Here is a 72,089-nt window from a genome sequence, read left to right as displayed (position 1 = left end):
AACTTGTAATTTGTTATTGGATCTAATTGAGAAAAGATTATTGTGTGACAATTGGAGTTCAATACTATTGTTAAAGTGAATTTGCTTCGCACCTTGCTTGTTATTTGTGTTGTTATTGTTATTTGGTGAGGAAGAGTGAGGAGTACGAAGGGTGTTGTCGTGCCTCATTTGCATATTGATATCATTGATAGAGTGATAGTCAGGGTAAAAGCACGAATGGTAATGTCGTGCACATGCTTATTTATAATGAGAGATTAAAGCACTAAGGGTGATGTCGTGCATATGCATTTTATTATGACCGCGTGAGGATGAGAGTAAAAGCACGTGGGGTGATGCCGTGCACTTGCATTTATGATATATAGTGAGGATGAGAGTAAAATAACGAAGGGTGATGCCGTAAAATTTGTTTATTTTATTGCTTTGACTTGATAACTGAAATGTGAACTTTACTTGATGGTTTCGCTTCTTGTTTTGAAAGGGGTTTACTTGGTGATTCTTACTTATTGTTTCCGCTTATTGTCCCTTTCTACATGTCCCTACCGTGTTGTTACTTTTGATGCTTTATTTGTTACTCTGTTGCTTTATGTATATAACTGTACAAGTTTTAGTAGGTGTCTTGTTTTAGCCTCGTCACTACCTCGTCGGGATTAGACTCGGTACTTACTGAGTACATTAGGTCGATTGTACTCATACTACACTTTTTCACTTCTTGTGAATATTTTAACATTGGTACCAACGGAGTCCCGAAAGGTACTTAGCGGATACCAGACAGTGATTCAAGGTAGAGCTACATATCGTTTACAAGCCTTAGAGTCACTTTCCTATTTTCATTGTATTATTTCCATTTTATTTAGAACGGTATTGTATTTATTTTAGAACCTTGTATTTTGTTGGATCTAGACGCTCATGTACTTGTGCCACCAAATCTTGGGGTGGTTTACGTTTGTTATTGGTTTTAGAACTTTATTATGTTATCACAAAGTTATTTTACGTTTTGTTATTGATCAATTGTCGGATATTTATTGCTTTTCTTTTCGTATTATATGTTGTGTTGGCTTGCCTAGCAAGCGGTGTTAGGCACCATCATGACCCTGATTGGTTAGGAGTTTAGGTCGTGACAAGTTGGTATCAGAGCAACAGGTTGCCTAGGTCTCACGAGCTATGAGCAAGCTTAGTAGAGTCTTGAGGATCGGTACAGAGATGTCTGTATTTATATTCTAGATTCTATAAGGCTTTAGGAAATTTCACTTTCCTTCTTTCTCTATCATGAGATTTTATTCTATCTTTGAGTTTGAATCATTCTACTATTGTTCTCTCATAGATGGTGATGACACGTACAATATCCACAACTGGTTAGGAGTCGGAGCCCTATGTTATAGCTACTACTAGGGGTAGAGGCCGAAGTAGAGCCAAAGGCAAAGCTCAACCAAGAGCACGCATAGCAGCATCTGTTGTCGAGCCTCAAATCGAGCAGGAGGAGGAGATCCATGTTCCGACCGAGCCAGTAGGACCAGCTCAGGTCCCAGAGGGGTTCATTACTACCCCCGTTCTTCAAGACGTCCTAGTCCGCCTGGTTGGCCTTATGGAGAGGGTGGCCTAGGCCGGTATGTTCACTATGGCACCAGCAGTCTCTTAGGCTGGGGGAGGATCCAGACTCCCGCTACTCACACTCTAGAGAAGATGGCTCAAAGATATTAGACCCTAGTAGTTCTGCTTGTTGTTGCTACACAGTCCGGGGAGGGACCCCTAATATCAGCTGAGGGGCGAAGAGGTTGGACAAGTTCACTAAGTTGATTCACACTCGCTATAGTGGTACACCTTCTGAGGACCCCCGGGATTGTTTGGACCGCTTCCATGAGGTATTGTGCAACGTGGGTATAGTGGAGTCCTACGGAGTTGACTTCGTAGTGTTTCAAATGCATGGCTTTGCCAAGAGGCAGTGGTAGGAGTTTGTTCGGGGCAGACCATCAAGTTCATCTTCTCTCACTTGGGCTCAGTTTTCACAGTTATTCTTGGAGAAGTTCATCCACGTCACTCAAAGAGAGGACTTTCGCAGTTAGTTTGAGTGCCTCGAGTAGGGTAGCATGACTGTTACTCAGTATGAGACCAGATTTGTGGACTTAGCATGCCATGCAATTATCCTGATCCCTCGCCACTCGAGTTGTGTAGATCGCTAGAAGGATCGAGAGGATTCGTGGCCAGGGTAGAGAGGCGACGTTCGAAGAAAGGCTTTGTCATTTTGGTTGTTTTGGTGGGGCCTCTTCCAGTAGTAGGGGTTCATTTAGTAGGGGTCGTCCCATTAGGGCGATTCAGTCAGCACTTCGGGTATCGCATAGTGCTTCGAGCAGTCATGGTTCTTATAGGTCTCGTCTTGAGCAGCTAACATATAGTGCAACTTTAGCTCTAGTTAGTGAACCTCTAATTTAGAGTTATCATGGTGGTTATTCAGGTTGATAGGTTCAGTTCCAGGGTCAGCAGTCACATCAGCCGAGGGCTTGTTATACTTGTGGGGATCTGAGGCACGTCACGAGGTTTTTCCCTAGGTCTAAGAGCAACATGCCACAACAGGGTACTCGTGTCACGATTCCAGCACCGGTTGTACCACAACCCGCTCAGCCAGTTAGAGGCAAGGGTCAGGTTGCCCGAGGTGGTGGTCATGCCATTAGAGATGGAGGCCAGTCAGTGAGAGGCCGTTCGAGAGGTGGAGGTCATATTGGTAGGGCTAAGCCTCATTGCTATGCATTTCAAGCTAGACCTGAGGCGGAGTCGTTTGATGCGGTCATCACAGGTATTGTTCCGGTTTGCCATAGAGATGCATCAGTTTACTGATCTGGGATCTGATTTGTCATGACCAAAAATCCCTAACCATCGTGATAGCACCTAATACACCGGCAAGGCAAGCCGAAACATGATAACAAAGGCAAACAGAACAACGGAACTTATAGAAAGAGCATAAGTTTGAAATTTCAATACAATAAAACTGCTAATACAAAGTAGATCCCCCAGAAACTAGTAAATACGAAGTCATGAGCTCTATAACGGATACAAGTCCTAAATTGAACAATAATAACACTGTTTGAATTATAACAACAGTATGAAAGGAAAAGATAAGTCAAAACTGTGACCAAGGATGCAGCTCTACCTCGCCTCTAGCAGATAGTCCAAAAGGCAAGCCTACTGCTGATAACTGGTCCCCACACCAAGATCTGCATAATTAAGTGCAGAGTGTACTATGAGTACAACCGACCCAATGTACTCAATAAGTAACATAAATAAATACGGCGAGGTAAGAGAAGCGCAAATTATTAAATGATGCTAGCTATCACCTGTGTAGTTTCATCTTTTAAACAGGTACAGAACAATAATGGAATCAAATCATAAAGTTCAGTAAGAAAACACACATATGTGTATGTATGTGTACAGTTTCTCAAATACCCTGCTCAGTCAATACTTAGCATATAGAGATAATATGCAGTTAAATCAGATAAATGATCAAGGAAATGGAAAATCCAAACAAAACAATGGCCAGATTTCCTCAACTTTTCCATATCCCTACCAAACCACTAATTTGTTTCCTCAATAACCGTGTGTACACCATCAAGAGAGAAACATGAGAAGGTAACCCTAGGGGGAAGTATCCATATCCACACGCAAACATGACCAATTCAACGTGCTACCAGCCCGGTGTGGTCACAGGCATAACAGTACAATTCGCCCGGTGTGGTCACAGGCATGACAACACAATCCGCCTGGCATGGTCACGGGTACAACAACAAAATCCGCTTGGCATAGTCATAGGCACAACAATACAGTTCACCCGACGTGGTCACATGCACCTAGTCCAATCATATCATTCTAGAGCAAATAAACAAGTACACATGAAATGAGCGAATAACTAATCTCATGCTCCTGGACCGATATAAACGACATGCTAAAGTGTAGGCATGTGCAAAGTGTACTATCACAACTCAAATTGGCATTTTCATCAGAGAATAACATTTATCAATTCATTCCAGGATTAAACCCCTATGTAGCCTCAAACATGACTTAAATAGTTCACAACAATGACACAAATGTGCGAAGCATCATAGCTTAAGGTTTTACAATCAATTCAAGGCTTGTTATAATTTAAGCACAACCCGAACATGAATAAATACCCCCGGTGTCAGCACATGGGCTCAATCCCACACATGTGCGCACCCAATAGCAAGTAGCTATCACAATAATTTAGCCATATAGTGCCTCAACCAAGTTTAGATAAGATAATTACTTCAAACAAATCAAATAGCTCCGCTAGCAAGACCTTCCCATGTGTATCAATCTCCGGGAGGCTCGAATCTAGCCAAAAATATCGTAATACTATCAATAAAAGCTATAGAAATTGATTTCAAATGATAAAGCTAAGATCTTTAACCAAAATCAAAAAGTCAACCCAAAAGGTTAACTCCGGGCCCATGCCTCGGAACCCGACAAAGTTAACAAAATCTGAATACCCATCCAACCACGAGTCTAACCATACCAAAATCATCCAATTCCGACCACAAATTGACTCTCAAACCGCCAAATCTGACTCTCGAGTCCCTAGTCCAAAATCCCCCAAATTTCACCTTAAAAACACATAATTTAGGTGTAGAAATTAATGGGTATTCAATATTATTGGACAAAAGTGATCAAAAATAGCTTACCTCTTGATTTGTAAGGAAATCCCTCTCAAACAATCCCCTCTAGCCGAGCTCCCTAAGTCCAAATGTGAAATAATACTCTAACCCACGATTTGGGGTTTTTAAGTTTGCCCAGGTACGCCTTCTTCTTGAATGTGGAAAGTGCCTCGCGTTCGCGAAGCACAAAACTCTCAACTGCCAAATTCCTCTTACGCAAACGCAAGACCTCCCTCACGAATGCGACTACCACTGGACCATTGCCTCCGCGAACGAGAACCCTCTCCCGCAAACGCGAAGGCTTACATGCCTGATGCCCCACCGACCTCATCCTTCTACTCAAAAGCGAGTCCTTCTCGCATTCACGGTGCACATTCCCACAAGACCTTCGCGAACGCGTCCATATTCTTGCGAAATCTATGAACAAACTTCACCAATCATCCAAATACACTTGGCGAATGCGAGACCTCTCTCGCGAACGCGTATAAGGAAACCAACAGAGCCATAACAACATTCTAACAAGTCCAAAAATGAGCCGAACCTGATCTGAATCACACCCGAGGCCCATCCAAACATACCAACACATCCTAAAACATCATACGTACTTAGTCGAAGCCTCAAATCACATCAAACAACATCAAAAATACAAATAACACCCCAATTCAAGCCTAATGAACTATTGAACTTCCAACTTCTAAAACCAATACCGAAACATACCAAATGAACTCTGATTGACCTCAAATTTGGCACACAAGTCATAAATGACACAACGGACCTATTCCAACTTCCGAAACCAAAATCCGAGCCCGGTAACAACAAAGTCAACTCTCGACCAAACTTCTCAACTTTTCAAACCTTCAACTTTCCAACTTTTGCCAATTCAAGCAAAAACGACCTACGGAACTCCAAATCAAATTTCGTACATACTCCTAAGTCCAAAATCACCATACGAAGCTATCGGAACCATCAAAACTCCATTTCGGAGTCATTTACTCATAAGTTAACATCCAGTCAACTCTTTCAACTTAAGCTTCCAACCTTGGGACTAAATGTCCCAATTCATTCTGAAACATCCCCGAAACCAAACCAACCACCCCGAAAAGTCACAAAACAACAAACAAACATAGAACAAGCAATAAATTAGGGAACGAGGTTACAATACTCAAAACAACCGACCGGGTCATTACATTCTCCCCCTCTTAATAAACGTCCATCATCGAACGGGTCTAGAATAATACTTGGAAACTCAAATAGGTGTGGATAGTTGTTCTGCATCTCCCCCTCAGTATCCCAAGTAGCCTCCTCAACTGGATGACAAAATGGCCACCAGCTCCACATCATAAGTCAAACCCCTATCTAACTGAACCGTGCTGAAGTCCAAACCATGAGACAGATCACTGAAATACTGGGGGAATACTTGATAGACTAGAAGGCACTGCAAGCTTCTAGGCCACCTCTCCAATCCTCTCAAGCACCTCAAAAGGGCCAATATACCGAGGACTCAACTTGCCCTTCTTCCCGAACCTTATAGAAACTCTGAGCAATACCTTATCTCCCACTATGTAGGCAACATCACGAACCTTCCGATCGACGTAACTCTTCTGTCTAGACCGTGCCATGCGAAGTTGATCCTGAATCAACTTGACCTTTTCCAAGCCATCCTAAACCAGATCTGTGCCCAACAATCTGGCCTCCCCCGGCTCAAACCACCCACTTGGAGATCGACACCGCCTCCCATATAAGGCCTCATACAAAGTCATATGAATACTCGATTGGTAGTTGTTGTTGTAGGAAAACTCTGCAAGTGGTAGAAACTGATCTCAAGAGCCCATAAAATCCATGACACAAGCACGTAGCATATCCTCCAATATCTCAATAATTCGCTCGGACTGTCCGTCTGTCTGAGGGTGAAATGTTGTACTCAACTCAACCCGTGTGCCTAAGCCTCACTGAACTGCTCTCCAAAATTGCAATGTGAACTGCGTACCCTGATCAGAAATAATAGACATTGGCACACTGTGAAGGCGAACAATCTTGCGGATATAGATCTCAACCAACTGCTCCGAAGAATAGGTAGTCACCACCGGAATGAAATGCACGGACTTAGTCAATCGATCCACAATCACCCAAATAGCATCAAATTTCTTCAAGGTCCGTGGGAGTCTATTAACAAAGTCTATGGTGATATGCTCCCATTTCCACTCAGGGATCTCAAGCCTCTAAAGCAAACCGTCTGACCTCTGATGCTCGTACTTCACCTGCTGACAATTCAAGCACCGAGCTACAAACCCCACTATAACTTTCTTCATTATCCTCCACTAATAGTGCTACCTCAAGTCCTGATACATCTTTACGGCACCCGAATGAATAAAATATCGTGAACTGTGGGCCTCAACAAGAATCAACTCACATAACTCATCCACATTGGGCAAATAAATCCGACCTTGCATCCGCAACACCCCATCATATCTAATAGAAACCCAATTGGCATCACTGTGCTGAATCGTGTCCTTAAGGACAAGCAAATAGGGTTCATCATACTAACGCTCTCTGATGCGCTCATATAAAGAAGACCGAGAAACCACGCAAGCTAGAACCCGACTAAGTTCCGAAACATCTAACCTCACGAACTGATTGGCCAAGGCCTGAACATCTGATGCAAGAAATCTCTCACCAACAGGAATATAAGCAAGGCTACCCATACTCACATCCTTTCTACTCAAAGCATCGTCCACCACCCTTCCCGGGATGATATAAAATGGTAATATCATAGTCTTTTAACAGCTCCAACCACCTCCGCTGCCTCAAATTTAGATCCTTGTGCTTGAACAAGTGTTGTAGACTCCGATGATCTGTAGAGATAATGCGTCCAAATCTTCAATGCATGGACAATGGCTTCCAACTCTAAATCGTGAACGGGGTAGTTATTCTCATGGGGTTTCAACTTGCGTGAAGCATAAGGAATCACTCTACCCTCTTGCATCAAGACACACCCAATACCAATCCAAGAAGCATCACAATAAATTGTATATGAACCCAATATTGAAGGCAAAACTAGAACTGGAGTTGTGGTCAAGGCAGTCTTGAGCTTCTGAAAACTCTCTTCACACTCATCAGACCACCTGAATGGGGCACCCTTCTAGGTCAACCTAGTCAAAGGCGCTGCAATGGATGAGAAACCCTCCATAAAGCGGTGATAATATCCGACCAAGCTAAGAAAACTCTGAATCTCAGTAGTTCAAGACGGTCTAGGCCAACTCTAAACCGAATCAATCTTCTTAGGATCTATCTTGATCCCCTCACTGGACACCAGGTGCCCCTAAAATGCCACAGAACCGAGCCAAAACTCACACTTGAAGAATTTAGCATAAAGCTTCTCCTCCTTCAACATTTGTAGTACAATCCTCAGATGTTGTGCATGCTCCTTCTGGCTACATGAGTACACCAGAATATCATCAATAAATAATATGACAAATGAATCAAGATATGGCTGGAATACAATGTTCATCAGATGCATGAATGTTGTTGGGGCATTGGTTAGTCCAAAAGACATCACAAGGAATTCGTAGTGACCATAGCGGCTCCTGAAAGCCATCTTCAGAATATCAGAGTCCTGAATCTTCAACTGGTGAAACCCAGACCTCAAATCAATCTTGGAGAACACTTTAGCTCCTTGAAGTTGGTCAAATAAGTCATCAATGCGCGGCAAAGGGTACTTGTTCTTAATTGTAACTTTGTTCAACTATCTATAATCAATGCACATCCGCATAGTACCATCCTTCTTCTTCAAAAATAGAACTGATGCACCCCAAGGCGACACACTAGGCCTAATGAATCCCTTATCAAGAAGCTCCTGAAGCTGCTATTTTAATTCCTTCAACTCTATTGGTTCCATATGATATAGAGGAATAGAAATGGGCTGAGTGCCCGACACCAAGTCAATACCAAAATCAATGTCCTTGTCGTGTGGCATGCCCGGCAGGTCTACAGGTAACACATCCAGAAAGTCTCAAACTACCGGAATAGAATTAATGGTAAGAGTATCAGCACCAACATCCCTCACAAACGCCAAAAATATGCAATAAACCCCTTCCCAACCATCCATTGGGTCTTTAGATATGAAATCACCCTACTGGGAACATAGTCTAGAGAACCTCTCCACTCTATCCTACGCAACTTTGGCATCATCAACGTCACGGTCTTAGCTTGACAATCCAGAATAGCATGACATGGGGACAACCAATCCATGCCCATAATCACGTCAAAATCAACCATACTAAGCAATAAGAGATCAACTCTCATCTCCAATCCCCCAATGATCACCACACATGACCAATACACACGGTCCACAATAATAGAATCACCCACCGGCGTAGATATAAGAACAAGCATAACTAAGGACTCATGGGGCATATCCAAATAACAAGCAAAGTATGATGATACATATGAATAAGTGGAACCAGGGTCAAATAATATGGAAGCATCCCTGTGATACACTAAGACAATACTTGTGGTCACCGCGTCTGAAGCAACAACCTCTGGCCTGGTGGGAAAAGCATAGCATCGAGCCTGACCGCCACCTGATTGGCCTTCCCCTCTAGGATGAACTCTTGCTGCCTAAGCCCCATCCCGAGCTGGCTGAGCAGGTGGTGAAGTAACTGGTGCTGGAATCGTAGGCTGGGATATCTGATGTGGATCCCTACTCAATAGTTTTGGGCAATCGCTCTTTAGATGACTCAAATCCTTGCACTCATAGCAACACTCTTCATGGGCTGCTGACCCTGATAACCCGAGGAACTGCCTGTAGAAACCTAGGAAGATGAAGCATGGTAAGAACTCTGTGCTGGTAATGCACTGAATGGTGACTGACCCAAACAAGCACTATAGGAACCATAGCTAACTGATGCACCACGATGAACTAGATGAGCCATCTGAGCAGGCCTATAAGGACGACCCCTGTTGTGGCAAAACTGCCCCCAGAAGGAACACCGCTGAACCTACCTGAACCACGAGGCCTATTGGACTCCCTCTCCTCATGCTCCTGACTATGGACCATCTCTAACAACCAAGCAATATCAACCACCTAGTCGAATCTAGCGCATGACGCAATCTGTCGAGTCATAATGTAACGTAGTCCATAGTTGAGGCCATCAATAAACCTCCTGACCCTATCTCTCTCAATGGGAACTAACCATATCGCATGACGATCCAACTCTAAAAATATCATCTCATATTAGGTCACTAACATACCCTCCTAGCGTAGCTACTCAAACTGCCTACACAACTCCTCCATGCGAGTCGGTGGAACGAACTTCTCTAAGAACAAAACTGAGAGCTCATGCCACGTAAGTGGTGCAGCACCGACTGGCCTACTCAACTCATAGGCATCCCAATATCTAAAGGCTACTCCCGATAGCTGAAAACTAGTAAATAAGACTCCAGTAGTCTCTAGAATTCCCGTCGTGCGAAGGATCCGCTGGCATCTGTCTCAAAAATCCTGAGCATCCTCTGACTCGGCCCCACTGAAAGCTGGAGGCCTGAGCTTCCAAAACTTCTCTAGCCTCTACTGATCCTCGTCACTCATAGGTGGACCAACCTGGGCCTGAGCAGCTGCAACCGGATGGGCTGGTAGTACCCTCAGTGTCTGAAGTCCTTGAACCACCTGCTTTGGGGTACGAGTGGTGGGAGTCTGAGCACCTCCCCCGGCCTGAGAAGTGGATGGTGCGGCCTAAACTAAACTTGCCTGAGAAAGGCTAGTGCATACAATCAATATTCTACATTTTAGTATAAGGAAGGTAAGAAGAATAATTTCAAATTCACATAAGGTATTTTCAGAGTGAGTGTTACAGTTATGGCAATATGGATGTGCTTAAGAAGAATACAATTGCGTATGGGCCGTAGGGCATTGTGGTTCTATGGTAAGGTTTGTGGGGTGAGTTGTAGATAAAGATCGTGGCGTTTTAGTAAGGAGAAGTATCAATCGGAAGACAAATTCGGAAGGGACTCAGAGAAATAGGACAACTTGGTAGTAGGTTGGATCAGTATGGTAATGGATATGATCGGTTCTCTGGGTGCTTATGATGTGGGAGTTTTCTACAGGTGCTTTGTGGCAATACTCTTGGGTTTGGCGACATGCGTGGCTTGGTTGAGTTAGAGAGATTTAAATCTAATGGCTTGATTATGTGTTCTATGGATTTGGAGACTAGGAGTTTTTAGGAGCAAATTGTTTCATGGTTGTGGACTGTGAAGTCGTGGCCGAAGCTAGCCAGATGATAATATGTATTATGACTCAGTCATTGTGGATAGGTTCTAGGGATGGTTAATTCTATTTGTGGGGACCAGAGTTGATGTAATGACCCAACCGATCATTTTGACTTTTAGAATTCCGCTCCCCTAAATATAACTCTCCGTATGTACTTTATAAATTTATGACTTGCGGGGATGGTTGATTCGGGATTTGGAAGTGTTCGGGTTGAAATCGGAACACTTGATTTCTTAAGTTGACCTTAAAATACTAAATTTGACTTCGATCAACATTTTGAGAAAACGACCTCGGAATAAAATTTTGATGCATCCAACAGCTTCGTATGGTGATTTTGGACTTAGGAGCATGTTCGGAATTTTATTTGAAAATCCGTAGTTAAATTAGGCTTGAAATGGCTAAAATAGGAATTTAAGTTTAGAAGTTTGACCGGGGGGTTGACTTTTTGATATCGGGGTCGGAATCCAGTTCTGAAAATTTTTACAGCTCCGTTATGTCATTTATGACTTGTATACAAAATTTGAGGTCAATCGGACTTGATTTGATAGGTTCTGGCATCATTTGTAGAAATTAAAAGTTTCAAAGTTCATTAAACTTGAATTGGGGCGGAAGCCCCCTGAAAGCCTGGAATCCAATGGGCACAGCTTGTGCCTGAGTTGGTCCCACCGGCTCAACCATATCCGGTATCTGCTCCTGAGCTGGAGCAATAGGTGGCTCCACTGGTGCTTCTCTAACCGTTGTACGACCTGCACCTTAACCTCTGCCGCGACCCCGGTCTCTTGCGACTCTAGCTGGTGGTATTGGTGACTGTCCACCCAATCCGGCCGCACGTGTCCTCACCATCTGTGAGAGAATAGAATAATAGAAGTTTAGTTTTTGGAATCAATAAATCCACACAATAAGAATACAAGAAAGTGAAGTTTCCTAATGGTTTGGTAGCCTTTCAAAGATAAGTACAGACGTCTCCGTACCGATCAGCAAGACTTTACTAAACCTACTCATAACTTGTAATACCTATGAACCTAGGGCTTTGATACCAACCTATCACGACACAAAATCCCTAACCATCATGATGGCGCCTGACACACCGACTAGGCAAGATGAAACATGATAACAAAGGAAAACAGAACAATTGAACTTATAGAAATAGCATAAGTCTGAAATCTTAATACCACAAAACTGCTAATACAAAATAGACCCCCCAAAAACTGATAAATACGGAGTCATGAGATTTACAACGGAATACAAGTCAAAAACTAAATAATAATAACATTGTCTAAACTGTAACAACAGTATGAAAGGAAAGGACCCAATGATAGTCCAACACGCAAGCCGACTGTTGATAACTGGTCCCCACACCTAGATCTGCATAATTAAGTGTAAACTGTAGTATGAGTACAACCGGCCCAATTTACTCAAAAAATATTGTAAATAAATACGGCGAGGTAAGAGAAGCACAAATTATTAAATGATGCTAGTTATCACCTGTGTAGTTTCATCTTTTAAACAGGTGCAGAACAATAATGGAATCAAATCATAAAGTTCAGTAAGAAACCATTTATGTGTGTATGTGTACAGTTTCTCAAATACCCTGCTCTATCAATACTCAGCATATAGAGATGATATGTTGTTAAATTAGATAAATGATCATGAAATGAAAATCCATACAAAAAACTAGCCAGACTTCCTCAACTTTTCCATATCCGTACCAAACCACTGATTAGTTTCCTCAATAAGTGCGTGTACACCATCAATAGAGAAACATGAGAGAGTGACCCTAGGGGAATGGATCCATATCCATACGCAAGCACGACCAATACAACATGCTACTAGCCCGGCGTGGTCACATGCTTAATATCATAATCTGCCTGGTGTGGTCACATGCATAACAATACAATTCGCCCAATGTGGTCACATGCATAACAACACAATCCGCTCGGCATGGTCAGACGCACAACAACACAATCTGCCTGGCGTGGTCACAGTCACCCAGTCCAATCATATCATACAGGAGCAAATAAACAAGAATACATGAAATGAGCAAATAAAAAATCTCATGCTCCTGGACTGGTATAAACGACATGCTAAAGTGTAGGCATGTGCAAAGTATACTATCATCAGAGAATAACATTTATCAGTTCATTCAGGGATTAAAACCCTATATAGCCTTAAACATAGCTCAAATAGTTCACAACAATGACACAAATGTGCGAAGCATTATAGCTTAAGGTTAAACGCTCAATTCTAGGCATATTATAACCTGAGCACAACCCGAACATGAATAAATACCCCCAGTGTTAGCACATGGGCTCAACCCCACACATGTGCACACCCAATAGCACGTAGATATCACAATAATTCAGGCATATAGTACCTCAATCGAGTTTATATAAGATACTTGCCTCAAGAAAATCAAATCACACTGCTAGCAAGCCCTTCCCACGTGTATCAATCTCTGGGAGGCTCGAATCTAGCCAAAAATAATGTAATACTATCAATAAAAGCTATAGAAATTGATTCCAAATAATAAATCTAATATATTTAACCAAAATTAAAAAGTAAATCAAAAAAGTCAACTCTAGAACCACGCCTCCGAACCCGACAAAATTCACAAAATCCGAACACCTATTGACGAGAGCAAAACACACACTAAAATATGCTCGCTAGTCGAATATAGTAAATTATAATATCGCATCCACATTGATTGGAGTTAAACAGTATTATCATAGTTTGTATTTATATTATTATCCAGGATGATCAACAATGGATACTTATGTGATTTAAACTAAAATTAACTAAGAGTCTAAACTATTGACTAATGACAATCAACGCAAGTACTGAGCAAAGGAAGTTATCAATTGGGAGAAGATAGGGTTGATAGGATAGGTGCAAGACATATGTTTGGGATTTAACTCTAGGTAATTCACTTCTAATGTTAAAGTGAGTCTCTCGAATTCACTGGGTTATTAGTTTAATTGATTAGTAGAAACTCCTATCTTGATTAAATCTCAACCTCACAAGATGAACCAATTTTAAGCACGCGAAGATATGCAAGAATTCGTAGTGGATTGGTCTTTAGGAGAACCTCTCTCAATTATCCTCCTAACTAAGTTTAATCGACAATTCAACTAGCCTCTTCCGATTACTAAGAAGAATTAATGACTTCAACCAACAAAATGTAATGCAACAATATCACAAGTTATGCCTCTCTCTATTACACGAACATGTGAATATAGATGCAACAGTTAAAACATTCAGAACGATTCAATACATAAAAACTAGAGTTAATTATCCACAAACAAGTATCAAGACACCAAATACATCAACCCAAAAGAGAACTACTCCATAGATATGGAGTAATTCATTCATCACAAATATAAAGAAAAACATAAAACGATCCAAACTCTTGTCTTGAGCGAGGATTAGATAATGAATCCCTTGTGCTTTTGCTTCTCCACCATCTCTCGAGCCTCTTTAGGTCTTAGATGTGTCAAAAGTCCTTAAAATAACGTTTTTACATGTATTTATACTAAGTAGGGTCGGGCCCAGATGAAAATGTATTTATACTAAGTAGGGATAATAACTCTGTAAATATTGCACAGGCGCATCGCATGGGGAGACACGCCATGGGGGGAGGTTGTGGGAAACTTCAGAGAGCTTGTTCTGACAGACTTTAGGAAAATTGGGCAGCCACGGTGCGCCACGCGCCGCTCCACGTGTCGCGGCTGTGGGACTTTTTTTGAGTACGGGTTTTTCTTGCTTTTTAGCTATCCTAACGTGGTTCTCGACCCCCCAACGCGATCCCGGCTTATTCCCTTAGGCTTTTACTCAGACTTCAAAGCTCCAAATCACTCGAATTCATTCCATAACATCTACATACCTCGAAATCACTCCTACAAGGCATAAAACACATAATTAGTGCAAAACACTAGTGATTAAAGCTCAAACTCAATTAAAGTGTAGTAAATTAGAGTGAAATAAGCGACTAAAACATGTAATTAGCCTACCATCAACACCCCATACATAAACCATTACTCGTCCTCGAGCAATCAAACTACACTTTATATAGACACTACCGTTTTAAATAACTCTCATAAATCATCACACCAAGAATAATTAAAATAGATTAAGCATAACACTGTAACATCCTAGCCTCAAGATTTGACTCGAAATCACCATGCATTATTTATAACTCGCTCAGTTACTCTAACACGGAGGTCAACGACATTACCTTTCATTCATGAATCAAGTGCCCTCCCAACAATAGAGAGTAGTTCCATACACCATTAAATTTAACAACAATCAAGAACTCAATATAGAAAGAATCACTCACTCTCATAAATAACATTCATATGCCACAAAAGATGAACCATAGGCTTGCCCATAGTGTACTACTCAACTAATCGAGCTCATTCAGTCAAGGATCAAGTAGGACTTTAATTGGTTGTAATGTAGGCTGCGGGACGGTTAGGATACATTTAGATATAAGAGTGACTACACCTCCCTAAGCACTTTAATATATACATACATTTCATTGTTCAAAATCCTACACTTATGTCAAACCATAACTCTACCTTCACATCAATATAGATTAACTCCCAACTTCTTTAAGCACAATTACATCAAGAGTTATCACTATCATGGAATATTTTGCACAGTCATACAATTAACTTTTTTTTCTTTTTCTTTTTCTTTTTCAATTCAAGTGGCTCTTACTTTTTTCAACACAATGCATCTTTCTCCTAATTCAATGGTTCCACTCAAAAGCCAAATCAACTATCCCACACTTCAACTTTTACAAAGTTCATAACAAATTAAAGTGCTCATGAGAGGTAAAAAGTTAAAATAGATAGTCAATTCAAACAAATAGGTAAGGCTTGTAATGTGGTTACCAAAGAAATAGGATTACAGGCTCAACAGGGTTAACTAAGATACATAACAATTAGGTAGGTAAAAGCATATAACTGGCTCAACAAAGAAATGCCTATATCACTTCCAAGACTGAACAAAACTACCATTTTGCTTTGCAAACACACGGGGCAAGTTCTAGACATCAAATCCAATGCACAGAATAACACAAAACCTCACACACACATGGCATATAACTCACTCAGGATCGGACTATCAAGATACTCTAGTCAAAGCAGTTAAGCAAAGTTAAGATCATGCACTTTAAGGTATTTATACACGAGTCAAAAACTGAGTGTAAGCATCACAACTAAAGCACTCACTATTCTCAAGGCATAATAAAGTCAAGAGACATTGCTTTCAATTCAAAACACAGCACAAGTTCCCTACTACTAATAAAAATAAAAACTAACTACACCCGGTTCAAACAAAATCCTTGGAAAAGAACTGCAGCACAAAGAAAAATCAAGGGGGAATTATTACACTACCTAACAAAATAAAATCTTTTTGTATTTTTATTTCTACTTTAATCCCTCAAGAAACCCATCGAATGATATCCATCGTCGGGAAAAATCGAAAATTTTAAAATTTTTATGGTTTTTCTCATTTTTCTATCTCTAACTACTAAAACAACAAAACTAAATTACTAACACAGATACATACAACATATAATTTTCCCCACCCCATACTTTAAGTTGTGGCATGTCCCCATGACACACAATTAAAAAGTATAAGGTAAAGAAAACTTCCCTGAATTTTCAGTCAGGGTCTGAATCGAAGTCGGGCTTTATTCCACGCACCCAAACCAATGCACACATCCATGCAAACAGCTTTTTCTCGGCCTTCTTGGGGTACACTCCACACTTATCTTTTCCACTCATTGTAGCACTTTCTTTCGAGCTCTTCAGTTTTCACTCAACACTTGCAGTTGGCTTCTCCTTTTTCACCCACGTTTCTACATTCATCGCAAAAGTCACAGTCTCCTCACCCACTCTAAGCATGAGTCTTCTATCGTGTATGTCTAAGATTGCTCTGCCCGTTGCTAAGAATGGTCTTCCTAAGATGAGAGGGACCTCCTTATTCTCCCCCATATTCACTACTATAAAGTCTACAGGAAATACAAATTTATCTACCCACACTAAAACATCTTCCACAATCCCCTCGGGTATCAGAGTTGTTTGGTCAGCCAGCTACAAAGATATTGGTACCGACCTTATCTCTCCAATCTCACTCTCCAGCTTTCTGTAAATAGATAAAGGCATTAGATTAATTGAGGCACCTGAATCACATAAAGACTTATCAAAATTAAGAGTGCCTAACGAGCAAGGTATAGTAAAACTCCCTAGATCTCCACACTTTTGTGGGAATTTATTTTGCAAGATTGCACTGCAATGCTCTGTGAGCTTCACTACTGATGTTTCTTCTATCTTTCTCTTCTTTGTCAGGATTTCTTTCGAGAATTTTGCATAAGCTGGCATATGGGAGAGCACTTCTGTAAATGGAAAATTTATATTAACTTGTTTCAGCATATCCAGAAATCTCTCAAATTGCTTGTCCAGCTTCTCTCTATAAAGCTTTTGGGGAAAAGGTAAAGCAGGCATGTGCTTGCTCTCTTCAGATTTATCCCTTCTTGAATTCTCTTCCTTCTTATTTTTCTCAGTTCCCTTCTTGCCTTTCTTCTTCTTATCAACTTCATTTTTCAGCTTCTCCCCACTTTCTTTTTTAGGTATCACCTTTTTTTGGATAGGGGTGGGCTATTTCACTACTTATCTACTTCTCAGAGTTACAGCATTTACCGTTTCCTTGGGGTTTCTTTTAGTATCAGCTGGCAAAGTACTTGGGATCCTTTCAGACAATATGGTGGAAATTTGTCCCACTTGCTTCTTCAAGTTTCACAGCCCTGTGCCAAGTTCTTTAATAGCTGCACCATGAACATCTAATCTCTCATCGGTCTTGACAATGAATGACTTTATTAGATCTTCTAACCCAAACTGAATTGGTTGTTAAGTCTGAAATTGCGGCCTCGGCTGATTCACAAAACCATGAGCTCCTTGAAATCTGGAGTTATTTTGTTGCCATGCATTTGCTGTACCCCCAGGTGAACTCCATGAAAAAACGGGGTGCTTCCGACCTATTGCATTGAAGTTATAATTACCCACAGCACTAACTTTCTCAGTTGAGGCTTGACACTCATGGGTAGGGTGACCTCTTCCACATATGTCACATACTGTATGAGGCTCGTTATGTATCGAAGCTAAGGTTAGGTTCCTTATTTCTTTCGCCATGGCATCAAGTTGTACCTGGACAGATGTGTTAGCATCAACCTATGATCTTCTTCTTTCAGCAATTTCAGAAGGCCATTGATTTGCATCTTCAGACAACTCATCAAGAATAGTGACTATCTCCTCTAGAGTCTTTTTCATCAACGGGCCTCCAACTGCATTACTCAATGTTCTCCATGAGGTTGGTGTCAATCCATCCCAAAAATCCTAGAGTTACATCCAGAGTTCAATTCCGCTATGTTGACACTTTTTCACTATCTCCTTAAACCTCTCCCATGCTTCAAACATAGTTTCAGTCTCGTTCTGGCAGAAGTTATGGATTTCTCTTCTAAACTTGCCCGTCTTAGCTGAGGAGAAATATTTATCAAGAAATTTTCTGGTCATCTCTTCCCATGTTCTAATTGATCCCTGGGGCAAGCTTCTAAGCCACTGCTTTGCATCATCTTTGAGTGTGAAGGGAAATTTCCTTAAGTAAACTGCATCTTGTGAAACACCATTGTATTGGAAGGTGTTCATAATCTCCTCGAAGTCCATTAGATGTGTATTTGGATCTTCGTTTGGCTTTCCTCTGAAGACACAGCAATTTTGCAAAGTTTGAATCAATCCCTGCTTCAATTCGAAATAGTTCGCAGCCATTGGAGGTGGTCTAACACTTGATAAACCTTGGTTGTAGACTGGTCTAGCATAGTCATCAAGTGGTCTTCCATCCCCGATAGGTATATTTCCGAACTGGTATTCACCCACGAGTCGATTCTGAGCAATTCTTCGAGCCCTCTCCTCTTCATAGACATGTTGTGCATTTTGAAGAGCATCTTCCTCCGCATCTCGTGCAGCTTTCTGTCGTTGTTGGGCTGCCTCTCTTGCAGCCAAATCAATATTATCATCATCTCCCGCCATAATTTCTTTAGTTGAGCATTTCCCAACCTTCTCTATTTTCTCGGGGAGATTTCTTTCCTTCCTCAATGGTCGCAGCTGTTTCTCGATTTCTAGTTCGTATGGGAGTTCTTCCTTCCCATAGGATCGAGTCATACACCAATCTAACCTGTAGCATGCGCACAATCAAGTAACACCAAATGTAAAAAGAGAAAAAGAAAAGAAAAAAGAAAAATTCCTGAATTAGCACTACAAACTATTTCAAACACTATTAATTGCCAATCCCTAGCAACGGCGCCAAAATTTGATGAGCGCAAAACACACACTAAAATATGCTCGCTAGTCGGATATAGTAAATCATAATATCGTATCCACATAGATTAGATTTAAATAGTATTATCGTAGTTTGTAGCTATATTGCTATCCAGGATGATCAACAATAGATACTTATGTGATTTAAACTAAAATTAACTGAGAGTCTAAACTATCGACTAATGACAATCAACGCAAGTATTGAGCAAAGAAAGTTATCAATTGGGAGAAGATAGGGTTGATAGGATAGGTGCAAGACATATGTTTGGGATTTAACTCTAGGTAATTCACTTCTAATGTTCAAGTGAGTCTCTCGAATTCACTTGGTTATTAGTTTAATTGATTAGTAGAACCTCCTATCTCGATTAAGTCTCAACCTCACAAGATGAACCAATTTTAATCACGTGAAGATATGCAAGAATTCGTAGTGGATTAGTCTTTAGGAGAACCTCTCTCAATTATCCTTCTAACTAAGTTTAATCAACAATTCAACTAGCCTCTTCCGATTACTAAGAAGAATTAATGACTTCAACCAACAAAATATAATGCAACAATATCACAAGTTATGCCTCTCTCGATTACACGAACACGTGAATATAGATGCAATAGTTAAAACATCCAAAACGATTCAATACATAAAAACTAGAGTTAATTATCCACAAACAAGTATCAAGACACCACATCCTTCAACCCTAAAGAGAACTACTCCATAGATATGGAGTAATTCATCATAAATATAAAGAAAAACTTAAAACGATCCAAACTCTTATCTTGAGTGAGGATTGAATGATGAATCCCTTGTAATTTCGCTTCTCCACATTATCTCGAGACTCCTTAGGTCTTAGATGTGTCAAAAGTCCTTAAAATAACATTTTTACATGTATTTATACTAAGTAGTGTCGGGCCCAGACGAAAATACCTTTTCCTACGCGAACTAGGATAATAACTCTGTACAAATTGCACAGGCGCGCCGCATGGGGTGACGCGCCATGCGGGGCGGTTGTGGGAAACTTCAGAGAGCTTGTCCTAATAGACTTTAGGAAAATTGGGCAGTCGCGGTGCGCCACGTGCCGCCCCACACGCCGTGACTGTGGGACTTTCTCTGAGTTCGGATTTTCTTGCTTTTTAGCTATCCCGACATGGTTCTCGACCCCCGAACGTGATCTCGGCTTATTACCTTGGGCTTTTACTCAGACTTCAAAGCTCCAAATCACTCGAATTCATTCCATAATATATACATACCTCATAATCACTCCTACAAGGTAAAAAATACACAATTAGTACAAAACACTAGCGATTAAAGCTCAAACTCAATTAAAGTGCAGTAAATTAGAGTGAAATAAGCTACTAAAATATGTAATTATAGCCTACCATCACCTATCCAACCACGAGTCCAACCATACCAAAATCATCCAGTTCTGACCACAAATCGACCCTCAAACCCCCAAATCTTACTCTCCAATCCCTAGTAAAAAATCCCCCAAATCGCACCTTAATAACATATAATCTAGGTGTAGAAATCAATGAGTATTCAATATTATTGGACAAAAGTGAAGAGAAATCCCGCTCAAAACATCGCCCCTAGCCGAGCTCTCCAAGTCCAAATGTGAAATAATACTCTAACCCACGATTTGGGGTTTTAAAATCTGCTGAGGTACGACTTCTTCACGAACGCGAAAAGTGCCTCGCGTTCGTGAAGCACAAATTCCTCTTACGCGAACTTGAGACCTCCCTTGTGAATGCGACTACCACTGGACCATTGCCTCCGCGAATGCGAACTCTCTCCCGCAAACGCGAAGGCTTACATGCCTGATGCCCTAGCGGCCTCATTCTTCTACGCGAACGTGAGTCCCTCTCGCGATCGCAATGCACATTCCCATAAGACCTTCACGAACACGATGAACAAACTTTACAAGTCACCCAAATACACTTCATGAACGCGAGATCTCTCTTGCGAACGCGGATAAGGAAACCAGACACAACCATAACAGTAGTACAACAAGTCCAAAAATGAGCCGAACATGATCTGAATCACACCCGAGGCCCCCGGGACCCCATCCAAACATACCAACATATCCTAAAACATCATACGAACTTAGTCAAAGCCTCAAATCATATCAAACATTGAAAACACAAACCATACCTCAATTCAAGCCTAATGAACTATTGAACTTCCAACTTCTAAAACCAATGCCGAAACATACCAAATCAACTCCGATTGACCTCAAATTTTTCACACAAGTCATAAATGACACAATTGACCAATTCCAACTTTCAGAATCAAAATTTGAGCCTGATAACAACAAATTCAACTTTCGGTCAAATTTTTCAACTTTCCAACTTTCGTCAATTCAAGCCAAAATGACCTACGGACCTCCAAATAAAAATCCGGACATACTCATAAGTCCAAAATCACCATACGAAGCTATCAGAACCATCAAAACTCTATTCGGAAGTCATTTACTCATAAGTCAACATCCGATGAACTATTTCAACTTAGGCTTCTAACTTTGGGACTAAGTGTCCTAATTTATTCTGAAATATCTCCGAAACCAAACCAACTACCCCGCAAGTCACAAAACAACAAATGAACATAGAATAAGCAATGAATGGTGGAATGGGACTACAATACTCAAAACGACCAACTGAGTCGTTACATACTTATTCGTATGTGTCATCCTATTTTGCTTCATATTTGGCTATGTCTCGTGATTATTTGAGTACTCTTGTTTATGTGTCTACACCCTTTGGGGATTCTATTATGGTAGACCAAGTCTATCATTCTTGTTTGGTCACTATCAGGAGCTTTGAGACTAGGGTTGATCTTATATTACTTCATATGATGGATTTTGATGTGATTTTGGGCATGGATTGGTTGTCACCATATCAAGATATCTTGGATTGTCATACCAATATTGTGACATTAGCCATGCCAGGAGTTGCCTCAATTGGAGTGGAGAGGGACTCCCGGTCACTCCACTAGCAGGGTTATTTCATATGTGAAGGCTCAGTGTATGGTCGAGAAGGAGTGTTTGGTGTATTTGGCCTATATCTGTGATTCTAGTACCGAGATACCTTCTATGGATTCGGTACCGATGGTGAGTGAGTTTTCTGAGGTGTTTCCTACATATTTGTCGGGCATGCCATCTGACAGGGATATCGACTTTTGCATTGACTTGGTTCCGGGCACTCAGCCTATTTCTATTCCACCGTACCATATGGCCCCAGTTGAGTTGAAGGAATTAAAGGAGCAGCTGTAGGATTTGCTTGACAAAGGATTCATTAGACCTAGTTTCTCACCTTGTGGTGCACCGATATTGTTTGTGAATAAGAAGGAGGGATCGATGAGGATGTGCATAGATCATCGGTAGTTGAACAAAGTCACTATCAAGATCAAGTATCCATTGTCAAGGATTGATGACATATTTGACCAGCTTCAGGGTTCCAAGGTATTTTCCAAGATTGATTTGAGGTCGGGCTACCATCAGGTGAATATTAGGGCATCGACTGTCCCTAAGACAACTTTTCGGACTCGGTATGGTCACTACGAGTTCTTGGTGATGTCATTTGGCTTGACTAACACCCCAGCAGCCTTTATCGATTTGATGAACCAGGTGTTCAAGCCTTATCTGAATCCATTCGTGATTATCTTCATTGATGATATTTTGGTTTACTCCCGTAGTTGAGAGGAGAATGAGCAACACCTATGGATCGTACTTAGACTTTAAAGGATCATCAGTTATATTCCAAGTTTTTGAAGTGTGAGTTCTGGTTAGACTTGGTTACCCTTTTAGGGCATATTGTATCTTTCGAGGGCATCAAGGTTGATCCTAAGAAGATTGGGGCATTTTAGAACTGGCCTAGACTTACTTCAGCTACAGAGATTCGGAGCTTCTTGGGTTTGGGGGTTATTATCGCCAATTCGTAGATGGGTTTTCATCTATCTTATCCCCATTGACCAAGTTGACCGAGAAAGGTGCTCTTTTCAGATGGTTTGACGAGTGTGAGGTGAGATTTCAGAAGCTCAAGATATGAAAGCTCAAGACTGCATTGACTACAGCCCCGGTATTGGTGTTACCTACGGGTTCAGGATCTTACACTGTCTATTGTGATGCATTGCCTATTGGACTTGATGTAGTATTGATGCAGGACGGTAGGGTGATTGCCTATACATCTTGTCAATTGAAGGTTCATGAGAAGAAGTACCATGTGCATGATTTAGAGTTGGAAGCCATTGTTCACGCGCTAAAAATTTGGAGACACTATCTATACGGTGTTCCATGTGAGGTCTATATCGACCATCGGAGTCTCCAGCACTTGTTTAAGCAGAAGGACCTTAATTTGCGGTAGCGGAGATGGTTAGAGTTGTTGAAAGACTATGATATCACCATATTATTCCATTCAAGGAAGGCCAATGTAGTGGTCAATGCATTGAGTAGGAAGGCTGAGAGCATGGCAGTTTGGCATATTTATCGATAGTGGAGAGTCCACTAGCCATGGATGTTCAAGCTTTGGCCAATTGGCTCGTGAGGTTGTATATTTCGGAGCCTAGCCAGGTTTTTGCTTGTGTTGTGGCACAGTCATTGTTGTTGGAGCGTATCAAGGCTCGCTAGTTTGATGATCTTCACTTGTTGGTGTTGAGGGACACGGGGCAAGAGGGTGGTGCCAAGGAGGTTGTGACTGGAGATGATGGTGTTATGCGACTTCAAGGCCGAATTTTTGTTCCAAATATTGACGGGTTGAGAGAGCAGATCCTTGAGGAGGCTCATAGTTTGCACTATTCCATTCACCTAGGTGTCATGAAGATGTACCATGACTTGAAATACCACTATTTGTGGCAAAAGATGAAGAAAAATACTGCCAGTCATGTCTCTCGGTATTTGAATTGTCAACAGGTGAAATACGAACATCAAGAAACCGGGTGGGTTGACTCAGAGATTGGAGATACCGGAGTGGAAGTGGGAGCGCATCACTATGTATTTTATGGTAGGCTTACCACAGACCTTGAGGAAATATGATGCAGTTTGGGTTATTGTGGACCGGCTGACTAATTCCGCACACTTCATTCCGGTGATGATGTCCTATGCTTTAGAGCAGTTGGCTCAGATTTACATCCGGGATATTATCCGTCTGCACGACATGCCTATTTCCATCACTGCTGACTGGGGCACGTAGTTCACGTCACATTTTTGGAGAGTCGTACAATGTTAGTTAGGCACGCGGGTTGAGCTGAGTACTACGTTTCATCATCAGACAGACGGACAATCCGAGCACACTATTCAGATTTTGGAGGACATATTGCGGGCATGCTCTATGGATTTTGGGGGCCAGTGGGATCAGTTTTTTCCTCTAACAGAGTTCACCTACAAAAATAGTTATCAGTCGAGTATTCAAATGGATCTGTACGATGCCTTGTATAGGAGGCGATGTCGTTCATCGATTGGTTGGTTTGAGCCCGGTGAGACTAGATTGTTGGGGATTGATTTGGTCTGTGATGCTTTAGAAAAGGTTAAGGTGATTCAAGAGCGGCTTCGTACAGCTCAGTCCAGGCAAAAGAGTTATGCAGACTGGAAGGTTCGAGATGTGGCTTATATGGGGGGTGAGAAGGTTCTTCTCCGAGTGTTGCCTATGAAGGGAGTGATGCGGTTTGGGAAGAAGGGCAACTTGAGCCCGAGGTTTATTGGCTCGTTTGAGATGTTGGAGATTGCTTATAGGCTTGCATTGCCTCCTAGTCTGGCAGGGATACATCTGGTATTTTACGTTTTCATGCTTTGGAAGTACCATGAAGATCGGTCACATATTTTAGACTTCAGCACGGTGCATCCTGATGAGAATTTGACCTTTGAGGAAGAGACGATGGTTATTCTAGACCGGTAGGTTCGAAAGTTGATATCCAATAGTTTTCCTTCTGTGAAAGTGCGTTTGAGAGATCAGCTAATTGAGGAGGGAGTCCGAGTCAGATATGTGGAGTAGATACCCACACCTATTTACCAGTCCAGATACATTTCTATGTTCGTTCGAGAGTGAACATTTCTTTTAAAGGTGGAGAATGTGACAACCCGATATGTCATTTTCAGTACTAGCCTTTATTTCTGTGTTTTGAGACCTCTCATAGCTTCATTTAATGTTATATGACTTGTGTGCATGGTCCGTGTCATTTTTTCGGAAATCCTTAATGTAAAATTTTAAAGAAAGCGTGATTTTTGACTTAAAATGAGTCTAGAATTTACCACGGTCAATATTTTTGGTAAACGACCTCGGATCGATATTTTAATGATTTTGGTAGATTCGTATGATATTTTTAGATTTGTACCCGTGTTTGGTTCAGGTTCCGGGTGACCCGAGAGCATTTCAGCGCATTATATGAAAATTTAAAAATGAGTTTCAACGTTGAAATTTTGAATTTTGATGATCGATTCATGATATTTGATGTTATTTTTATGATTTAAGTTAGCGAGCGAGTTTGTATGATGTTATTACACTTGTGTAAATGATCGTATTGGAGCCCAAAGGGCTCGGGTGAGTTTTGGATGTGTTTCGGAAGGTTTTGAATGGCTAATGCATTTTCTAGTGCTTCAAGTCTACAGGTATCGCAATTGCGATGACCTATTCACAATTGTGAGTCCCGCATTTGCGAATTCGGGATCACAAATACGATATCTGTGGGGGGTTGTGACCTTCACTTTTGCAAAGGGAGCGTCGCAAATACGACCTGGTGGGAATCGCTTTTGCGATGCTTGTGTCGCAAATGCAACTGGGAACTTGGCTGGGCAACCTTCGCTAATGCGAAGAAGGCATCCCTTTTGCGAGTTGGGGCTCTTCGCAAATGCGATACTTTTGTCGCAAATGCGACTTCATAGTGCTGGGATGTTCGCAATTACGACATCTGTAGCTAGGTAAAAATGGAAAATTTCGGGACTTAACTCATTTTACACCATCTTTCAATCTGAAACACTCTAGAGACGATTTTTGAAGAACATTTTCTCCCCAAATTCATTGGTAAGCAACTTTAATTCATTTTCCATCAATTTTCATAACTTTTCCATGAATTTTAACATCAAATCTATGAATTTTAAGGTAAAAATTAGGAAATTTGGGTAGAATTTAGGGATTTTGTATAATATATATTTATATCTCAAATTAAGGTCGGATTTCGAAACAAATCACATAACCGGGATCGGAGATGAATGGATAATTGGAAGTTGGACCAAATCCCGGATTTCGACCAAGCGAGTCCGATGTTGACTTTTGTTGACTTTTTCAAATATGATCAAAATTGAACCTTTTTCATTCGTTGGGTAGTTTCTAAAGCTTGTTCTGAATTGTTTAAACGATAATTGACTAGGTTCGGTTGGTTTAGAGGCTTGTTCAAAAGGAAAAGTTGTGGTTGATTATTGATTTTGTCGCGGAAAGAGGTAAGTATCGTGGTTAATCTTGATTTGAAAAAATTAAGGTAGAATCAAATCTATTTGCTATGTGAACTATGTGTTGGGGGCGGCTATTGACACCCAATTTTATCCATCCTTACTCCATATTATTCTAATGAGCTACTACTTTATTTAAGTGTCATAGTAATATTTATAGCATATTTTAAGTATCACTACTTTATTTTTATTTTATTTTATATTTTTTCGCTGCATATTTTATTATTTAAATAATTAGCTATTGGTAATATAAAACGTTATAATTTATTTAAGCATCTGCATAAAGTGCATTTGTTTTAAGGTTTATATCTCACTCATGCATTTTACTAATTATTTATTATATTGATTACTATATTGTTATGGTATTTTAATTAAAATAGTAGCTCATTATACTTGTCCATTAATTATTCCCTTTTTTTAATTCCCAAATAGAATTCCCCGTCAACTTCGTCGTTGGAGAATCCCGTCAAGACTCCTCATCTTATTTATCCATCTTGGTTTCATAATTTTATTTTTATAATATTTTTTTTCTTTCTCTTATTATTTGTTTCTTTTTTTTCAGTACCTACTAGTTTTCCTCTCCCTCTTTTACAAGATTTTTGCCTAACTAGGATTACCATACAAAGCTTTTTGTGCACCGTTGCAGATTCTCATACAAGATTCCTAAAGTTTTGCTCTAATTTTTCATACTATGTTTGTTACTCGCAGCACCTTTCCCATACATTTACACAGATTCATCCATTTTTGGGGAGGATTTAATTTGGTAAGAAAATTAGAACCCCCTTTGATTTCTCTGTTGAAATTTGAACGAAATCTTTGCCTCAACTTCTACCTATAAATAACATGCTCTTGAACTGATTAGGAGCAGGGGCGGCCCGATGGTAAGGCAAGTCGAGCAATTGCTTGAGGCCCCATATCCATTGGGGCCAAAATTTTCTAATATTAAATAGATAATTTTTTAAAAAGAATATCTAATATATCAAAGAAAAAATACATTTTTCATGAAAAAGGAAATAAGAGATAATTTGATAATATGAATAATTACTTTTGGGATTCAACCCTAAACTTTAGCTGTGAATAAATTTCTTGCCTCCTTTATACACTATCATCATTATCATGAGACACATATTACTTTGATTACTTTGTCTTTCTTTACAAGTCCACTATCTCATAAAACATTCCGTCAAGTAAGATAGCAAAAAACAATTGCAACCCTTTTTTGTCAAGCTTTCCCGGCATTGCACCAAAAATATTGATTATAAATAAATTATCCTAGTCAAGAAATCGATTATAAATAAATTAATAATAATTTTACATCTAAAAAAACTAAAAAAATAAACTTTAAATAAAATTTTACTAAATGAGTTTTTTAATACCGAAAAATTTAGGGTCCCTCGTTGAAATTTGGCTTTAGGCCCCAAACACCGTTGGGCCGCCCCTGATTGGGAGATCACTTTCACCATTGTTATTCACTACCCCTATAACACTTTTCAGTGAGATACATTATAATCATGGTTTCTCAGGTTTTGCTGTGCCGACTGTAAGCCGAGACAAAGTTTGTTTCTTTTCATTCCACTTTATATAACTAGTACCCGAAACCCTCAGAGGTTCTTGTGATTTTTGAAGTCTCAAGGATCAGGTTATCTTTCTTGTTGCTGCTGCGATTGTTTGGCTTATTTTCTGTCGAAAACTCTGCTCGCGAGCTATTTATTTGGATTTTTGGTTTTCTTATTAATTAATTCGGCACTTGGCGAACTGGTTAGTTTTCGTGAACAACGCATTATGATTCTTTCGTATGCTAGTTGTTGTTAGAAGACTAGTAATCTTCTTTAATCTTCGTTCCTTTTTACCTTCTTTTGCGTGTTATTCACACTTGGTTCCTTTGAAATGCATACCAAATTAAAGCTCAGGTACGTCTCTTAACCTCTGTAAGTGCACAATCCGGTGTGCTTAAACATGTTATCTTCCATAAGCAATTAATCTTTAATTGTCTAGGAGCATATCTATAGGATATTAATCTTTAGACATCATGCCTATAAAAGACTAATCTAGACAACTCGCAATCAATAACCTACAATGTTTGAAGCCCTGTTATAACTATCCGTTGTTTAGGTTGAATGATTAAAGAACCTTAGTTAATTGCTAGAGATCCTGCCTTTAGGAATCAAAGGCAAATGAAGTCGACAATCTATTTGTGGCAAAGTCTAATTCCATTCTGAAGTTTATCTGCAACTATTTGTATTTCGTTCTAAACTCATTCCCTTTTCCATAAGCATATTTAAAATCTGGAGTTTTCTTTTATGTTGGTTTTTTTACAAATTTGAGGTTAGCTTTGCAAATGTTTTGGCGGTTTGGCCTTATCATTTAGTTAAGTTTTTCTTTACCAGTATACTTGTCGCATTTGTCTTTATAATTTTTTAATGAGTAATATTTTACTTGTGACATATGAGTTGCCTTTACAAATAATCAGTCATGCTTACTATTTTAAAAACGTCCTTTTAAAATACTTGTTTTCAGTTAAATTTGCTTCAACTTATTTCAATCTTGAATATTATATCAAATAACTTAGTTTATTTTAAGAGCCCATATAACTGTTCATTTTACTAATTATTTAATAAATTCGGAGGCCAACATGAGCCATTTCTTGCCTTATATGCTATATGGTCGAGTCTTTACCTATTTGCCTTATGTGACGCTTAGCTAAATCAAATGTAGTAACCTTAGCTTTTATTTGGGTCTAGAACTTCCTTTTAGATAGTGTCCAACGCCTCCTGGACTATAGGAATGGGACAGGTAGACCTATTAAGACACGATTTAGAATCAACTAGTGCGCTTTAGGTAACAACTTAAAGATAGTAACGAGGGTAGCAGACATGATACACAAATTGTCCGAATAGCCATTGCACTTTTGGCTATAAAAGTCTTAGCATGTTTTGCACGGGAGTTGATCTATTAAGCGTAAAAAGTTAGGTCACCCTTTAACTATTTAACTGGTCATCCTTATATATTTCATTTGTGGGGATAGCTGGATTTAATTTTATTTATTTTAGTATGTTTCCAATGGTAATTTATGTAACAGTCATTACATAATAGAAGAGGTTTTACCTACCTTCAAATAGTAGCTTTATTTCTTCGTTCCTTGTGATGCCTATTATTTATAACTTATAAGTATTGCTGCCTAAGGTCCTTGAAACTGTTTCGTTCTTTGTTATCATTCAAATTGTTTGTTTTACTTTCTTTATCACTTACTATAATTAGTAATTGATGTGTATGTTTAACCGGTTAGTCATTTTTAATAATTATTCAATTGGTATGATCAATCACTTAGTCTTATAAATAATCTCACATAGTTTAAAATTCGGCCGGGAACCACAATTGTGGACCTCGAAGAGTGACTAACACCTTCTCTTCGAGGTAATTTGAACCCTTATCTGATCTTTGGTAACGCAGACTAGTTAAATCAGAGCTATCTTCAAATAGGTGCCCTAACGCACCTTATAAATCGTTAGGTGACGACTCTCTCTTTTAATACCCATTTGAAAGAGTTGTCACATGTCGAAACCCGCTTTCGCGAGGAAATGGGGCGCGACAGCGACGTATATGCGAGGTGACGAGTGTATATGCATTGTCCATGGGGTAAGCATGCGGGTAGAATTTACCTTATTTGCACAATGTTATTTCATTCACTATACCTTCCATGCCTTTAAGATAGATAACTTATTCCTTGACTATTCACTTTCAGGTTATTTCTTACATTGAATTGTTGCGATATTGGGTATTAAGCATGCGAAACTTGTAATTTGTTGTTAGATCTAATTGGGGTAAGTTTCTCGTGTGACGAGTGGAGTTCAATACTACTATTGAAGTGAATTTTCTTCCCACCTTGCTTGCTATTTGTGATGTTGTTGTTGCTTGGTGATGAAAAGTGAAGAGCATGAAGGTGTTGTCATTCCTCATTGGTATATTGATATCATTGATTGAGTGAATGTGAGAATAAAAGCATAAAGGGTGATATCATGCACATGCTTATTTATCATGAGATGTTAAAGCACGAAGGGTGATGTCGTGCATATGCATTTTTATTATGACCGCGTGAGGAAGAGAGTAAAAGCACGAAAGATGATTTCGTGCACTTGCATTTATGTTATATGGTGAGGATGAGAGTAAAATCATTAAGAGTGATGCCGTGCAATTTATTGATTTTATTGTTTTGACTTGATAATTGAAATGTGAACTTGACCTGATGGTTTCGGTTCTTATTTTGAAAGAGGTTAGCTTGGTGATTCTTACTTATTTTTTCCGCTTATTGTCCCTTTATATATATCCCTACCGTGTTGTTACTTTTGATTGATTGAGATTTTGGATCGTGACATGAAATCAGGAGAAGGATCCACATCTTTAATACTTTTTTTTTAAGGTTGAAACTTTAAACACTTGAGAATGGTTTATAACCTCCATGGCAGCTACTTCTTGCTTCAATTTCTCCATGTCTAACTTAACAAAATACAATGACGACCCTAATTTTCGGATTGCATTTATAGGTAAATCTGGGAAAACATCATCTTCCCGCTCCCAATACCCACACGAAAAAATCTGTCAACAATATGAAATCACACTTAAGACTAAAAGCTTATATGTTACACAATTATTTCACCAAAATTATGTAACAAAAATTTTAAACTTTATAACAACAACAACAACAACTAACCTTAGGCTTAGGGCATTTATAGAACTTCCTTCAAGGATTAGAAATAGTTGTGGAAGTTAAGTGGCTGGCTATCATACCACAGTGGCACCTAATCTGAGACGAAGAACTTCCTTGAGACATTGTATGCTTTGGAATAGGTTAATCGCTGGAGACAAGAACGAGTGAATCTAGTTTCGGGAGCATGCCTTACTCTAATAGGGGGCGTAGAGTTTCTAAATGAAGGCAAGCGCAACTATATATGTAATATCCTAGCTGTCAGCAAGGCAGGTCCGCTATAAAGCCTATCGGCCAGAAAGTCCTTAAGAACGAGAAAGCCGACTAAAAGTGAACCAAAAGCAAGGCAGACAAGGAGAGAATAGAGGAGAAATTTTAATTTTTGAACTAAATCCTAGATGTTACAGCTATGGTGGTGTTAGGAAGAAGAAGACATTAATATGAAGGATGGGTTGATTTATTTAAAGGAAAAAAAAGTCAGTAATCTCTAACGTGGCTTTCAGGTGGCTTTTTAATTGACACGGTGGACAGCCGTTTAAAATATGGGCAGTTTTATCAAGTTTTGGTAACGGTAGGCTTCTAGGTAAACTGATAGTATAACGGAGGATAATCCTATACTATTTATCAAGATAGAGGGGTATATTAGTCCCTTTTCCCAGAATGATGGATAACGAAGAAGGCGTTGTTTCGTGGTTGTGACATCAGTGAGTTTAAAGAAATTGTCACTCCACATAAATCTAAGATTGTTTTAGGAGAGGTATTAGCTCCACTATAAACAAGATTAGGAGTATAAGAAATTACTCTAAAATTAAGGTGTGTAAATAATTTTTTCAAACAAGTCTAATAACTTTATTTATTTTTTCAAAAAAAAAAAGTGAACTCTTGGTGTCCAAGCAAAATTATTCTTAAGGGCCAAAGGCACTGAACCAGATAGTCAAAGGGCTACACTATTTGAACTATTCCTCTTAGATGAGAAGAAATATATATATGATCCTCTAGTCCAATTTAACAAGCAAATATTCAACATTTCTGATATAAAAAAAAAGTGAATTCGAAAAGAATAAATTGAAAAAATTGGGAATAGCCTGGTTCCGTTTAATGTTAAGTTACTTTTCAAAATATAATGCAAAACAGAATATCAATAAATCTAAAATTCAAATCTTACTTTTTACTTTTACAAAAAAAAAAAAAAAACATAAAAAAATAATATGAGGACAAAATCTCCATATGCTCCTTTTGAATTTTGAATTTGCTGCTCAAAATAGAGAAAAATGACAAAGATAGTCACTTATGTTTAGGGTAGATTTAAGATAGCCCTTTATATATATGTTTTTGTAGTTTGGTCCTTTAATTTACTCAAAAGTAAGCCTTTTCAGTTTTCATCAACTACTAAACAAGCTTTGTGGGTTAGATTTCACGACAACTGTGCAAAAAGGGATTTAGCGGGAATCCACATTTTTTTGGTACAATTTTTGCAATCTCGTCTATTTTTGGTATATTTTAAAATTTTAATGCAATTTTTTGAGGTGTAATTTTTGTTATTTTTTTCTATCTTTTGCGTCTAGTGTAGTTTTTTGTGTTGCAGTATGTAGGATTTTATGATACTTTATGGAGTTTCTCGACAGATTTTTTTCTCATAGTGCCCATCAAATCTAATAGATAGAGTGTGTGTAATATTTGATGCAGACCAAAAGTGCTCACTTTCTATAAATTCAAATGACCAAAACTACTCAGGACATATTTAAGAGACCCTAAACATAAGGGACCATTTTTGTCATTTTCTTTCTCAAAATGTATTAGGTTGATAGTTTTATTACCATGAAAATAAATATACTTTGATAGTTACAACAATAATTACAGTGAGGCATTTATAATGATCAATATATACTTTCTTCAATCCATTTTAGTTGTCATGTTTCTCTTTTACAAGTTCCTTGAAAAAACTATTAGCAAGAAGGGGTTTGGCGGCAACTATACCCTTATTAAATCTTCACATTTAGGTTTTCAATAGTGTATAGTCAATATTTTCTTACTTTTAAGAACAATTAATATTAAGGACAAAATGAAAAAAAAAATAGTTAATTCTATCTTGATTTTCTTAAATGACAAGTAGTTTGGACTAGTTATTTTCAATAACCATATCAAGTAAAATGGTCGATTCCGTTTTAATTGGTTATGAGCCACAACAAATTGAAAGCCATTCTTTAAAGCCAATAGTTAATAGTGTGTATGATTAAGGAGATGCACGCACTTTTTATTTTCTGTCCGATGTTCGATATTGGTTTAGGATTCCACAAAGCTCAATTCACGCTGGGAATCCCGCTTTAGGGTGTAATGCGCTCCTACCAAAGGCTACTTCGTAATTATAGCTCGAACGTGAAGCCTTTAATTAAAAATGAAAAAATACGTACTATTCAACCACAATCTATGGTGATACTAAACTTGTTATAATTCTAATATAGTTGTCTAAACAAACGAGCCAAAGAAAAGGCTGGAAGACAAATGGAATGGACCAATCCTATAAACAATTAAGGATTTTTTAAGCGTTAGAGATAAGAGTCAATATATACAGCCCCTAAAAGTTGGCTTCAGTTTTCATTTTAGCACTTCAGCTAAGGTCATTACCTATTGAATACTTAACTCTAACAAAAATGTACCTATTGAACACGAATGTTGACATGATATAGTATGTGAAATCACACCCTCTTTTGAGAGCGTGGAAAGGAAAAGCAAAGAAAATAATTTTTTTAATTTTAGATTTTTATCTTCTCTCCTTAATTTTAATTTTTGAGTTTAATTAGAAAATAATTTTTTGTTGTCATCACCTTTAGGACAGCTCCCCCGATAGCCACAGCCTCCGACATCAACTCCATCTTCTTTGGTTTGGAGTTTTAATTTTATTTTAGAGTTGGATTCCTTCACTGAATTGACTTTATTCATCGTTTTGCTACCTAAGAATCTAATTTGAGGAGAGAATTTTGACTTCCATTGGAGCATCGAGCTTGAATTAAAAAAAAACATATCTGAAAATTTTGAGTAGAAATTAGTTGGTTGTTATAGATTCTAGCTGGAAACATTTGTTAGAATCTGAATCTAAAATTTGAGTGCATTTTTGAGCTGGTTCGAATTGGATTCTTGGGTCAAATATTTCAGAGCCGCTCGGCGAGGAAGATGACCTGAGTTTCCTTAAGTTCGAGTCTGTTTGATCAAATTAATTACTGAATTTTATTCTAATTGTCATTCAGCGTCTATAGTTACATTTGAGTTCGATAGGAGATATATAGGCTGAGATCGGATTAACAGAAACCTAAGTAAAATTGAAGAACACCAACTTAGTTTATTTTAATTTGTTATTGGTTTATTCAGATAAATTGTAGTTGCTTCTATTCGTTATTTGGAGAAGATGGGGCAAGAAAAATTTGGCTAGTGAGGAGTTGGGGATGACGGCGGTAAGGACTGCACAGGGTTGGGGACGATGCAGGCAGAAAAATTTTCTTTTCTTTTATTTTCTTTTTTTCCCTTAGATTTTAGCTTTTTCTTGTCTTTGTTGACATGTCATTTTATCATTGGTCTTGTTTGCCAAGTAGATAACAACTGATATTCACGCATCAAAGATGATTTGGGATTATCAAAGTTGTGTTTAATAGGTACACTTTTGTTAGAGTTGAAGTATTCAATGGGTAATAGCCTTAGTTAAAGTGTCAAAATGAAAATTGAAGCAAATGTTAAGGGGCTACGTATATATTTGGCCTTTATTGATCTTTCAATAACTGAATATTTTTCCAAGTATTGAGGTAAGACTCGGTCCTAGTTTATCAATTTTCGAGTAAAATCTAATTGGATTGTTACTTTTACCAAAAGTTAAGGGTAAGAGCAGTGATGCTCAGCTAAGATTCAATAGCAATCGAGAACTAAACTATACGGTGACCCCCAACAAATAAAGCAGAATAAAGTTTATGAAAAAGAGAGTATAAAATATCTTGTTTTAATGTATTCCCCTGAATTCTTTATGCTTTAATAGTGGGAGAGAGAACGAAAAGAGATTCACTCACAAAAAAGTTTTCCCATTAGACTCCCAGTTACTTTTTTTGTTTGGCTCCTAAATCAATCCAATTACTCTCAATTAACTACTTTTATACTTCTCCACTTCTAAACTTCGTAGATGAAACACAGAATAGACGCTTTACTTATTTAGTTTTGATATTTCGGTCTCCATATTTCACGAAATTTCAACAAGACACTTAATCTTGTACAAATTAATTTTTTTAAACCCTTTTGACCGGCATTTGTTTTGCTGAATGAGAGAGTGTGTGATCACACGCTCCCAAAAGCAAGTGATTGATTAATTCTGATTAAAAAATATTAAAAATAAATAAAAGAAAAGAAAAGAAATGTAATGCCAAACAATTTTCTTCTCCCCCCTACCCTGGCCCATTCGATTCTTCCGTCACCACCATAACATCAAGAGCTTCAGCAATGTTTTTCTTCTCCGCCAATGAATTTTCATTACTATCTTCTTTTCGTGCTTGCCCATTTAATTTCTCTCAGATTTGTAAAAAGAAAAACTTATTGAAATATCTATTAATCAAGGTGATTATTAACCATAGTTTCTTAGCAGACAAATCTTTTTTTCATAGCGTGTTTCTTTCTCTCTTTTTGGGTGGGAGAAGGAGATGTTCGTTTTAAGAGGTGGACGTATTTGGTATTTGTGGAATTGAGATTTAGTGTTGTGAAAGTTAGAATTTCGTAGGCACTTCACTAAAATTTGAAGGAGAATCCCACCTCAAACAACTCCAAGCCATTAATCCTCTCCCCTTTTTGAAAATACAAGATTAATAATACCATCCATGGTCGCTATTTTCAGCAATCAAAACCAACTAGAACTCCGGTGAAAATGGGGATCTATGGTGAGAAAGAGAAAGGAAAAAGGAGGGTCGCCATAGTGAGTCTTTTCCAGCAAAGCCCCCTCGAGATTCAAGGTGATCTCCTGAATGTTCGATATTCCAAGGATCTATGATGTTGCTTGCTGGTCATGGACCCTGATTCGTTTGTTGTCTGGGTTTTGAGAGGGTGATGTGAAGGTAAAGAAGAGGAGAGGTAGGTGGAGGAGGGAGAGATGAAATGTGATAAAGAGAGGAGGAAGGTTTGAGATACTTTCTTTTTTTGTTGGAGAAAATGAGATGGAATTGGATTTTTTTATCAAAAATGATACTCCATCGGTTTCGTGATTTGACTGTCACATAGTTTAAGAAAAGAAATAAGATTTTTAAACTTATGAGGTAAAATGAGACACATATATTTTGCATAAAACTAATTTGTCTTCAAATAGGGAAATGAGTCATTCTTTTTGACACATACTAAAAAGAAATAATTTCACATAAATTGAAACGGAAGAAATATTTTCATGTCAGGGCAAGTGAGCAGCACACATTGTCGGCGGTGTTTAAAACTTATGTTTTGGTCGAGTACAAGTGTCTCGTTGAAACTTCGTGGAGTAACGGAAAACAAGTAGAGGCATCTATTAGGATATTCTGCCTAGATGAAAAGACAATTGAAAACAAGGACTTGAGGAAAAAAAATTAAAAAGTTCAAAGTTTTTCAACTACATTTTACTTCATAACTTCTAGCATCGTACAGAAATAAACAATTGAAAATAAAACTTCAAGAAAAGCTCTTAACAGAAAAGTTCTAAGCTTTTGCAATGATACTGTTGCTAGTGCGATACTGTACCAAAGGACGCTCCTATATTTGATTTCCTCATTCTACAACTATTCCGAATTCCCGAGTCTATTTTCAATGAGGAAATGCAGTAATACAGAAGAAAAGAAACAAAGAACAGTTTTAGGCCATCTGCGGCAATCCAACTGCATAGTCTCACACAATTTAGCATTGATTGAAAATGCAATATAACAAGAGAACATCTCACAGGCCTATAGGCCAATTATAACATGTAGTATGTCTTATTTAAAGACGGAGTATTAGCACACAATGTAAAAAACCAGGTGAAGTTGATATTATAAGTAAGACACTTGTTTACTTCCACTTCTTGAATTTGCCTCCGAACATCCCGCCTTTGCCATGCTTTCCGTGCTTGAATTTCCCATGCTTGCCATGCTTAAACTTGCCTCCATAATGACCGCCTCCATAATGACCGCCTCCATGTCCATAGTGAGCAGCACCGTGTCCCATGTGAGATCCACTTCCGTGTGCCAGGTGATGAGCACCATAGGCAGCAGCTGCAGCTGCAGCACCTCCGGCTAACATCGCCCCCATGCCCCCATGACCTGAAATGTAACAAGCAACAAAAGGGCAAAAAATACCATCAACAATGAAAGAAAATGTCAAAAAGTATTTGGTCACAAAGAGCTATCTATTATGAAGCACACCTAGAATTGTATGTACTCTGCTTCAGTGCTCACAATATATAAACTGTTCTTTCCATATTTGTGCATCTAATTGTAAAAGAGATCCAAAGAAATTTAACTAGACAAATCCAACATATTGTGCACTTGCTATAGTTACAGCTTTCTATTATTCATTGGGGCCTAAATAAATCAGTTCCAAAGATAATACCTGATTGGTGTGGAGGAGCGTGGTGACCACCAGCGGGAGGATATCCTTGTGGAGGATATCCTGCAGGTGGGTATCCTCCTCCCTGTGGAGGATAACCCTGAGGAGGATATCCTTGAGGAGGATACCCTTGATGCGGAGGGTAAGCACCAGGCGGCGGAGGGTACTGCCCCGGTGGATATCCATGACCAGAAGAATGACCAGTCATACCGGGTATAAGATGGGAAAAGAGTCCCTTATCAGACCCATCCTGTCCACCTCCCATATTTCACTACTAGTACCTGTTACATGTCAAACATATTACAACAATGTCAAATTCAAAATAAAATGAAATTTGCAGAAGATAGAGAATATGACCCACAAGGAAATCAAATTGTAAATCCCTTTCAACTTTGAAACCTATAATGCTTTATGAAACATCAATCAGTCCAAGACAGAGTATGTGCAGCCACTAGCTTTGAGCTCATATCAGGATACAAGATAGCACACAACGGTTATAGAAAAAGGGTCACATGATACACAGTAAGCACTCTAAAACACATGAAAAGGGTGGACAATAAAACATGATAAGCTACTATTAGGGAAAAAGGGGGGGGGGGGGTGACGATAGCTAAAAAAGTAGGTGAAAATGTAAAATTTAACACGACAAGTTATAACCAAAATTGCAGGAAGCCAGCAAATATGTTCTGAGCCAGAGCAAGTGCAAGAAACAGGAGGAGGGTAGGCATTAACATTTTTTTGTGTGGATTTCTAGGCAGTACCATTCTCTCCATCAAATTCAAAACTCAGATCCATCATATTTGATTAAATTTTCAGATCACCTTTAGGAAAACCAAGCCAACACCTCTTAAAGACTAGAAAAGCAAAGGTTACATGACTATTTCCTGGCCACACTTTTGTCGCACACATCAAAAAGACAAAAATCCCATAAAACAGGTCTCTACTCCTTTACACAAATTCATGCAAAAGGACAGTAATCATCTTCTAAAGAATCCAAATTCAGTTTCAGAATAGCACAATTCTCAACCCAAAAGCAGAAAAAAACGAATAGTCGAAGTTGATCTATCTAATCATTATTTGGTGATCATACAACAAACAAAAGCTCAAGAAATCAAAATGGTGGGACCAAACCCTCTGATCTCCATTTGACCAAACGCAAATCAAGAAAATATCAAACACAAGGGTATAAAAGATCAAACTTGTAAAAAAGAAAACAGATGTTATGTTTCAGAGTCGTGATCAACTGGGTAATTCAGATCCAATTTGATCATTCATGTATGACTTAACAAAGCAATATACAGAAGTAAAAAGGGAAGAAGGGTTCTTACAGATTTTCTTTGTTGAGCGAACGTTAAGCAAAGTTTTTCGAATGAAGATTTCCAAAGAGTGGATATGGTCTTTGAGTATTTATTAGTGGAAGATATTTAATTTATTCCACGCGTTACTTAAACGCGTACATGACGTGTCTACTTTCGATAAGGAAACGGCCAAAATATGGAAAATCTTAGCAGTTGTTGTGACTTGTGGCCTGTGGGGTCCTTCTTCTACACCGAATCAAAATATTCTTTTTCATTTATCTTTTCAATTTTTCCTATTTTGGAAAAACCAAAAAAATACAAAGCCGTTCTTTTTCTTCTGAATAGCACATGCTTCTTTACATTTATATGCCGATACTTTCGTATCATCCATTCCAAACTGTATTTATAAATTAAGAAATATATATAAGCTTATATATATATATATATATATATATATATATATATATCCATCTATTATTCTGATATGTATTATATTACAAGTTTTAAAAACTTATAACACAAAATGTTGTACTCCGATCCAAGTGTATTTAAGATTATAAATTTCAGAAAATTTCATTATTTTTCTCCGTGTACAGACAAACTTTGGCAAATATAATTAATTGAAACGGATGAATTAATTGAAAACTTGATAAAAATAATACTCCCTCCGTTCTATAATAAGTGATCATTTTACCTTTTTTATTTTGGTCCAAAATAAGTGTTCTTTTACATAATCAAGAAGGAATTAATTTTATTTTTCCAAAATTTGTCCTTATTTACATATTCTAATGTGTCAAGATACAATTAATTAAGGTTAATTTAGTAAATACATCTTTATTTTTTAGGAGTTCGTATTTCCTTAATGGGTATACCAAATGTAAAATGATCACTTATTGTGATCCCGGAGAGTAATTAAGCTACTATATTATTATACTCAACTACACTGATGGTGTACAAATCATTACACCATTAATTTATGTATGTGACCTAAATTGTTTTCCGCGCGTATATAAAAGAAGGAAAACAAAAACTCAAGAAGTACTCTATAGACCATATCACCATAAGATGTAGGAATCGTACCATCATGTTGTCTTTGTCTAAGTTATAATTTTTTCTGGCTGCAAATGTGACTAATACTTTAGTACATGTATTGGCCACTTGGGCCATATTATTCAAACTCATTTTGAAACACTTTAATGTTGCAAAATTTCAAGGAAAAATGAGTCAATAAACTACAAGACGTGTACTATTCATTGTTGGGAACAATAGTACAAGAATTCATCTAGTTTGAATTTGAATTGCAAAATGAGGATGATATACACAGAAACTGAAGTGGTTATTTCCACTTCTTGAATTTCTTGCCAAACTTCTTGCCACCCTTAAACTTGCCATGCTTGAATTTTCCATGTCCATAATAGCCGCCGCCCCGTCCATGACTTGCAGCACCATGTGCTGCACCGTACGCAGCCGCCGCTGCGGCTATGCTTCCAGTTACTAATCCCATGCCTCCATGCCCTAAAATGTGACATCCAACTTAGTACAAACCAAAAATTACTATATATGATTTGATATAGTGTAATAATACAAACCTATGTACTAATTAACTATGGTCTCCAAACAAAAAAAAAACTTGTGAGTTTAAAAATGTCACGTAACTAGTGAAGATTGGTACCTGCATGGTGTGGAGGAGGGTAACCCACAGGAGGATACCCTTGTGGAGGATATCCACCGGCTGGTGGATACCCTTGTGGAGAATATCCACCAGCCGGTGGATATCCTGGTGCAGGAGGATAACCGGCCGGTGGATATCCTGGTGCAGGAGGATATCCTTGAAGAGGTGGATACACTTGCGAAGGATTAACTCCTGGATATGCTTGTGGAGGGTAAGCTCCGGGTTGTGGAGGATATTGCCCTGGATAACCATATTGACCTAGATGTTTATTTTTTCCGCCTCCCATTCTTCACGAATACCTAATTTTGACAAAACTATTACTTAATGAAATCAAACGGTAGATTTGGAATCAATTTATTGAAAAGGATATGATGCATTCTTTACATGATTAATGAGTTATGAGCAAAATAGCATGTTGTATAGATGAACAACAATAACACCAATTTAATTCGTATGGATGGTCTGGATGACATTTTATTGTTTAGGAAGTCAAAGGAAAAGTGTTATACACGAAATTAAACTTAATTGTAAAAACTTTAGTACGAAGATTTTGAAATGAGTAGTAGTTAATTATTATTTTTAAATCTTATAACTTCCGTGTGATTTGATTCCTAGTAAAATTAAGAAGCCTAAGCTCACAACTTTCAAGCTATCTAAACGCTAAGAAATACAAGGAAGTTGTCTTATGCTTCCTCTTTCATTTTCTGTCAATCGAAGGAATTGAAGATCTTAATCCAACATAAACAAGGGAAAAAAATATATATGCATTGCCAACCATGAAAAATCAAGAAGTTTAATTTGATGTTTAAAATGGCAAAAAACAAGACGGGAAAACGAAAAAGTGTATAAGGTAAAACAATCAGAAATCTGAACTTCAAGGTTTTATGATATGGCCAGATATATTCAACTTCTTAAATTAAAAGTAATGAAACAAATATAACATTTTGCAGAAAATGCCTAAGGGGCGCAGGAAAACCAAAGATTTGGAGTTCATAGTTCTTACAGGTTCTCCTTGCAGTTTCTTGGAGAGAAGAATGGAAGACAAGATGAAACACAATAGTATGATGGATGAAAATTTATAGCTTATTTTACTTGGCTAATTAATATATTGAGTGGTTGTGCAATACGATAAACATATTAACCAATGATTTCATTTCCAATTGTAGAGAATTAGGAATACATTGAGTAGTTATAGTTTGTTTTACTTGGGTGATCGATACGATCATTAAATATTGAGGTAATTTTTGGTTGGCTCACTTGGTTAATCACTAAATATTGAGTGGTTTTGGTTTACATACAACAAACAGAGTGACCAATGATTTTCTTTCTAAATCAATGAAATAGAAAAATATACATATATATTAGTAACCGAAAGGTTTTAACTAACACTTTAAATTGAGACCGTTTTTACTTTTTAACTTCAGCAATATTGTAATTTCAAATTTATACGTAGCCTGATCAGGATTGCGTCTAGCATTTAAGGTTCATCCAGACCTAATAGCTATGGCTCTAACTACATATATGTGCTAAAAGAATTTATTAAACAAATATAAAAAATAGATTATGAACCCAGTAAATCAAATAAATTATGGTCAAATTTTAAACTCGAAATCATAATATCCAAATCCTGGATCTACTTTTGAGTGTGATCCTGTGGAACAGAGGGCATATCCAAGATTTTTAGACGATAAATGCACTTTTACAAAGAAGTGGATCTAGTATTTACGTTTGATTGATTCAACCTTCAGGTTCTGACCATGTACTTTAAAATTTCAAATTATATATATATATATATATATATACACACACTTGGTATCGTAGATGTCGGAATCAGTTAAACCCACTGAGGAATTAGTTTGCTTAGCTATGAGATTAAGATACCATGTCCCTTTGATAAGGTGTCAGCCTTCTGGTTCTTTTGATGAGAGATTAATTTATTGCATGCATAAATGCATGTGGCTTTACGTGATGGAATGGACAACGCAGTAGAGGAATATACCTTTTGATCGTCTGTGCTAATATTAAAGAAGGAAAACTACTACAATAACATCAACTAACGATTTTCCCCCTGGATCTATCTCCAGGTGATTATGAGTCACATTTTGGGTATTTAATGATAAGAGAGTAGCTTATTAGAAATATTAGGTGAAAACCAAACTTGGTAATACTTAATTTAGCGATCTAAAATTACAAGACAGCTAGAATGTCATCATCATTAGAGCCAAAAGCTTTAGCAATACACATGAGCAGTGGAATCAACAAAAACGCAAAGCAGCTTCTAGTTCCTTCTCGTCATCACAGTTATATCCCAATAAATAAGCTCGAGCTGAAACAGAAAAAAAAGGAGAAAAAACATGAATAAAAGGAGATGAGCAATCAACAAGCCAAAAGGAAAAATTGATACAAAGGTATATACCAAAACGACCCGATCCCATGAATGGCTCCGCTTCATCTGTAGTGCCACCTTGTTGCTGCTCCTATTATAAACGTAAAACTAGCTAACGATATAGTACTATATTATATACTTGTACTGAGCACATTATCACAGAGAGGAGATGCTACTATCCGTTCAAGGATGTATTTACAACAGACACCATACAAGCACAAGGTGCAAATAGAAAATACGCAAGATGCATTATACATTCTCAAATCAAAATCAGGCATGAACACGCTTCACATAGACTAAAAATCACAAAATATGCATGAGAGAAATTACATCCCACAATAAGATGAGAGGTGCCTACTCACACTCCGGAGAAAATAATCCAACCTAATTAAAGACCACTAATAAGACTAGGTTTTACAGTCAAGGAGACAGTTGACCTACTTCTCATTCCATCCTGCATAGCTGTTGTATTCTAGCTGTATGTTAACATCGGTGCAACAGCTTTACATTTTTAGTAAAAATAAGTGCAATTCCATATATGAACAGTGTACTTTATCCACCACAACCACCAAACAAGTAAGCTTTGGTGCATTACAACAACTGATTTTGCGGAAAATGCAGCGAATATTTTACCAATGCAAGAAGTTCCAAAACCACAGAAAACATAGGCTTTGAAGTTTATCTTTTATTTTGCTGCAGTTAATTCCAAGTTGCATTAGAATAAGCAGTAAACTGTTTCTATTTTCACCCTTTCTACATGGAACAAGGAATTTTGCTTCGCTCATAAACTTCGGTTCTTTCAGAAATGACACTACAAGTTACTTGTTTCTTACCCCATCTTGTTCCATTTCGGAAGGTGACAACATCCTTTCAAAACAGTGACCTGAAATGGTACACACCAGAAGACCATTTGTAGGATCAGGTACAACTTCCCTACATGTGTCATCACAAACTGCACATGCACACATAAAAGAGAACCAATAAGCGACAGTAGGTCAAGGTCAAATACACAGGAATCTCATTGTATATATCTAACGACTAAGTTGCACCTAAGCAACCCATTTCTTACCATGAACGTGTCCAGTTTTCTCACAAACATATACATCTCCTATTTGATAGTAATTGCACGTCTCCCCAGAGAACGAATGATCAATCACCACTTTATCACCCAGACCTTTGCTTTTATTCCACATAGAGACTTGATCAGCAACTGTTTTATCAAGAATTATTCGGTCATCATTCATCTGTACATTAAAGCCAAAAACTATGGTAACTATTCATAAGACCACATACAACTAGACGGAAATCAAAATGTAGGGTGTTAAGGTTTATTTAAGTGATCATTTTTTCGCTATTTATGTCTTGTTTTCACTGGGAAAAAAGAAAAGTGAAGGCATTGTTCACGTATGAAATAAAGGGAAAGGTCTCTTGGACGATTTACAGCCATAAATCAGGGATATAAATTATGAATTTATTTGTAACTGCCCAGACCCAGACTCAAATGCAATATTGTGAAGTCTCTAAAAAGACCTCCAGTCACCTGAGAAGGAAGAGGAGCTTGGCTTCTTTTTGCTGTCTGCATTTGGATATAATACTCCTTAAATTCCTTAGGAGTATTCCTGACAAACTCCATCATATCCTCAGCATCACGCTGTTTGAAAAAGTATTCAATTTGACCCAAATTAATTTAAATTTGAGGATACATCAAATTAGTAAATCAAAAACACACTTAATGCTAATATATACACACTACAGCAAAATAAAATTAATGAAACATCCCAGATGCCTCACTTAAGTATCTCGTCAATTGATCCTTTTTCTGAATTAGATAAAATCATAACTATCAAAGTCCACGGTATTTATCATATCCTTCCATTCATGATGACAGGCAAGGGCGGCCCGTCCATAAAGCGGGTAAAGCAATTGCTTTAGGCCCCACATTTATGGGGGGCCCATTTTTTAGTTATATCTATATTATATATATAAATTAAAAAATATATAAAATGAAACGGGAAGTGAGTCCACAACTTTCTCAAAGTTTGCAAAGTGAACACAAGCAGAACGTGTGCACTGTGCATTGTGCAATTGTGCACTGTGCACTAATACTCTAATAGTTATGCCATTATATTATATATTATACTTTGTTCTTACTCACAAAACTTTGTTGAGCAAAGTGAAGACAAGTAGACAACTTGTGCAATGTGCACTAATAACTATGACACTATATTATATTTTATACTTTGTTTTTACTTCATTTTTCAACGGTTCAACTTATACCTAACGTGAGTAACACTATACCACTATATTATATTTTTATACTTTGTTCTTCATTCTTCAATTAATCACACTCCATTCTTCATTCTTCAATAGCCAAAGATCAAAGCTTTATTTTGGATCTTCAGACTTCAGAGTTCAGTGTATTGATTCAAGAAATAGTGGAGTGTTTTTGTTTGTTCTATTTTCATGATTCAAGTCTTACAAGTTACAACAAGCATACTCGAACAGAAAATTTAATTTCATATCAAGCTATCCGTTTTTTAACCAGGTTCTATTATTCTATCTTTTATTATTTTCTCATCTAAAATTTAATATTTTGTTATTTAGTGCATTTTTAGATTATTTATTATTATTAGAAGATAAGTATGTCAAATAGAAAGTGTGAATCTGGTTATGAAAAACTCAAGAAAAAAAGAAGAATTCAAAATCTAATACAATCTCAAAAAGGTGCTCTTGACAAATTTTTATTGAATAATAAAAATCTTGAATCAGAAAAGTTGGGAGAGTGTTCTCTAGATGACCAAGTTAGTAATTCAGTTGAGTTAGATAATTCGAAAATTAATAATATTCAAGTAGAAAAAGAACAAGTAAGTGACAAGCCGGAAATAGATCCTCAAAATAATACATTGATGCCTATGAATGAAATAAATAATTCAACTCATATAAATATATATGATCCTAGTCAATGGACTAATATAGATACAAAGTTGAGAGATCTATTGGTAGAAAATGGGCCAATTAGAATAATTGACACAAATTTTCCGAATGATACATTTTCAAGACATTTTTCTACTACACATTATATTCAAAAATTGGTGAATGGTGAAAGACATGATAGAAGATGGTTAGTTTATTCTAAAGACTTAGATAAAGTATTTTGTTTTTGTTGTAAGTTGTTTAGTTTGAGTTCCGGAACTTGTAGTAGTAAACTAGCTAGTGAAGGTAGTAATGATTGGAGAAATATTAGTACTAAGCTCAAAACTCATGAAACAACAAATGAACATATTATTAACATGGCTGCATGGATTGATTTAGAAATAAGACTGCAAAAAGATAAAACAATCGATAAAGATGTTCAAGAACAAATCAATAGAGATAGAGAGCATTGGAAAAATGTATTGTCAAGAATTATTGCCGTGATCAAAACTCTTGGAAAAAATAATTTAGCATTTAGAGGAAAAAATGAAAAGATATATCAAGAGAATAATGGAAATTTTTTAAGTTTAATTGAAATGATTTCAGAATTTGACCCTGTCATGCAAGAACATATTCGACGAATTAAGCATGATGAAATTCATAGTCATTACCTTGGGCATAGAATACAAAATGAATTGATAAACTTATTGACAAGTGAAATTAAGAATAAAAAATTATAGAAGCAAAATATTTCTCTATCATACTTGATTGTACTCCAGATACAAGTCATCAAGAACAAATGTCTTTTATACTGCGGAGTGTGGATATTTCGGCAACTCCAATAAAAATTAATGAATATTTTTTAGAATTTTTAAAAGTAGATGATACAAGCGGAAAAGGTCTTTTTGAAGTTATTATAGATGAAATAAAAAATATTGGACTTGATATTGATAATTTAAGAGGGCAAGGATATGATAATGGGTCAAATATGAAGGGAAAACATCAAGGAGTGCAAAAAAGACTTCTTGATGTAAATCCTAGATCATTTTATACACCATGTGGTTGTCATAATCTAAATTTGTTACTTTGTGATATGGCTAATTCTTGTACAAAAGCTATATCATTTTTTGGAGTGGTACAACGTATATATTCACTATTTTCATCTTCTACTAAGCGATGGAAAGTATTAAAGGATAGTGTACCTAGTCTAACTCTTAAATCATTGTCACAAACTCGTTGGGAAAGTCGTATTGAAAGTATTAAAGCAATAAGATTTCAAACTCCAAAAATAAGAGATGCTTTATTGAAATTAGTAGAAATTAGTGATGATCCAAAAACTAAAAGTGAAGCTAATTCCTTAGTAACATATGAACTCGAAAATTTTGAATTTTTATTGGGTATGACTATTTGGTATGATATATTATTTGTTGTTAATTCAGTTAGCAAAAGTATGCAGTCAAAAGACATGCATATTGATGTTGCCATACATCAATTAAAAGGTTTGATTTCTTTTTTTAACAAATATAGAGAAGAAGGATTTGTAACTGCTATGATTTCTGCCAAAGAAATTGCATTTGAAATGAATATTGAATCCAAATTTCGTAAGAAACGTGTGATATCTAGGAAGAAATTTTTTGATGAGAATGTTGCTAATGAAATCTCAAAGTCTCTTGAAGAGTCCTTTAGAGTTGATTACTTTTTATACATTGTAGACAAGGCTATTGTTTCACTTCAAAATAGATTTGAACAATTTGAAGCATATGAAAATATTTTTGGTTTTCTATTTAGTGGTAAAAAACTAAGATCACTAAATGATGGAAATTTAAAAACACATTGCCTTAATCTTGAATTTTTCTTAAAGCATAATAATCAATCCGATATTGATGGTTTAGATTTATTTTCTGAGTTGAAAGTATTAAGGGAAATAGTACAAGTAGAAGATAATAGTTTAATCGATATACTCAATCAAATAAAGAGACTTGATTCTTTTCCAAATGCCTATATTGCTTATAGAATAATGTTAACAATTCCAGTTACCGTTGCTTCAGCGGGAAGAAGTTTTTCAAAATTAAAATTGATAAAATCTTACCTAAGATCAACAATGTCTCAAGAGAGATTAAATGGGTTAGCTATATTGTCAATTGAGAAAGACTTATTAGGAGAAATTGATTATAAGAAAATTATTAGTAACTTTGCATCTAAAAAATCTAGAAAAATTGACTTCAAATAATAATAAAAAAATTAAAACATTAAGGCCCCTCATTAAAATTTGGCTTTAGGCCCCAAAATACGTCGGGCCGCCCCTGATGACAGGAATGAGACGACAGTTCCCCTTGCACTTCCCAGATATAATTTTACTATGTCCCTTCATAACCTTGATAAAAGTACATAAAAGTATGCTCTCTCTAACACTTTTATCTACTTAATTATATTATGCCTCAACATGTCTCCTTACGTTTGAACCTAACTCTTTTTTTTTCCAGGAGCCGGCCCTTTGGGCCAACCACAGCCTTCGAAACTCGGGGATAAAGGCCCACCCTCTAGCTTTCTCCACTTAAAAACCAGAGTTAGTTCGCTTGGTGCAAGGCTCGAACTTGTGACCTAAAGCACAAGTCGCTCAACCTTTGCCAATTGTACTAACCCCTGGGGGTGTACCTAATTCTTTTTCATGGGACAAACATGTGAAATTATTTTTAGTTTTTTTTTTAAGGTTGTGAGATTTGAACATAGAATCTCTTGCTTGCTTTGTTATAAAGAAAATGCATTTTCCTCTAACTCAACTCCAAAATCTAGCTCATGATGTGAGAATTGTCCAAAAATATATAAGGCGACAACAATAAATTTCCTCAACCAAGCCACACCTAGGGTTGGATATCTGGAGCGTGAACAATATAACATGAGGGCCTAATATTTGGTAAACCAGGAATAGTGATAAGTTTGGCTCAGATACCATGTTGAAGTAATTGATTATTTAGCTAAAAACTTAAAACGGTTAGAGAGAGCACATTTTTAACTACTTATTTATATTATGCCTCAACGAGGATAAACTTTCTCTAAACAAATTCAAGTTTTTAATTTTTACTCTCAAACTTAGAACTACTCACAATGATAGATTTTTGGGACGAATATATGCTTAATATAGCTAATGATCAAAAAAGTAAACTAGAATTTATGTAGGAGTAATTTCATATATGGTCATTGAACTTTGAAAAGCAGTAAAGTCACAGAATTATTTTTTATCACATTAAAGTAACTAAAATTTACCCACTATAATAATAGAGTCACTAAACTTTACCCACTATAATGGTAAGAAATTATCTTTAGACAAAGAATAGTATTGTGATCTAATGTCAAAGTTAGTAAAGTTTAGCGACCATACGATGACATTAACCCACTACATAGTTGTAATGCTTACTCAATGACAATTGGATCATACATTTTGAACAGGAGGATACCTGGATGTAAAGTTTCTTCCAGGCACATTCTCGTGGCTTTCTTGTTGGGAGCAGCAGACCCCATCGCATGCAGTACCTGAATTTATTAATCAACAACAACATACTCAGTATTATCCCACACTGTGGGGTCTGGGGAGGGTAGTGTGTACGCAGACCTCGAAATTTACGACGTTTGCTATAAATGTCAAATAAATGTCTGTAAATGATTTGTGACATTTATGTGACTCAAAATGACATTTAAAAAATGTCGTCGTAGGTCTATTTTCTTGTAGTGTAATCATCATCAATAAATTTAAATGAAAAATTGAGCTTCACAAATATGCTTCTCATAGAGAATGAATAAGTAAATGAATGAAAGGTCTTTTAACGCAAAGGTAGTTATGGTTCACGCATAGCAATTTCTATCTGTTAGGGTTGGCAAATGATTGGATGTTTAAAACACACACCCATTTAGAGGGAGATGTGGAAAAGTGGGAGACAAAGGGAGAGGACGCAAGGTGCAGAATACTTACAGCCAGCGCCACAGGGATTCATCAGAAGCAGCAAAATTTAAGAACTTGCAGACCAATGAACATGCCACAAGATCCTGCTAGATTTTACATAAAACAGATAATGTTTAAGACAACAGAAAATCAAAACAGAAATGCACATCGAAACCATAAATGGCTCTAGCCCTCTGCACCCTATCTGTTCTCTTGCTTTCAAATGTATATATTTTGACAAGCAGTTTGGACAAAGCGAAAAAAAATTAACAGCAAAAATAACCTCCGGTGAAAGGAACTTGAGGATGTGACAGAGCAATTCTGGAGGGACTTTGCTGAGAATCCCAGTCTCTATCCTACTTGGAACCTGCCTCATGTTGCTGCTTGTACTGGCACCACTGTTATTATTATTATCCATGATATTCAGACTCATCCTTGGAGGTGAAGATGCACAATCAACTTCAGCTTCAACTTCAACTGGTGGTGACAAAGATGGAGATGATAATAATGCATTCACCTTTTCCTCCTTGTCTTCCTCCTCCTCCTCAACTTTCATTACCTTTGCTTCCCTCTTCTCTTCCTCCTCCTCTTCCTCTTGCTCCTGCTTCTCTTTTCGCTCTATCTCATCCTCATCCTCATCCTCATCCTCCACAACTCTCATTTTCTTTGTTACTCTCTCCTCCTCTCCATCAAAGTGCTTACTTTTCCTCTTCACATCACCTTCATCCAAGATATCCTCTACCATCTCATCCTCCTGAAACAGAAGAACCATTCACCAAATTCCAATTAAGTGCATTCACACATTCTTTTGTAGCAAAAGATCAGATGCAAACCAGACAGTCATTCATACGTGAATTTGACTAAGAAAATGAAATGAAATATCCTCCAACTCTTCCACCATAAAGAGAAGACGAACACTAAAGTTCCAGATATTATCCCCAGAAAAACAATGATTTTTGCACATGCACGACGCCAGGGGCGGATCTATGTAGTTGATTTGGGGTGCCACGCCACCCGATCGCTCGGATAAATTTTTACATATGTACTGGTATTTTACATTGAAAAGATAAGATATAAAAAGCTTGGCACCCGAAGTGCAAAATTGACTCCATGTGCCATGGCTAAATTGCTGAACCTCCAAGCTAAGGACGCAAGATCGAATCCCATTAGTTTTCAAAGTGAGTTCCCTTATCTGTGTTCGTGCCTATTCCGTTTTCTTTCATTTCTTTCTCAATTTTAATTCTTTTTAAATTTATGCATCTTTGTATGTCCTCTCTTTATACAACCCTATTTTATTATGTATTAAATTGTATTTTTCCTTTCGTTTTTCCAAAATCTTCAAAATTTTGTTTGAATGTGATCTTTATTATTTTCTCTTTTTATCCATATAATGTTATTCCCTGATTTCCAAAATTTTCTAAAATGATGGCATCGATACACATAATATTAATCTAGTCATTGAAGATTGAAGGAGTGTATTTGCTAATTTAGAAGTTTGTTTTTATTTTATATTTTTAATCACATTATTCAATAGAATTTAAATCGATAGAATTATATTGAGTTGGACCAAACTTATTCAATTTGGTGATCACTTATTTATTTGTGCACCAAAAATCTTGTAAATCAAAATAAATTAATTTAAAGTGGATCGAACCAACCAAATCGAATCGATTCAAGACGGATTGAACCGACTAAATGTATACTCTAATCCAATCTCCTTCACTAATGATAGACAATGGCACCCGCAGTTATAAAATCCTAGATCCGCCTCTGACGACGCACCATACAAGTTACTAGTCTACTAGGCACATAATCACCCTTTTGCCTAATTTTGCCCATAGAAAAGAACCATTTTCCTCAACTCATGGCTGATGCAACAAGGAAAAAAATGTGAAATCTTGAAACCAATTGAGAAAAACACAAAAATCCTAAAAAGACATGAATTTTCCTCATGTGTTTTACTAGCAGCTGATAATTAAAAAATGAATGGAATCTTCCTCATGTTTTCCCATCTACAAGTTTACTATTGATCTTTATCATTCTTTTGTAATTAAAAATGAAAATAAAATGAAGGGGAAACATAGTTCACAACTATCTCTTCTATTCAATTAATTATATTTCATCTTAAGAAAAACTTAATTGCAGCTGAAAAATCAAGTCTTTCGTTCTTCCCTATTTCTCTTGGTAATTAAAAAAAATTAACCCAAAATTCCCTATTTTTCTCTAATAAGTATCCAATTTATTTTTCCATTCTTCTTGTTACCTCAAAAAACCCTAATCATAGAGAAACAACATTCGGATCTTGACCTGATCCGTAAAAAATCTATTTTAAAATTGATTATCAAAAACACAATTCTGAAAGTAAATTAGTAGAATGAGAATGTAAAATTTCAGAGAATTTACCTGATCGGAGAGAGCGAAGATCTCCGATTCGAGGAATTGAGCAAGAGGCTCATCTTCATCGTCGAATATTGCCATGAGTTGACCGGAAAATGAACTCGGTGACCGGAATAACGTCGGCCGATCTACGCCGTAGATTGAATCGAGGTCTCATCGACGCAAAATGAGATCTGGAAATTTGCGTCGCTTGAGGAAGATATCGGGTCGGGTAGGATCCGAAAATGTTGGGTCGGTGAAGAATGATTCGTGCGTCGGAGCAAATATGTGAAGGTTACGCGCTACTAAGGAGCGTGAAGGCAGAACTTTTTTATTTTTATTTATTTATTTTGGATGGATTTTTTTTTGTGTTTTGCTTTTTCTTCCTTGAGAAATGGTTGCCAAAAGCCAATATGTGTTATAAATATAGTATTTATTTACGGTGTATGTCTATCTTTTAGAGAGATTTTAAAGTTTGTTATTTTGTGGTTAAGTCATTTTTTTCCTATAAATAAAGAGGTTGTATTCTATTGTAATTCATTCTAAAAATCAATAAGAATTTTCTCTTTATTTTTCTCTGCAATACTCTTCTTCGTTTATTGTTTTATAACACGTTATCAGCACGAGACTCTAACCAATTGAGTAGAGGGCGATTGTTTTAATTTGTAGACATACTATTAATTAGTTGTCTAATGTTTGAGAAATTAAACCACTCGTGGAGAGAAGATATAGGAATTTGCGTGAGGCTATTGCGTGAATGCATTGATATTCCTATATTATGCATCTGCTTTGGTCATCGGGCTTTGGGATACGTGCATGATGCTCAACTTGTATATAATATTGATCATAATGATTGTCAATTGTTCCATAAACTTCCTTCAGGAATATTTTCTGGATTTGAGGTAAATATTTTACCTTATTTTCTCTTTTAAATTCTTGAAATTCTATAAGTTAATTAAATACAAGCAAAGACAATAAATTTTGATTATAACTCTAGTAGAGTTTGTAAGAAAATTTTTAGGTCTTGCCATGATCAAATTCATGTACGATTGTGAGCACAAGAAGTGGAAATCCGTCCAATTGAATTTCCTTCATTCTCGTTTCCTTAAGAGAATGTAGTAGCAGTATGTGATAAGTCCGAAAGAACACAATTATTACCATGAAAGTATCAATGGATGTGGACGTGACAATACATGAAATTATAATCGTCATCATTATGGTAATGAAAACAGTAAAAATTCTCAAAATAATCCTTCACTCTATGAAGGTAATATTTGTCATCGATTTGAATGTGAACGTGATTTATGAATAAATATTTATTCTTGGAAGAATATGAACGTGGTAGTGGCAATGAATATACCACATTCACCTCAAGAAGAAGATTCGAGATAAAATAAGAAAATAATTTCGTTATTATTGTATGAATGGTCATTGATCACGTACCTATTGTAATTATGACAAAATATTATGGCAATGTGATTATTAAAGGGCAAAAATTATGAAAGCAACATATATTACCTATAATGATTTTGATCATGACCATAATGATTATAACTTTTTTCTTGAAAGAGATATTCACATATGGATGTTGATGAATATGTAATAGTACAAAATTATTTGAGAAATGTTTCTTTAAAGGGGTGAAGAATTATATGCATTCGCTATTTTTTGAGAGTGCATTAATTAGCTCAGAAACAACACTGAGTTGGCTCTTCTGTGAAAAAAGGAAGGTGAAGTGGAATAATATAGTCTTCAGTTGATATTGTGTAAAAGCGATGGAAACAATATCCATTGGAACCTGAAAATTAAGTGGGCGTTTGGACATAAGAATTGTAAAATTCCAAAAAAAGTTTGAAAAATATTTTTAAGTGAAAATGATATTTTAAAATTAGAGTTGAGTTTGGACATGAATATAATTTTGGGTTGTCTTTTAAGTTTTATGAGTGATCTGAGTGAAAATTTTGAAAAATAGCTTTTTGAAGTTTTTAAAATTTTCGAAAAATTCCAAAATACATCTTCAAGTGAAAATTAAAAAATTTATGATCAAGCGTTGATTTCGAAAAAAATAATTTTTTTTTAAAAAAAATAAAAAATTTCTTATATCCAAACGGGCTCTAAGAATGAACAAATTGTACACCAACCTTTCAAAATTCCGTGAAGTAAGTCCATGATTTCATATGGAGTAATTAGATAAACTAGCTTGAATCAGAATAGCAGTCAATCTATAATAAAGATTTGCCCTTTCACAATTATAACATGCAAAGGCCAAACTAAAGAAGGATATGGCATTGCATTGAAACGCCAAACTTAGAGAATATAATTAAGGAGTCCAGAACTCATTTGTGATTCTTTTGAATAAGTGTGACGGAAATGTGTGTTTAAAAAAAGAGTGATATTTTTATATATAGCGTTCTTTTAAGGAGTATATATATATATATATATATATAACATCACATAAAAGGCTATACAGGGCTGATAAGACAGTTATGCATAGCGCGGTATATAACCGCGCTATATATGTATAGCGCAGTTATATACCGCGCTATACATAGATAAATAAACGGTCCCCCTCCTTCCCCACATTCGAACCAGATGCCCCACCCAGCCACCCCACCCCCAATTCAAAATTCTTAATCGACCCCCCTCCCCCCTCCCCCAAATTTCCTTCTAAAAAAATTATAGTGGACCACACCCGTCACACAAAAAGATAAGATTGTGGGTCCCACATCCTAGCCAAGCCTTCTATTGTTGTGGTTTCCTCGTTTCGGCCAAATTTTCAATTCATCGACTTTCCGAAAAATATAAATCGAGGTATTCCGATTTAGTTTATGTCGAAACTCGTATAATAATGCATATTAGTTGTTTTGAATATGTTTTCATGTTGTTTTGTATTTTTTTTGCGATTAAACTAGTATGTTATTTTTATCCAGACTAAGATATTAGTGTTTTGTGTTTGTTTTGTGATTAAAATATATTTGTTGTTTTCATCTAGTTTAGATTAAATATTTGCTTAAAGACTAGTGCCCTTTTAGCGTAGTAAAATATAGAGCCTTTTAGCGTAGAATCCTTGTAGTTTAAGTATCTTTTATACTGATAGATCAAACACAAACTCTGTCCATATGATAAAAATTAATTATTTAATTTATAAAACAAACATACAAAATTATAAAAATATTAAAATTGACACACATAAGAATTCAGGATAGCTTAGTGCTACTGGGCCTCAAATATCGAGCATGGAACTCATAGGTATATACTATGTCCAATTAAATATGATAAAAATTAATTATTTAATTTATAAAATAAACATACAAAATTATAAAAATATTAAAATTGACACACATAAGAATTCAGGATAGCTTGATGCTACTGGGCCTCAAATATCGAGTCTGGAACCCATAGGTATATACTATGTCCAATTAAATATGATAAAAATTAATTATTTAATTTACAGAACAAACATACAAAATTATAAAAAATATTAAAATTGACACACATAAGAATTCAGGATAGCTTGATGCTACTGGGCCTCAAATATCGAGCCTGGAACTCATAGGTATATACTATGTCCAATTAAATATGATAAAAATTAATTATTTAATTTACAGAACAAACATACAAAATTATAAGCGTAGTAAAATATAGAGCCTTTTAGCGTAGAATCCTTGTAATTTAAGTATCTTTTATAGTGATAGATCAAACACAAACTCTGTCCATATGATAAAAATTAATTATTTAATTTACAAAACAAATATACAAAATTATGAAAATATTAAAATTGACACACATAAGAATTCAGGATAGCTTGGTGCTACTAAGCCTCAAATATCGAGCCTGAAACCCATAGGTATATACTCTGTCCAATTAAATATGATAAAAAATAATTATTTAATTTACAGATCAAACATACAAAATTATGAAAATATAAAAATTGACACACATAAGAATTCAGGATAGCTTGGTGCTACTGGGCCTCAAATATCGAGCCTGGAACCCATAGATATATACTCTGTCCAATTAAATATTGTATAATTATAAAAAATAATTATTTAATTTACAGATCAAACATACAATTAATGTTGTTTAATTTACAGTAGACGACATGGACGTGCTGCCTATGCATCCCGGACCTGTCTCCGATGAGCTATTAGTGTTACATGGCGATCATAGGTCTGCCTACGTATGGGAGAGAGAGTTACTGGCCCAGACTCTCCGCGCCAGGAGAGTGGACGACATGTGGGATTTTATGAAGGACAGAGATCTCCATCCCCGTGTAGTCCAGCGCCTGCGGGATACGGGCTTCTATAGGATTTTGGAGATCGGACGGTTGTAGCTCGACTGGTCTTTGATCACGGCCCTGATAGAGCGATGGCTACCGGAGACACACACTTTCTACCTGCCCATTGGCGAGGCCACCATCACGCTGCAGGACGTGGAGGTTTTATATGGGATGTCTGTTGATGGACTACCCGTTGCACTGCCATAGGCCATGAGAGAGATAACGCGTGGGCAGTATTTGGACATGCTGCAGTAGCTCACTGGTTTCAGGCCACAGGATGAGACTGCACACTCAGGGGCCAGTCACATGAGTTTGATAGCTATTCGACAGCATTTGGAGATATTGCACCCCGACATCACCGGGGAGACAAATGATCTGCATATTCACCGGTATACGAGATTGCTGCTGCTCCTTCTGTTTGTGGGGGGGGTCTTCTTCCCGAACACTTCGGGGAACCTAGTCAGCTTGCGATTTCTTCATCATCTTCAGCTGCTAGATGATTTACCTCGGTACATCTAGGGTGCTGCTATTCTCGCCTACTTGTACAGGCATCTGTGCCGGGCAAGCATGGGCACCCAGCATGGCATATGTGGATTTTTGCCGCTTCTACAGGTGACAACATATTCGAATACTCTGTTCATTCCTTCCAATTCTATCTAGTCAAAAATTTTCTTAAACTTTACGTCAACTTTGTATGTTAGGTTTGGGCCTGGGAGCGGTTCCTGCAGTTGCAGCCACCTCTACCACCATTACCTCCGGAAGTACCACCTCTGTTTCTCCCTCTAGTTAGGAGGTGGGTTCTCCGGCATAGATATGTATAAGATTACGAGACTCGGCATAATCTCCCCCTTTGCAGGGATGTGTTGGATATGCTGGAGGGCGTACAGGTAAATGTGTACCTAAACTTACTTGGTATAGCTTCACATGCATTGTGCATACTCACGTTTTCTGTTGTTATTTGATAGTTCATGTAGACGCCATACAATGACGACTTGATAGATGGCCTGCCCGATTATTGCTCGGCTGACCGACTGATTTGGATCACTTCCCTCCCGCTGATATGCCTCGATATTGTGGTGCATCATGCCACGGAGCGGGTACTTCGCCAGTTTGGCCGTCCGCAGTATATACCGAGGAGACCTACATGGGAGGCCACACATTATCAGCGGGATGATCATTCCAGGGCGGACGACGCATATGTAGCATGGCTAGAGGCGCATTTCCATACTTGGGACCGGCGAGCTGCCTAATTCCGCCCCCCTTCACAGATCCAGACGGAGACTATTCAGCTCTATATGCCCTGGTACCGCCGCGTTACCTGACTTTTTGTCGGGAATCCCATTCATCAAGCTGGCGGTCGGTACGTTCCATACACCGGGCGGCACGAGGCCCTGGTATGTTTTCTGTTATTATTAATTATATAACTGTAACTTAGTGTTCTGTAGTTTATATTTTATACGTTGTGCAAGATATTGGCCTACATATAGTCTACCAGATGAGACTGCAAATGTAGCAGCATGCTGGCGATGGAGCGGCCGCTTTGCATGATTACGGCCTGTAGGTTGCAGAGGTGGCTGCCCGGACACTGCAACGAGCTCGAGAGGATCAGCGCTTGGGACACGAACCTGCTTATGTGGCGCTAGAGCAGTACCAGCGAGGTAGGGGTGTCGCACGAGGGAGGGGTGCCCCACGAGGCAGGGGTGCCCCTCGAGGTGTGGGTGCCCCACGAGGCAGGGCTGCCGCACGGGGTCGTGGTGGGCGGCGAGGAGGTGGTTCCCAGCAAGGGGCGTTGAGGCCCCTGTTGATGATGTTGATGCTGATCTGCAGGGTGACCTATATGAGTCGGACGAGTATCCTACCAGCATGCCGTTATACAGCCTTGGTATGCAGCTCACTCGAGGGACTTCGCAGGTGACCCCGTCAGGTCCGTTATTGATCACGGGCACGGACCTTACCGCAGAGGATTGGGAAGCATACTTCCCAGGGTCATCGATCGCTGCTGAGGATCGGCCGACCCGAGATTTGGATAGTGGGCGCCGGCTGAGTTATGGCTCATCATCACATGCGCAAGTATGTTTTTATTAGTATTAAATTTAAATTTGTTTTTTCTTTTCTCATTTATTTTCCATAACTTTATTAATTTTCTTATTAAGGCTTCATCCCCGCCAGTCACGGAAGCCCATTTGTGCAATGCTGACATGGCTGCGACGAATGATTATATTCAGGAGCCCGACGAGGCCTTGGTAAGACAATTTAAATTATTGTGACTTAATATATACTTTCTTATACTAAGCTGAATTATTCTTCTCTAGGTTTCTACTGGACCGACAGCCCCTTCTACCGATCCTGCCAGCACCACTGATGATCATGCTGCAGCGCATCCTGCTATAAAGAGGCGTCGTGATGAGGATGATCCTGATAGCGTAGCCGGGCAGGATGGGATGCGCCTCAGACCAGCGGCTGCATTGAAGCATACAGGCTGTGGGACACATTGAATTTTTTTTTTGTATTTTATGTAAATAATAACAACAATTTTTTATGTTTACATAATATGCGCATTATATTTTTATTTCCCCGTTCATTCTTTATTTTAATACTACAACACAAACACAAAACATAACAACTTAACATAATTTAAATTCAGTACAACTAATGAAAATACATGACACGGGAAACATAAAGATAAAGTAGTACACTCAACACATACATATCATTGTTTAGTCACTGCCGCCCATTATTCTCTGCTCCAACCACTTAAATTTCTCTTCCATCTTATTTTTTTCTAATTCTGCCTCTTTCAGTTTCTCCTTCAACTCCGCAATTTCTTGTTTATATTCTTTTTCATAATCACATTGTTTTAAGGTCAAATCATGAAGATACCGCAAAGATCGTTTGTAGCATTCCTGCTTACAGGGTTCATCAATCCATACCTCAAAATTACAAAAAGGTTCGCCGGAAACCCTATAAAACTTGTTCACACACATCCAGTAGCGGCGTCCAACTTCACCATCATCCCAACAGTCATTCATCAAATATTTTTTGCCGCACTGGCACCTTGGTACATAAAGGCGTTCAGACATTTGTTAAAGCGTAAAATAAACCTTGCTTTTATGGAAAGTTTTGCTATTGGTTATTGTTAAGCGTAGAAAATAACTAGAATGCGCCTGTTATTTATAGGCAAGGCAACACACATAACGTAGTATTTAACCGCGCTATATATATTCACATAATATAGTATTTAACCGCGCTATATATATTCACATAACGTAGTATTAACCGCGCTATGTGTATTCACATATTTGTCAAAAATCTACCTTTAACTCAACTATTTTTGAACTATATTTATCAAATATATTCACATATTTTTCTGTTTTTTAATCCAATATTATTTTTGATTACATGAATGGGAGGGAGAAATGCATTAATTTACTCAACTGAAAAATATTAAATATCAATAAGATTTAACAACAATGGAAACATAATTTTATTTGATACATCTTGCAACATAAACAAAATAACTACTTATTACAACATAAACTCATTAATAGTTAGCCACATTAGAAGAACACCCACCACGATCTTGATTACCACCACCACCCAAACCAGCCGAAGGACATTTTCGACGGTTGTGTCCTGTTTGCGAGCATATACCATATTTGCGCGCATAAACGGTATCGCTAACATCCATTTGGTTTCGTATACGCGTTCCCTTCTGCACCTGTATTCGACGCAAATAGTCCTTGTTACACACCATTTTAAATGGTTCCGGCGGCCAATAATGCTTAGCACCCACTGGCTGCAACTGCCCACTATAGGTGTTTAAGTAAGCAGCAACACTATATTGTTTATCAACGTAGTTGGTTAGCCCTAAACCTGTATGTTGAAAGCACATGATGGCATGTGAGCACGGCATGTGGTAGATGGACCATTTCCCATACGAGCATAACCTTCTAGATTCATTTATGGTATGTACATTATTCCCCCGATTTTGATAGATAGCGGTGCGAACTTCAAAAACATTTCTGTCGTGATCATACTGCAAAAATGAATGCCAATGTACTCGCCGCCTGCATTTCTCAAATCTCTTCATCGGCAGTGGCATAAATTCAATACCCCTTTCCATCAATGACGTTGCAGCTGCAGCCCTTTCAACAAACCTCTCCGCCATCTGCTTGAACGATATCCGCACCATGGCAGTGACATGCAATCCTCTTGCCGACTTCAATAACCCGTTGAAAGACTCTGACACATTTGTAGTCAGAATCCCACATCTTCTTCGACCATCCACATGCAAAGTCCACTTGTGAAGCTCATGTCGTATCAACCAATGATAGGCTCTCTCGTCTTCCTGCCTGATAGATTCCATGTGCCTCCGGAATTTATGCTCTTGGTGATCTATTGCTGCCATCCACATCAAATCATGCAGATCCTTTTTGGGATGTGCCTTATGGAAATTGGCCTTAAAGTGCCTCACACAGTAACGGTGGTAGGCATAAGGTTCTTGCCATGCAGGCAAGTTCTCTATAGAACTTAAGATACCACCATGCCGATCAGATATTAGACAAATGTCGGAATGCTGTTTGACAACGTGCTCTTTCAAATGGTTCAAAAACAGCGTCCATGTCTCTTGGCTTTCATTGGCACAAATAGCAAAAACTATAGGAATTATTTGTCCATTAGCATCTACTGCAACGGCTATCAACAGCTTGATATCATACTTTCCATAGACATGAGTGTCGTCTATGGATATTACCGGCCGGCAATGCGGAAAACCATCAATTGCTGGTTTAAATGCCAGAACACGTAATTGAATATATATTCTGGTTTTCCCAGACTCCACTCAAGCTTCCATTCAACAATCGTCCCACGGTTAAAGTGTTGTAGTGCAACCATGTACTTGGGTAGAGCTGCAAATGACTTATCCCAGTTACCATAAATAATTTCAAATGCACGTTTGCGCCCGAAAAATTCCTTTCTTTTGGTAATGGCATGGCCATATTCCTAGTGGACTGATGTAATGCACTATTTGATTTTATATCTAATGGACGCTTCAAGGTGTGGAATAAGGACAAGAGAAATCAAGTCAATATCCAAGTTGTAGTGATTCCCATTGAATGTGTCCATTTCACATCTGTGGGTAGGAATGTATTTACCCACTTGCCACAAACTTGTTTTCTTCTTGCTCGCACACAGCATCCAATGTCAACCCATAAACCATCTGCGACAAACAACCTTGTATACCTCCAGAGTTGACTCCCATACCGTCATCTCATGACACTCTTTTACGGTGTGCATTTTTACCGCCCTGCTTAGGCGCGCTTTATTGGGAAAAAGCGTGCCCTTTGCCAGCACCGTTGGTCTAGAATCATCCCACATTGTTGTCCAGATTTCATCAAAATCCCTTGTGAGAGCATCCACATCCGGCATACTTGGCAAGTTATCAAGGTAGGGAATCTTCCTTGAATGAAACGGCACTTGGGACTCGTACACTCTTGGTCTAACGGGGGGTGGAGCATACTCCCTCGTCAAATCAGGTCCTTCATTCTCTTCCTCTTCGTCATGATCCTCACAAGGTAAGGGTGTGTCATCTCCGGAATCATCGGCATTGTTGTCAAAATCAATGTTCTCTTCCTCACTCTGTGCATCTGCCAGATCCCGATTTAATATGTCGTCATCGAGCAATTGAGTGAGGACAGGTGGTTCAACTTGCTCGTTTTCACTGCACAAACAACAAAATAATAAGCTACTGAAATTAATAAATACTTTCCATATAGCTGTATCACTTCACTTACAAGTCGTAACGTGTTGACATTCCTTGATGGACATTATCCTATTGGTGATGACTCCCGGATGGACCACCATGATCCAACACACCAGAACTACGCATATTCCAACTGGGCGTGGGTTCATAACTTGTAAAAGTCATATCTGGCCGGTACCCCCTGTGGAATATATGAGTGTTAATACAAATTCAATACAACAAAAATATACATCGTAACACTAAGGAAAATTGAAGTTTACCACTCGTCTTGTAGATTATGTAAAGCAGGAGAGAAATTATTTCCTCGCTCCTCATTCACCCGTGGTGATAAGTTTAAATCAAGGCAAACTCTTTCATCCGGAACCTGTCCGGCAAAAACTACTCCAGAATAACCACCTGATAACTGAGGGTTATCCCTACTATGCGCAACCTCATTATTGCGAACGTCTTCAACCTTGACGTACATTTCCAACATTTTTATCACAAGAAATTTCCGATATTCATTCGGAGTCCTCAAAAACTCCCTTAAAGCTTCATCATCGTCGATGTTAAACTCAGCGTAACAAGAAACTCCTTGCGAAGTGACGGAATACGGATATCTTCCGATTACTTTAAGGTTCACTGAACGTTTTCTCACACTCATTTTATTACATAACAACGATACCAATCTATCATGCTCCATTATAAGTGGCAACTTAACATGACACTGTGGAGATAAACTATAGCTCACAGAGTTATTCGCCACCACAACCTCCCCCCCCCTCCCCAATATAATGAAACCCTTACTTTTCGCTCTTTAGACATTATGAAAAAAATGCTTGAGAATTTAACAAGAAGAAAAATTTGAACGAGAGTTAGGAATATTTCTGAATGGATTTTTGTAAAATCCTAACGCCTTTAAATAAGATAATGCCTAGCTCGGTGGGCTGAATTGTTTTAGGTATAGCGCTCTTTTAAAGAGCGCTATACCCATTTGAATTATTATTATGTCAGTTAAACGCAGGAGACTTATTGGTGGGCCCACAAAACAGGTATAGCGCGGTTATATACCGCGCTATGCATATAGCGCGCTATGTATATAGCGCGGTTTAAAAGAGCGTTCTATATATATATATATATAGCGCTCTTTTAAAGAGCGCTATACTTTAACGGCCAAAACTCCGTTAAAGTATAGCGCTCTTTAAAAGAGCTATATATAAAAATGTCACTCTTTTTTTAAACACACATTTCCGTCACACTTGTCCAAAATAACCATAAATGGGTTTTGGGTGTTGTTTTTATATATATCCTATCATAGTATTCTCTCTTTCTGATGATATATTATGGTTTTTAATCACTTAGTGGGGACCATATATATTTATAGTAGCAAGCAACACTCCATTTTAAGTTAAAACTCGGATCGGAGTTCATGGCTACTTGAGAACATGGAAGACACTCCTATATAGGTCAAAATCTGTCTCAGTGGGATTTAGCATGGAGCGATATCGTGAAAAGCAATATGGTCGAGTTCGACTAGTAGATAACGGGGCTCGTAGCCGAGCAATCAATAACGGCCAAGGTCGAGTATCAAGGGAAGTGCTAACGGCTAGTTTTTGTAATAGGACATTGGTGTCTGTACTTTTAGGGTTGACTAGGGTATGTCCCATATAAATAAAAAAAGAGAAAGGGGGAAAAGGGCATGTAACATTCTCTGATAAGAACACTTTTTGAGAAGAAGACTTTCTCTCTAGAAAAGATACAAATACTACCTTTCTAAGAAGATTCGATTATCTATTATTTCACACTTTTTCATCAGATTCGAGAATAGTTCCAATATTATAGCATTTGCCTATCACTCATCACTATGAGAAGGAGAAATCATCCACCCCATTCAATAAATTGGGTGAATCATTCTCCTTATTTACGTTAATGCCATTTATTATTATTTATTACTTGAAATTCTTCCATTATTAATGATCTTGAAACATTGAATGTACACAACATTTAATCCTCCACCAACACTGTCCGGTTTTATTTGAGTTGACTAGTTATAAATCTAAAATATTATTATTAACTAGGTTTAATCCCTTTTTATATAAAATTAATTAGTTTAATCAAAGTTTTACATTTTTTGGTCAAACAATTTGGCGCCGTCTGTGGGGATACCTAGTTAAGTGTTTAGTTTCTTCTAGATCTATAACTGGCACAGTTCACAAAAAAAAAAAAAAAAAACTCCTACTTCCTTGTACACACGGATCTGACATGGCTGGTAATGGAGAAAAAAGAATGAAGATAGTGGCCGATCTCACTACCAACCTCTTAAACACCATCAATGAGGTCTCTGAAACCGAAGGCGAAGACATAACACCTAACGCCTCTACCAGGCGAAGTGGGTCGCCCCTCCCTCACGGCAGTATCACAACATCCCGTGGTAAAGGAGCTTCCACGTCCACAGCAGAATAAGCGCCACCAGCGGTGAAGAAACTACTTGAGGCTTGGCTGGAAAATACGTTGACCGACATCCTAGACAAGCCCGTTCAGGAGGCAGTTAGAGAAAATGCAAGGACTTGCATTACACCAGTAACGATCGAGCAGCACATCCCTCCCCCTTCACTAACATGTATCAGTCACAATATTAATAATGCAGGTAACGACACCCTCACGGCCATTTTGAGGAAATGGAAGAAATGGAAAATGAAAACAAAATGCTTCGGGATCAAATGAGAGAGCACCAAGAAAGAGTCGACAAAATACCGGGTGCCCCAAAACTCTTGCCAACAAGAGACGATGATCGGTTCGTTGAGCAACCCTACAGTGATTAAGCCGTCCCACATGCCATACCTAAGACCTTCAAGATACCGCCTTATCAGAAAATATATGACGGTACGACCGACCCCGAAGATCATGTGGCTCACTATGTCAATGCGGTAAAGGGCAATGATCTCGCCAAAGAACAAGTCTCTTCCATCTTGTTGAAAAAGTTCAGCGAGACCCTCACCGGATGAGCATTAACTTGGTATTCACAGCTGCCCGCACGCTCCATTGAAACATTTGAAGAGATGGCCGACAAGTTCGTAAAGGCCCATGATGGGGCTAAAAAGGTGGAGGCAAGAGTGAATGATATATTTGACATCAAATAATCACCCGGAGAGGGATTGATGGACTTCCTCGCTCGATTCAATAGAGTAAGGATGACCTTACCAAATGTATCGGAAGGAATGGCTGTAGCAGCTTTCTAGAACGGGATGACAGGAATGGCTCAAAGGTGACCAAAAAATTATTAAGTCGGCTTATGAAATATCCTCCAACCACTTGGGATGAAATACACAGCGCCTACTGTGCCGAGGTTCGTGCAAACGAAGACGACTTGAATGGGCCAACCCATCGATTGACCTCGGTACAAGCCGAAACCAGGAAGGATCAGAATAATGATTCCATGAGAGATCTTGTAGCCCCACGATCCAACAGAGAAAGGCATCAACCATACATCAGAAGCGCCATCATGCCCCCTCCCGCCACGAAGAGGGCCCATCTAGGCCAAGGTCGGGGACTCACCGGAACGAGAGAGGTATGCCTCCTTTACTATCCGCTCACAATTTTGTGTGTCGCCCTCAGAAATAGTCTACGCATTGGAGAAGCTCGGACCAAAAGTAAAGTGGCCACAAAAGATGAGGTCAGATCTAAGCACTAGAAAGTCAAACGCCCTCTGCGAGTTCCAACAAGAGCGAGGTCACAAAACTGAGGACTGCATCACCCTAAGGCAGGAGGTCGTGAACATGCTTCATCAAGGATACCTCAAAGAATTGTTGAGCGACTGAGGGAGGACCAACTTTGCCCGAGGACGTGAACAACATCAGGGACCGCCGAAATCACCCTCACCGGCTCGAACCATTAAAATGATCATCGGCGGTGACGACGACATTTCGATCAACAGCGTAAAGTTCACCACAACCCACAAGCTCAAACGGTAAATCACTCATGAACGGCATGACGAACTCGAAGAAAGTATCATCTTCGATAAGTCAGATACCCACGGTTTGGTTTTCCCTCACTATGATGCCCTTGTTATCACTTTACAAATATTAGATACAGATGTAAGATGCATTATGGTGGACGATGGGAGCGGCGCGTGCATTGTCCACCCTCGAGTACTTGCATAAATGAAACTCGAGGATAAGATAGTGTCGCGTTGCATCACGCTAACAGGTTTTAACAATGCAGTTGAATGAACGTCTGGGGAAATCACACTCCCCGTCCTGGCCGGCGGCATCACTCTGGAAACCACATTCCACATCATGGACCAGGATATGGCGTACAATACCATAATAGGTCAACCTTGGATACACGCCATGAGGGTTATCCCCTCCAGCTTGTACAAGTTATCAAATTTCCACCCCATGGGGAGTATTCAGCATATGGGGAGAATAATGCACATCTTGAGAATGCTATCGCATCGCCTAGGATTGTACATTTACCCAACAAATGAAGGGCAAATCAGAAGATGCATAGCAATTAACAAGGTCGAGGTCGAGCTGTGATGAAAAGGCGGACGTTATTAGAGATCCCAAAACAATAGATGCCACGGGATCAACCGTAGAAGACCTCGACCCCGTCCAACTTGATGATAACGACCACAACAAGAAATCCTACGTCGGCTGCAAGCTTCAAGAACCAGGTAAATTCTGTCAATTCTTAACTGCTAATGCAGACTTGTTTGCTTTTTCCCACGCAGACATGCCTGGTATCCCGAAGGAGGTCGCCACACACAAGTTGAATGTCGACCCGTTCTACCCCTGGTAAGGCAGGTTAGGCGGAAGTTCAATTCCGCAATAAATGATGCAGTCCGCGAGGAGGTCAAAATTTTGCTGGAAAACGGCTCCATCAGGGAATCATAATACCCCAATGGGTCGCCAATGTGGTCATGGTGAAAAAGAAGAACGGGAAGTGGCAGATATGCGTAGACTTTACAGTTTAAACAAAGCATGCCCCAAAAATTCATTCCCGCTACCTCATATCGACCAGCTCATTGACGCAACGGTCGGGCATGAACTGTTGAGCTTCTTAGATTCCTACTCGGGCTACAATCAGATCCTCATGGAAGAGGAGGACCAGTAGAAGACCACCTTCATCACCCACCAAGGAACGCACTGCTACAGGGTGTTGCCCTTCAGACTCAAAAATGCGGGGGCGACATACTAAAGGTTGGCGACCAAAATTTTCGAAGACCAACTCAGCAAGACCATGGATGTCTACATAGACGATATGTTGGTCAAGTCCAAAAGGAAAGAAGATCACATCGACCACCTGAAAGAAGCCTTCGATATACTCAGGCGGTACGGAATGAAGCTAAATCCTGAAAAAGGTGCATTCGGCAAAACCTCAGGAAAATTCTTTGGCTTCCTAGTATCGCAAATATGTATTGAGGCCAACCCTGACCAAATCAAAGCCATAGAAGGAATACCAAAGCACTTAACCAGCAAAAAATAGGTTTAGAGGTTGACCGATCGTATCGCCGCCCTATCGAGATTCATCTCGCGATCATCTGACAGATCCCATAAGTTTTTCGGCATACTCAAGAAAGACAACGGCCTCCAGTGGACTTCTGAGTGCGTTCAAGCCCTGAAGAAATTAAAGGCTTATTTGTCGTCACCGTCGTTGCTTTCTAAAGCAGAACCGGGGGAACACCTTCTCGTCTACCTCACCGTATATGAAGTAGCGGTAAGTGCAGTCCTGGTCTGAAAAGATAAAGGTACGCAATCTCCCATCTATTACAATAGCAAAACCTTGATCGAAGCCGAGATGAGGTATCCCCACCTCGAAAAATTAGCCCTGGCCTTGGTCGTAGCTTCATGAAAGCTTAGATCCTACTTTTAGTGCCACCACATCTCGGTAGTCACAACTTTCCCCTTGCGAAGTATTTTGCATAAGCCCGAGCTATCGGGCAGGTTAGCCAAGTGGGCCACAGAATTAAGTGAGCATGATATCATATATCAACTGCGGACGGCGATAAAATCACAAGTCCTTACCGACTTCGTCGCCGACTTCAGCGCAAAAAAAAAATGCCTGAAGTCGAAAAAGAAGCCGCCCACGCTTCTCCACAAACATAAGATCTATGGATTTTGTACACCAATAGTGCTTCCAATGCGTCGGAGGCCGGACTGGGACTTGTGCTCGAAGTCCCGATAGGCGAAGTGATTCGCCAGTCCATAAGGTGTCCAGACATGACTAACAACGAGGCCGAATATGAGGCCGTGATTGCAGGGTTAAGGCTAGCACTCAAGTACGGGGAGAGGCGGGTCATCCTACGCTGGGACTCTCAACTCGTCGTCAACCAAGTCACAAGGACTTTCTAGATCAAAGAATAAATGTTACAAAAATACCAGAACCGAGATCTGCAAACTACTACCCGAGTTTAACGAATGACAGCTCGACCAAATCCCTCGAGCACAAAACATCGAAGCAGACGACCTCGCCAAATTAGCGGCAACAACTGAAAGCATAACCGGAGAAGGAAACGTGGTCACCCTCCTCCACTCATCGATAGATCAAATCGAGGTAAGGACTATAAATCTAACATGGGGCTGGCGCAACCGTATTGTTACATACTTGGAGGATGGCGTACTCCCAAATGATAAAAAGGAAGCCAAGAAGCTCCATATACAAGCGGCCAGGTACAAAATCATTCACACAATGACCTATACAAAAGGGCGTATGGTGGCCCCTAGTGAAATGCTTAGGCCCGAATCAAACGCGGTGCGTCCTAGAAGAAGTCCATAAAGGCCACTGCGGATCTCACTCAGGCAATCGAGCTCTGATCAGATGTCTCATACGGGCAGGTTACTACTGGCCTACCATGAAAAAAAAGGCTGCAGACTTTGTGAAACAAATGCGAGCAATGCCAAAGATATGCCCCAATGATCCATCAAGCGGGCGAGCATCTCCACTCGGTCACTTCCCCTTGGCCTTTCATTAAATGGGGAATGGACATTGTCGTCCCCTCCTTGCGGGGCGAGGTAACGTACGATTTCTTTTGGTTTTAACTGACTATTTTTATAAATAGGTAGAAGCAGGAGCATTCGCCCAAAAACGCAAACATGAAGTGATCGTCTTCATATGGAAAAACATTGTGTGCCGCTTCGCGCTCCCCAAAAGAGATCAGTTGCGACAACGGACCCCAATTTACAGAAAAAAGGTCGCCGAATTTTTTGAGAAGTGGCATATCAAAAGAATACTCTCCATACCATACCACCCCGCGGGCAACGGGCAAGCAGAATCCTCCAACAAATCAATACTGAACATCATGAAGAAAAAACTTGAGGACGCCAAGGGATTATGGATGGAGCTATTACCAGAAGTGCTTTGGGCCTATCGTACAACGCCAAAGATGAGCACAGGAGAGACGCCCTACTCTTTAGTCTATGGGACAGATGCGATAATACCAGTCGAAGTCAAAAAGCCTAGTTTGCGATACTCACATGAGAGCGGGCCGAGGAACGATGAAAGAAGAAGGCAAGAGCTCGACGAAGCCGAAGAACGGAGAGATATGGCCTACATAAGGATGATCTCCCTAAAACAGCAGGCAGAATGCTATTATAACAAAAAAGTCCAAGATCAGACCACTCAAAGTCGGGGACTACGTGCTCAAGGCCAAAACACAAGCAAGTAAAGACCCACGGAAAGGCAAATTAGGGACGAATTGGGACGGCCCATACAAAATCACGACAGCAGCAAATAAAGGGTTATTTCAACTAGAAACAATGGAAGGAAAACTACTTCAAACTACTGGAACGTCGCCCACCTCAAGTACTTCAACTTTTAAGAAAACATGTCCTCCACGTCGTACTCTTTTTTCCTCACTTGAGTTTTGTCCCAATTGGGTTTTCTCAAGGAGGTTTTTAACGAGGCGACAAGGGGGACACTTCAAGTCGAAATACGAATGGAAAGAGACACCAAACGGTCAGTTCATTGCCCAACTTCTCAACGTCTCCAGGTCACCCAATGAAGGGACTAGATAGACTAGGACTGGAATGCCAGCCCGAAAAACATGTAAATTTCTTTAAGTATATGAGCAAAACATAAATGTATGAAGTTCGCCCATGTTTTCTCCAGAACAACATTGCCTCAATATATACTCGACCCCCGGCCACAATTAAGTAAATAACATTCGACCTCGTTCAAATTAACTCACATTCGACCTTATTCGAATTAAAGCACATTCGATCTCATTCGAATTAACTCACATTCGACCTCGTTCAAATTGACTAACATTCGACCTCGTTCGAATTAACTAACATTCAACCTCGTTCGAATTAACTAACATTCGACCGTGTTCAAATTAACTCACATTCGACCTCGCTCGAATTAACTCACATTCGACCTTGCTCGAACCAACTCAATACAGGTTACATTCGACCCCGTTCGAATTAACACCTACTAATCCCCTGCAATGACCAAAACCAAATTTTTATGATTGAAGCGACCAAACGACAAAACAAAAGAAAGAAGCGTGCAAGCCCGAACAGAAAGAAAAGAATCAGATACGAAACAATGAAAATGACATTTCATACTTCAAATATATTCCTTACAAAGGCTGAAGTAGATGCCAACAAAAGTATGTACAAAAGCTACAAGCAAAAGAAGGAAAAGCAACTGCGCGCTACCTAACTCAGCAGTACCATCTCGACCCGTCTCTCCACCATCGTCATCGTCGTTTGGATACTCATCTTCGTACCAGACATTCTGCTCAATCCCTTCCACGTCTTCCTCATCATCACCAGTTTATGGTGTAGCGGGGTCATAGCCACAAGCAAACCGAGCTTCACGTGCCTTAACACATGCATTCTCTAAGTCGGCGTCCGAAACAACCCCCGTCCCTATCAGATCCCTGAATATATCCAGTTGGGCCTCAGCGTGAATCCATTCCTCATATAGATCCCGAGGAACATTAGGAAAAGCATACGTGCAGGATGAGTATGGCTGAGCCAGTAGCTGTGTCTTTTCGGCCTCGAGGGAAACAACTTGATCACTAAGGTCCGCAACCTCTTTTTCTAACTCCCTTATCCGCTCATCAAGCCGCTCCTCTCTAAGCCTAGTCGTCTCCATGGAGCAATCCCATTCAGAATGGATAACACGGATCGTGTCCTTTAAAGTTGTCGCTTTAGGCGCAGCTAATAACTGGGCCGACTCCTCCTTCTCCAAACCCACTACCTTTTCGGCGACCTCGCCACTCAAAACAGCCGCACGAAGTTGACACTCCTCCATCTCAGCACTCAATAAGACCACTTAGGCCTGAAGGTCGGCGCATTGGGCCTCGACCCCCCTACTCACCTCGAGCTCCTCCTCTTTGTCCTTCAACACCCCCTCGAGCTCACTACATTTTTCGATGACCTTCACCAATTCGTCATTCTTTTCCTTTAGCTCATTTCGGAGGGCCCGGAAGATGCTACTGCCACTAAGTCACTGGAAAAGCTCATGGTGCTTATCACGATATTCGGGAT

The 72,089-nt window shown here is 38.5% G+C and overlaps 3 protein-coding genes, 1 non-coding gene and 1 pseudogene across 5 annotated transcripts; 2 read left to right on the top strand and 3 right to left on the bottom strand.

Annotated features, from left to right (window-relative positions):
* Window positions 1-18,339: 18,339 nt before the first annotated feature.
* On the top strand, window positions 18,340-18,446 carry LOC142177832 (small nucleolar RNA R71). The gene has a single exon (XR_012706379.1). It is a non-coding gene; the product is annotated as a small nucleolar RNA R71 (small nucleolar RNA).
* Window positions 18,447-37,260: 18,814 nt separating this feature from the next.
* Window positions 37,261-39,471, bottom strand: LOC107824084 (glycine-rich protein A3). The gene is made up of 3 exons (XM_016650807.2): window positions 39,320-39,471; window positions 37,995-38,272; window positions 37,261-37,705 (listed from the first exon to the last, which is right to left on the bottom strand). Exons 2-3 carry the CDS (start codon window positions 38,254-38,256, stop codon window positions 37,455-37,457), a joined length of 513 nt encoding a protein of 170 aa, XP_016506293.1. The 5' UTR covers window positions 38,257-38,272; window positions 39,320-39,471; the 3' UTR covers window positions 37,261-37,454.
* A 1,038-nt stretch (window positions 39,472-40,509) lies between these two features.
* On the bottom strand, window positions 40,510-42,069 carry LOC107824085 (uncharacterized). 2 transcript variants are annotated; one of them, XM_016650808.2, is made up of 3 exons: window positions 41,965-42,069; window positions 40,962-41,260; window positions 40,510-40,804 (listed from the first exon to the last, which is right to left on the bottom strand). In XM_016650808.2, exons 2-3 carry the CDS (start codon window positions 41,245-41,247, stop codon window positions 40,626-40,628), a joined length of 465 nt encoding a protein of 154 aa, XP_016506294.1. In that variant the 5' UTR covers window positions 41,248-41,260; window positions 41,965-42,069; the 3' UTR covers window positions 40,510-40,625. The 2 variants fall into 2 exon arrangements, with proteins under 2 accessions (XP_016506294.1, XP_016506295.1); XM_016650809.2 differs by having other exon boundaries at window positions 40,962-41,275; window positions 41,965-42,033.
* Window positions 42,070-43,105: 1,036 nt separating this feature from the next.
* On the bottom strand, window positions 43,106-52,880 carry LOC107824083 (F-box protein SKIP31). The gene is made up of 9 exons (XM_016650805.2): window positions 52,601-52,880; window positions 50,481-50,951; window positions 50,228-50,301; window positions 49,716-49,791; window positions 44,888-44,998; window positions 44,417-44,591; window positions 44,181-44,299; window positions 43,378-43,438; window positions 43,106-43,287 (listed from the first exon to the last, which is right to left on the bottom strand). The coding sequence occupies exons 1-9, from the start codon at window positions 52,673-52,675 to the stop codon at window positions 43,217-43,219; spliced, it is 1,233 nt and encodes a 410-aa protein (XP_016506291.1). The 5' UTR covers window positions 52,676-52,880; the 3' UTR covers window positions 43,106-43,216.
* On the top strand, window positions 45,920-48,563 carry LOC142177487 (uncharacterized; annotated as a pseudogene).
* Window positions 52,881-72,089: the final 19,209 nt, after the last annotated feature.

This window comes from Nicotiana tabacum, chromosome 23 (assembly GCF_000715075.1).
Source record: "Nicotiana tabacum cultivar K326 chromosome 23, ASM71507v2, whole genome shotgun sequence".
In the NCBI taxonomy this organism is placed as follows: domain Eukaryota; kingdom Viridiplantae; phylum Streptophyta; class Magnoliopsida; order Solanales; family Solanaceae; genus Nicotiana; species Nicotiana tabacum.
Note: the sequence above shows the minus strand (reverse complement) of the source record. Positions and strands in the feature narration are given on the sequence as shown.

Excerpts from the sequence above, each read along its gene's own strand:
- LOC107824084 (XM_016650807.2), bottom strand. The coding sequence starts at position 38,256 with ATGGGAGGTGGACAGGATGGGTCTGATAAGGGACTCTTTTCCCATCTT. Across the intron at positions 37,706-37,994 it reads CGCTCCTCCACACCAATCAG|GTCATGGGGGCATGGGGGCG; the intron begins GTATTATCTTTG and ends GTTACATTTCAG.
- LOC107824085 (XM_016650808.2), bottom strand. The coding sequence starts at position 41,247 with ATGGGAGGCGGAAAAAATAAACATCTAGGTCAATATGGTTATCCAGGG. Across the intron at positions 40,805-40,961 it reads CCCTCCTCCACACCATGCAG|GGCATGGAGGCATGGGATTA; the intron begins GTACCAATCTTC and ends GTCACATTTTAG.
- LOC107824083 (XM_016650805.2), bottom strand. The coding sequence starts at position 52,675 with ATGGCAATATTCGACGATGAAGATGAGCCTCTTGCTCAATTCCTCGAA. Across the intron at positions 44,592-44,887 it reads AAGCTCCTCTTCCTTCTCAG|ATGAATGATGACCGAATAAT; the intron begins GTGACTGGAGGT and ends TTTAATGTACAG. Across the intron at positions 44,300-44,416 it reads GAAAACTGGACACGTTCATG|TTTGTGATGACACATGTAGG; the intron begins GTAAGAAATGGG and ends GTGCATGTGCAG.